This window comes from Lontra canadensis, unplaced genomic scaffold (genome assembly GCF_010015895.1).
Source record: "Lontra canadensis isolate GAN:19392208 unplaced genomic scaffold, GSC_riverotter_1.0 scaffold67, whole genome shotgun sequence".
NCBI lineage: Eukaryota > Metazoa > Chordata > Mammalia > Carnivora > Mustelidae > Lontra > Lontra canadensis.
Window position 1 is genome coordinate 1,175,034 of NW_022631061.1, and position 72,089 is coordinate 1,247,122.

Below are 72,089 nucleotides of genomic sequence, written 5' to 3' on the forward strand. Positions count from 1 at the left end.
CACAAGAATCTCTAGTTTCTGAGGAGATCAGTGAGGAATCATCCAGACCTGTAATTTTTCATATGGATGGTTATTTATTTTTACAAACTAATTTTACAGTTCATTGGGTTTTTATCCGAATAGGGGGCAGAAACAGGAAAAGGCTTTATTTGTTTTTTGGAAGCCTACTGTTGCCATTAATTTTAAAAGCTCCCTTATGTGTACTGTTCAGTTAGAATAAGACTTTGTCTGATTGCTCTCTAAAAACAAGATAGTGAAGATTTTAAAGATTTTCTTGAATTCTGATTTATGTTTGTGTATGTGTATATAATATGTAACAGAGCACAAAACAATAGAAATAAAATGTTTTTGCAAACTAGATTAAGAGACTTGCTCAATCTTTTAATTAGAGATTGTTTCCTAGAGTCATCTGGGAAGCCACTGGAAGGCTTGAATTTTGAAAAAGGAGAATTTTTTCAATTTGTTGGCTTTTTTTTTTTTTAACAACTGTATTGAGATATAATTGACATATAAGAGAATGTACTCATTTTAAGTGTACGGTTCTGTGAATATTAGCAAATGTGTACTGCTGTGTAAGTGTCCCCCCAGTAAAGATATAAAATGCTTATCACCCCAGAAAGTTTCCTTGGTCCCTTTGCAGTCACTTCCTTACCTTTGGCCCCACTAGGCAGCCACTAGTCTCTTTTCTGTCAGTTTTGCCTATTTTAGATTTTCATGTGGGTAATATCATTGAATTTATCTTTTTTTTTTTTTTTTGAGAATCTTTAACATGTTTGTTTTTGTTTGTTTTCAGACCCGTCACAAAGTGAACTAATGGGAGAACCACACTTGATGGTGGAATATAAACTCGGTTTATTGTAATCTGTTGTGCTGTTCATGAAAATAGAGGGGCTGCATGTTGTTTATAGTCATCTTTTTACTATAACTTGATGTACACAACATTAAAAATACTGACACATGAGAATTTTTGCCTAAATATTATCTGTGATCATTTGAAATTATTTGGGTCTTTGGTTTATGGCCATGGGACAATGGAAAGCACTAAAGGGAGATGATTTTAAAACTCCCAGTTATAGAAAACAACAGCCTTCTGTGTCTTTAAAAAAAATTGTTGGTAAAGAGTATTTTAAAACTGTCTACAGGTTTCAATGCAGCCTGTTTTCTGGGTGTTCCATAAATTTAATTTTGAATAACCATTATCAGCATTTGAGTCTGCAACCTTCATAGTAGCATCTTTCAGAATAAACATCTGTAATTGATTTCAGTGGCAACACTTCAAATTAAGTACGAAGTAAGATATTTATATTTCACCTTGTTTCAGTATAGCCTATTGATACTCACAAGAATAATATTGGATTTATTGTTGCTCTTTTAGAATTGTAGCTATTCTTTGGTTCTTTCAGGTTGAAAAGTATAATAAGTTCAAAGGTTTTGATTTAGGTCTTTAAAGTGAAAAATTAAAGCAACCAGTGATTAAGCTGTTGTACTGCATAGATTTATATATCACAAGATGATTAGATTGAAGAAAATTAGAATATTCATGTACACACAAATTCCATAATTATTTAAAAATAAATCTTCACTATAGTTCTCATGAGGTACTCTTTTTATGAACCTAGTATACAAAAATCATGAATTTTAGATTTAATTAGTAAGTGAGTCATCTTTCACTAATTAAAAAATATCTTTTGACTATCAGTTTTTTTGGAACATCTGAATTGGGTAGTTCACTGATTTGCAGCTGAAGGCCATATTGCCTCTCCCTTTTTGGGCGTTGGTGGGGGGCATCTAACAATATGTAGAGATGTTTTTGGTTTTCACAACTTTGAAGAAGGGCTGCTACTCACATTAGTAGAGGCCAGGGATGCTGCAAAACATCCTACAACAGAAAAGACAAAGAGTTATCGCCATGTAACAAAAGTACTAAAGGAAGATCATTTTAGAAACTCATAACTTATATTGAAACAGCCTTCTATGTCAAGAAATTTATTACTGAATATTCAGAGTTTGCTCAATGTAACCAAAAATCATTTGCTTCAAAATGTCAGTAGACATTTTCAGAGTTTGCTCCGTGCAACCAAAAATCATTTGCTTCAAAATGTCAGTAGTGTCAAGGATGACAAACCTTGAAATAAATCATATGGACACATTTTTAAAAATTGGTTTTAAGTATTGAGATTAACTTTAAAATATTTTTGCTACTACAGTATTTGCCAAACCATTTTACACTTGTTACGAGAAACTAAGTAATGAAGATTCACTAATTGCTTCTAGATCTATTCTTTCAACTAATCAATAAAGTGGGAAATTTTCTCCTGTACCATAGTTTTAAGAATACTACATATCCTTCCTGACCAGTAGAGGGTACTGTGAAATTAATGAGCATGCTATAAATGGAAAAGCTGGTCCTTTAAACAGAAGTTGGTAATTGTGATTAGTACTTTCTGAAGGTCTTTTTGCTTTTTCTTTCCTTTTCCTCTTTTATACCTTCTTTGTATTTATACCAGTGACCCTTACCACTGGATTCATAAAAAATCACCTGGGAATCTTGTGAAAAAATTTTGGTATTGGGTCTGAATCCTGGAAATTCCAACAGGAGTGGTCTGGGGTGGATCCCAGGAAGTGTACTTTTGAAAAGCTTTCCAGGCCTCAGAACCTTTGATTCTTATGCTTGCCTTCCTCTTTGCTTGCTTTTGCCTCTATATTAGCAATAGTCATTAGCATCAGTTAATTTCTGTGCTGAAAAGTTTGCTATTTCTTAATCTCGTCAGTCTTTGTGTGCTTGAACTGGGTGTTATTTGGGTTCCTTTGTAAGAGCTACAGATCTGAGTTACTTGCCTAGGTGTCAAACTCTAAGCATTTTTTTTCTTTCAGATGCTGTGGTTTTATTGAAGAATTAGTTTACTATTTTCCTTGTTTCTGTTTTGAATGCAAAACAGCTTTGGGTTCATGAGGAACTTCATAGATTGGTGGTTGGTTAAAATTCATTTTATTAAAATTAAAATGACAAAATTCACACTAAAGGATAGAAACATACCTAATGAGGGTGCAATCTAATTCTGTATTAAGCCTTCCAGTACGTATGAGAATAAAGGAATTTTGTAGATTTTATTGTCTGGAAGTGTTGGGGGGCTGGCAAAAAAGTAAGCACCGTTTGGCATACACACTGTGTGGGATAGCTTTCGCTATGAACAGAGCTTTTCAGTCCTACCATTTGTACAAAATAAAGATGAAAGGGTGATCATTTTTCATAATTTTGTCTTTTGCATTGAGTGTTAAGCCTCTTTCAGGAGTACACATAAGTATAACCCAGAGCTCCCCTGTATTTTGTCATTCCTTTGAGTGCAGACATTTCAAGAATGTTAAAGATGATCTGAACAAGTAGATTATTTTTGAAAAACAGACTATGTTGTGTATAATCTTCCACTGGAATTTATAATTGGTTAAATGTTTTTTTATCAAACACATAAAATCCAAGTATATATTAACTAAATTTTGACTTGCTATTTCAATTAAAAGAAAACAAAAAATGGTGTGACACTTCATGGAACTTAGAATTTAGCTCATGATTTCAAAACAAATTTAGATTCCTTCATGTGCAATAAATGCTTACTTAAACCTGTACTTCGTTTATTTTATTGTAGATCCTTAAAGTCATATTAAAGAATATGAACATACCATTCATTAGTTTTTGAATCAAATTTCAGCAGGGTTTGTTTTATTTCCTGATTGAAAAAGTAAAAGAAACTTTAACATGTTTTTTCTTTTAAAGATAAATCAAGTTTTGAAAATTTAGAGTTTGCTTCCAGATCTCAAATTTATTTCTGGAGCTGGTAGACGTGCTTTGTCAGTTGTACTTTGTGTTTTTGCTGCTTTTCAGTGTCTTGACCTAGCGGAGACAGGAAAAAGCTATATTGTTCATCTCTGTGACAAAATAGAGGTCACAGAGGATATGGCTCTGGGTCAGTGAAGACCAGGCAGAATTCTGGTTCAACTCTGCCTGGGCTTTTTTACTTTTGGAGAGATGGATTGATTTCAACCCAAGACTTACACCACCCTTTTTGTTTTCTGTATTTATATGGAAATGTTACAAACATAACTTATATTCTCACCAGCTTTTTATTTTGAAAACTTTCAAACTGAGAGAAAAACTCAACAATACAAAACATCCAACATAATCATGGAGAGTCACCTATTATCAGATTGCCTTATTTTCTCCTGTATAGATTCGGTCTATAATAGAAGCAGTCTACAAATGTAGTGATAGGTACTTAAAACTGCATCACATCAGGAGCCATAAAATGTTAGGTTGTCTCATTGATTGCTGTTGTTCAGTATGATCGCTTGGTTAACAGGTGGTGGCTGCCAGAACTTTCTATTGTATGAGTACAGTTTTCCTTTTTACAATTAATAAATAATCGGTGAGGGATGCCTGGGTGGCTCAGTTGGTTAAGCAGCTGCTTTCGGCTCAGGTCATGATCCCAGCATCCTGGGATCGAGTCCCACATCGGGCTCCTTGCTTGGCGGGGAGCCTGCTTCTCCCTCTGCCTCTGCCTGCCATTCTGTCTGCCTGTGTTCGCTCTCTCTCCTTCTCTCTCTCTCTGATAAATAAATAAAATCTTTTAAAAAAATAAATCGGTGAAATAGTAATTTGGGACCTTGTGTATGTCTTGTTCCCCAAGAACCTCTCATCCAGGGTTCGAGCATCTGTGAAAAATCTTTGCCTCAATTACTTAATCTGGTTTTTGGGGACAGGAGTCTTGAAAAACTGTCGTTATTTCATCTAGGTTTATGGACTGACAAATTTTTCTAAAACCAAGTTTCCCCCCATTTATCTTTCTATCTTTATGGAGGAGATTCCAAAGGTTTATAATCCCTATCTGTCCTTACTCTTTGATGCCCTAAACAGAACCATTTTTTTAAAAAGATTTTATTTATTGGGGTGCTTGGGTGGCTCAGTGGGTTAAGCCTCTGCCTTCGGCTCAGGTCATGGTCTCAGGGTCCTGGGATCAAGCCCTGCATCGGGCTCTCTGCTCAGCAGGGAGCCTGCTTCCCCCTCTCTCTGCCTGCCTCTCTGCCAACTTGTGATCTCTCTCTCTGTCAAATGAATACATAAAATCTTTAAAAAAAAAAAGATTTTATTTATTTTAGAGAGAGAGAGTGCACGAGGTGGGGAGGGGCAGAGGGAGAGGAAAGAGAAACTAGCAGACTCCGCACTCGGCACGGAGCCCTATGTGGGGCTCAGTCTCAGAACCCCAAGATCACAACCTGAGCCAAAACCAAGAGTCGGACAATTAACCAACTGCCACCCAGGTGCCCCTAAACCTAACCATTTTGATGAATACACAGACCTTTAATTTGAAAAGAAAATCACATGGGCGTTATAGTACTAGATGTAATTTTTAGCATTCCTAATTTGTTATTTCACAGGATATTGAATAGACTTAAGATACTTTAGTTATCAGAGTTACCGTAATCATAGTTACCAAAGAAGTTATGATCAAAGAAATATAAGTATATTAGTTACAAGGGGAAAGAAACACTGTTGAACTTGATACTACTGATGTTTTGCCTGATCACATGAGAAAGTCACGAGATCCGGACACGCAAGGGCAGCCATGCCCAGTGCATACATCCATTTCTTTATTAGGGATTACAAAATAGTGATTCTAAATCTGTCATTCCCTCTTCACTTTTTTAGCCAAAATATTTACTTAGAAGGAAACTTACTGCCATCTACCATTTGGTTACCTAGGAGTAGATTTATATGATATAGGAAAGACAGGAAAAATAACACTTTCTTTGTTTTTTAGCCATTTTGAAAATAAGGTGACTTTCTTGGTTTGTTTTTTAAATATTCTGTAATGGTTTAGCTTTGAGGAAAGATAGGCATTATTCCACATTCCATTACCCTTTATTTCATCTTCCATTTTGTAGAATTCATTTGTCTATTCACTCTCACTTTCTGAACACTCTTTTTTTTTGTTTTGTGTTTTTGTTTTTGTTTTTATTTTTTTAAATTATGTTCAGTTAGCCAGCATATAGTACATCATTAGCTTCTGATGTAGTGTTCAACAATTCATTAGTTCTGTATATCCCAGTTCTTGAGGTGAATCACCTTTCCTCCACTGTGCCTTGTCTTGAGGGAAGGTCCTGCATGTGCCGCCTCCTCTAGAATTCTAAGAGGGCATGCCTTTCTGCTCCTGGTGCCCTGTGGACCAGGTATGTGACCTGAATCGCCCAGTCAAACTTCTTTCTTGGACTGGGACTCCACAAGGGTATGAGGAGGAGACAGTGCGGTGAGTCATCCCTGGCAGAAGCAGTGCCCTTTTGTGCTGCTTGATTATTGCTGTGTTGTTGTTGCTTTATCTCTGTAGCTTTCTTTGGCTCCTGATTGCTTCTTACCTGTTCTTTGGCTTTTTATTGAAGCTGTGAGCCTGTGCTGGCATGCCAGTGAATCCAGTGTGCTTAAGATAAACAGCACATTTTGTTGCTTCTGGTCAGGATCTCTGAATGCTACAGTAATAGGCATCAGATAGTTGAAGTTATGGGGAACACATCCCCAGAGAATTGTGGGAAGCAGGAATTGGTTACCCAAGCTAGATTAGGCAGTGAATCTAGGTGGGAAATCTAGCTATCTTCAGCTGGCAGTTGTAAAATAGCTATCTTGTCTGGCCACATGAAATCATATGCCCAATTTACAGCAAGGTCCTAGGCAACAAGAATGTGAAAAAGTCAGGATGGTGGAGTGGCTGCTTCTGGCAGTATTGGAAAGTTTGCAGTAAGTAAGTAACAATTTCAAATCCACATAGCAAAACCTACAGAAGCCTAAAGAATGCCATTTCTTATAGGTATAGTACTTAGCCAAAACAAATCTGAGGCTCCAGAATTAGCACAGCTGTTGAAGTCTGCCTTTCAGGATCAGATGTATGAAAATTGGAGCACAGATTAGGACACTGAGAATTAAGTGGGTATATGATTGAGGAAGGAAGCAATTTCTTCACTTAGAAGGAGGGTGTTTCTTTTTTAAGAAATTTTTCACCTGAGGGTGTCCGTTTACCAGAAAAAAACAATTACTCTTGCACGGCACTCTATGGCACTCTATTCCCAAACCCATAGCTAGGGTTAAGAGTCCAGCATGGCCCCTGGAGGCCAAATCCGAACAAATCTAACATGTAGGAAGAATCCGAGACTGTTAATTGACATCTTTGGAAATTTCCAGAACAGGTGAAAGAATGGATTTTCGAATGTGTTTTTTGAATATCAGTATGATCCCCTTATACAAGGTAATTTTAGATACATTTAACTCAAGAAGATAGATGTAGTTTTAATAGTTTGCAAAATTGGATTCAACACAGGCCACGCTAAATAAAGCTGAGATGCCAGAGGTCCTTAGTATCGTGTAGAACAGTGGTTCTCAAACTTTCTGTGCATCAGGATCATGGGAGGGCTTTTAAAAACACAGATTGAGCCCCCCTCCCCCTACCAGAGCTTGTGATTCAGGAGGTTTGAGTTGAAGCCTGAGAATTTGCATCTCTAACAAATTCTTAGGTGTTGGTGATGTTGCTAATCCAGGGACCACACTCTGAGAACAGCTGGTATAGAGGGAGGAAGTCAAATACTTTGAGAGACAGAAACTTTGGATTTTTTGGTTTCCTTATGTAAATTCCCTGTTCACTGGCTACCTATCTGGCTTTCCCAAGATAAGCTAGGTAATGAATGATATCTTTACTAAGGGTGTCAAACATATATTAGTGCCGGCTTCAAGGTATCAATTTAGGCTTTTAAATTTAAGGTTATTGAGGTATAATTTACATAAAATTGATAGATATCCTTGCCTTATTCCCAATCTTATGGAAGAAGCACCAGTCTTTTTACTGTTAATGCCCTTTATCAGCTTGATCCTAGTTTCTTGAAAATTTTTTATCATGAATGGACTATGAATTTTTAAAAATTTTGCATCTATTGATATAGTTGTGGGTGTGTTTTTTTGTTTTTTTTTGTTTTTTTTTTTAATTTCCTTTAGTCTGTTAGTATGGTGCATTAAGTGATTTTCAAAGGTTGAGCCAGCCTTGTATTTTCCAAATAAATTCCACTTGGTCAGATGTATTATCTTTTTCATATATTGCTTGATCTGTTAATATTTTGTTGTGAATTTTTTGTTTATGTTCATGGGAGATATCAGTCTGTAGTATTGAAATGTATCTCTGTAAATGCCCTGCTTGACCGGAAATGCTGTATATCCAGGCAGCCAATCTCCAAGCTGACTCTGGGCTCTCTATTTATTTCCTCATTCCTTACTTTTTTTTCTGTAAAACCTTTCTGCCTTCCACACCGTTTTGTCACTCTCCAGATGGAGACCTACCTTCACGAAGTGTTAAAGTGTTGTCACTTAACCTGACTTCTTTATTCTTTTAACAATAGTTCACTTTTCATGTTCAGACAGCCCTCGGCTTAGAATGTTAGACTTAATGATTTTTTGACTTTACGCTAATGTGAAAGGGATACACATTCAGTAGAAACTGCACTTGGTTTTTGAATTTTGATCTTTTCCCAGGCTAGCGATACATGGTAGGATCCTGTCGCCATGCCGGGCAGCAGTAGCTCCCAGTCAGCCACGTGAATATGAGAGTAAACAACCAGCACACTGACAGCCATTCCGTTTTTCACTCTCAGCGCAGTATTCAATACATTACAGGAGATAGTCAACACTTTATTATAAAATAGGCTTTGTGTTAGATGATTTTGTCCAACTCTAAGTTAATATAGGAGTTCTGAGAATGGTTAAGTAGACTAGGCTAAACTATAATTTTAGGTTAGGTGTATTAAATGCATTTTTGACTTAGGGTATTTTCAACTTATGATGGCTTCCTTGGGATATAACCCCATCATAAGTCAAGGAAGTTCTGTAATTTATTTGTCTGGTTTTGCATCAGGATAATGCTGGCCTCATAAAATGAGTTGGGAAGTGTTCCTTGCGTCTGTTTTCTGGAAATGCTTGTGTAGAATTGCTTTGTTTATTCCTTAAATGTTTGGCAATGAAACCACTTGGGCTAGGTCCCATCTTGATCATATTCTAGCTACATATCATCCCCAAGAAAGCAGTCCCTAAGTAATGATTAGAGGCTATGTACGTCCACAAACTTATTTCTGTCAGCACAACCAGAATCCATCTGGATCATGGGACTGTCTTGAGCTAATCAAATGAGACTGCTTTTTCAACCCCCTGTTGAGTCAGGAACTGTACCAAAAGATAAATATTTATTTTATTCATTCTGTGATTTCAAATGCCAATATTTACAATGAAGGACATATCTGCCCAGTTTCCAGTAACCAGAATATGTGTGTTCTCCATCTAGAACAGAGATTCTGCAAACTACTGCCCAGTTCAGCAGGCTGCTTATTTTGTTTATTGGAGTACAGCTATGCACATTCATTAATGTATGGTCTGTGGTTGCTTTGAGCTACAGTAGCAGGTAGGTAATATGATGGACTGTATAACCCGTAAAACCTAAAATACTTATTCTCTGTTCTCTGGCCATTTACATGAAAAGTGTGCTGACCCTTCATCTAGAGCAATGATTCTCAACCCTGGCCGCATCTTGGAATCACATGGATAACATTTGAAAAAATACTGATGTCTTCCCTCCACTTCTAGAAATTCTAGTTTAGTTGCCCTGGACTGGGATCTGGGCACTGGCAGTATTAAAACCTCCCTAGGTGATTCTCTGTGGCAGCCAAGACTGAAAACCACTGGTCCCTGAAAAGGGTTGTTACTTGTATTTATTTTACTGCCCATTCCACATTGATTATTCTAATGTACATTTAGAATAGGGCTGAGCAGCACTCATTTAGGGCAGTAGTTTCCAGATCTGGATGTGTATCAGTCACCTGGCACAATTTTAAAAATAGATTCTAAGACCTCACTCCAGACTGACTGAATCAGAATTTCCAGGGATTTAAAAAGCAACAACAAAAAATCCTTGGGGTGATTCTGATAATGCAGGCATTTCATTAAAAGAGAATTGAACCTAGGATACCCTCTTCTCATCAGCAGGATATTTGGAAGTTGAATTACCAGAGGGTTAAATTTAAATTCAATTAGCCAACATATAGTACATCATTAGTTTCAGATGTAGAGTTCAGTAATTTATCAGTTGCATATAACACCTAGTGCTTATCACATCCCATGCCCTCCTTAATGCCCATCCCTCCACCCACCTCCTCTCTAGGAACCATCAGTTTGTTTCTTATAGTCTCTCGTGGTTTGTCTCCCTCTCTGATTTCTTCCCATTCAGTTTTCCCTCCCTTCCTCTTTGATCTCTGCACTATTTCTTATATTCCACATGTGAGTGAAACCATATGATAATTTTCTCTGATTGACTTATTTAGCTCAATATAATAGTCTCTAGTTCCATCCATGTCAATGTAAATGGCAAGATTTCATTTTTTTGATGGCTGAGTAATAGTCCTGTGTGTGTGTGTGTGTGTGTGTGTGTGTGTGTGTACATCTTCTGTATCCATTCATCTGTCGATGGATATCTGGGCTGTTTCCATAGTTTGGCTATTGGGGACATTCCTGCTATAAACACTGGGGTGCTGATGCCCCCTCAGATCACTACTTTTATATCTTTGCGGTAAATACTCAGTAGAGTAATTGCTGGGTCATAAGGTAGCTCTATTTTCAACTTCTTGAGGAGCCTCCATGTTGTTTTCCAGAGTGGCTACACCAGCTTGCCTTCCCACCAACAGTGGAAGAGGGTTCCCCTTTCTCTGGATCCTCAACAACATTTGTTGTTTTCTGACCTGTTAATTTTGGCCATTCTGATTGGTGTGAGGTGGTATTATTGTGGTTTTGATTTGTATCTCCCTGGTGCCAAGTGATGTTGAGCACTTTCTCATGTGTCTGTTGGCCACTTTGTGTCTTCTTTGGCGAAATGTCTGTTCATGTCTTCTGTCCATTTCTTGATTGGATTATTTGTCTTTTGGGTGTTGAGTTTGATAAGTTTTTTATATATCTTGGATGCCAACCTTTTATCTGATATGTCATTTGCATGTATCTTCTCCCTTTCTGTAGGTTGCCTTTTAGTTTTGTTAACTGTTTTCTTTGCTATGCAAAAGCTTTTTATCTTGATGAAGTCCCAATAGTTCCTTTTTGCTTTTGTTTCCCTTGCCTTCAGAGACATGTCTAGCAAGAATTTAATGCAGCCGAGGTCCCAGAGGTTGTTGCCTGTGTTCTCTAGGATTTTGATGGATTCCTGTTTCACATTTAGGTCTTTCATCCGCTGTGTGTTTATCTTTTTGTATGGTGTGAGAAAATTGTCCAGTTTCATTCTTCTACATGTGGTTGTCCAATTTTCTGTTGGATATTCTTTCCTGCTTTGTCGAAGATTAGTTGCTCATAGAGTTGGGGGTCCATTTCTGAGTTCTCTATTCTGTTCCATTGATCTGTGTGTCTGTTTTAGTGCCAGTACCATACTGTCTTGATTATTACAGCTTTGTAATAAAGCTTAAAGTCTGGAATTGTGATGCCACCAGTTTTGTTTTTTTGGTTTTTTTCCCCCAACATTCCTCTGGCTATTCAGGGCCTTTTCTGGTTCCATATAAATTTTAGGATTATTTGTTCCAGCTCTGTGAAAAATGTTGATGGTATTTTGATAGGGATTGCATTGACTGTGTAGAATGTTCTGGGTAGCATAGACATTTTAACAATATTTGTTCTTACAGTCCATGTGCATGGAACGTTTTTCCATTTCTTTGTGTCTTTAAGACACATCTCTTTCGTAAGTGTTTTGTAGTTTTTAGAGCACAGATCCTCTACCTTTTGGTTAGGTGTATTCCTAGGTATCTTACAATTTTTTTTTTTTTTTGGTGCAATTGTAAATGGGATTGATTCCTTAAGAGAAAAGGGATTTCTTGACGCTGTGCAATGCGGGGTATAACTGAACCTATTGAATAGTCTAACCTCATAGAAATACTCCCTCTGTAGTGATAGGAGTACTCATTTCTATTAGATATGGTATATCTAACCCCCCTTGTACAGTGCTGGATAAAAAGGAACATGACTTTCCTCTTTGTTCCCTTTATATGGACTCTACAGAGACAAATCATTTAATTAATTCTTCCTTCAGATAATCAGGTAATTAGGTCACATTATGGGAGATTCGGTGGCGGCATTTTTTTCTTTTTCATTTCTGGCTTGATTATATACCCTGATCAGCTTATGTGTTTCTCTAGTCCTCATCACATTTACTAATCCGTATCTTAGGATATGTATTTTGGAAATGACTAAACTCCTTCATGCTCTAAATTTACCCTGGGCCATCTCAGTCCAATGCCCTGATTTACCACATTTCAAATAGTTTTTGCCCAAATACAAATCCATCTCTTTATCTCTTAACTGTATGAAATAACACCATCCATACTCTCTTCAGTTTAGATGAAGAGTGTAAAATCATGGAAGGTTGAGCTGAAAGGGACTTTATAGACCATCATGTCTAACCACAAAAAAGGCAATATTGTAGGCAGTTTAGTTGGGTACAGTAGTGCTGATGTGTTGGGGGCCACTTCATACTCCGCCTTGCGTTGGATTTACAATCTGTAACATGTATACCTTAGCTATGAAGAATCTCAGCAGGGCCAAGACCATCTGTGAGTGATGCTCCTGCTTAGTAGTAGTTGAATAACTGTGGCCAGGTCTCTCAGAGACTTATCTGCCTTGTCTGTAAAATGAGGAAAATGAATATCTACTTTGCCAGAGTTATTAAAAGAGTATATAGTAAGTTGATACTTTGCAAGCCATAAAGTATTTTTTGGTGTGGAAAGAGCATTGAAAGGAAGAAAAAAATACATATATATATATAGAAAGCACTCAGTTCTTACCTGGGCTTCCAAGAGACATTAGGTAGACTTAAAAGGAATAGTCTTGGAAATAAACATTTATAATATTTTACACTGAGTGCTCTTGGTTAGTCCAGCAATCATGATTACCCTACAGGAAAAGTTGTAAGCAGTGCTGTCGAATGGAAAACTCTATCCATGTTCAAGAGAGATTAGGAAGAATGACCTAGTTGTACTTCAAGGCATTTGCATTACTACATATGGTAACTTATAACATAAAAGACATTGAAGGACTGGTAAAAATACTATAAACCAATTTAAAAAGTGTATAGGCTAGCATATTTTTCAGGCTGGCTTAATGGCTGTGGCATGATACCAGTGGGTACTCTCATGACACATTATTAAATATGTCACATGACACATTACTAAATATGGAGTTTTAAATTATTTTTACAAGTAAAAACAAAATTTTGTATTTAGTTCAACAAACATTTATTGAGGATAAAAATAAAATGAGGAATCAAAGATTGTCCCTGTCCTCAAGGTGCTCATTTCAAGTAGGGAAAACAAATATTATGAGACAATGGAAGATGCTAGGATGAAGTATACAGAAAGTGCTGTGGGCACCCTGCAGGGGTTGGGGGGACTACAGGAGTAGGGAAGAAGTGTCAAGAAGACTATGCAGAGGAAGCAGTGTTTTGGCTGAGAATCAAGTTTCATTGTCCCAAGGGAGGAAGGGCAAATGAACAGCATATAGAAAGACAGAAGGCATGAAAGAATGTGTTTTCAGGGGCTAGGGTGGGTCTCAGGATGAGTTTAAGGCAGTAAGAAATGGCTATTCTTTGATAAAAAGTAAGGAATGAATATTGGCTCTATAATATTAGTTCCTGATTGGTTATTTACTCAGCTTTTACATTTCTTTATAAACAATTTTTTATGATTTTTTTCCAGTGACCCTGTGTTACCTAATTATTATCATGCTTGTCGCTGATGAAACATATTAGGGAAAGTGAAAATATGTATCATTTAAAGTGATTCCATTTTAAGGTTTTTGAATCTATTAAGAGCTTTCACTGTCAACCTGATGGGCTCTAGAAAACAAAGCATTATCCAAGCAGAGGTACGATTGTACTAGAAATATTTGAATGTTTCATCGTTATTTTCCTGTCAGTGAATCATTCATCATAATTTTGAACAGTTAAGCCTTTGAAATCTTCAAGAGGTCACAAACCCATTTTGCAGATGAAGAAACTTAGGTATAGAGTTAGTTCTCCTTCCTTGGTCCCAGCAGGAGACTGGAGTATGTCAGGAGATTATTGCTTTTGATTGTGTCAAGTTTCTTAATCCCTCTTTATACTGTGAAGTTTGTTTCTTTCCTAAATCCAAAAGTGGGAAGTGTTTTGAGATTTGTTCTTCTATCTATAGAAATCTATCACATGATACTCATAGAGTGCTCAAAGTGCATGATACTGTAAGAAGCTAGAGTCAAGAGCTAGTTCTCTCACTGTTCAGCTTAGAAGAAAGGACATGTAACATTGATTAGTTATGAAATATTGATTATGGAACCAGTTTACATTCCTCAGAAGTCAGAGTATATGATGTGTACTTTCAGTTGTTTTTCTTTTTTTTTTTTAATCACAATTAATCATCTCTCTGAAGTGTCTTCACTGGATTCCTCTTCTGTAAGAAGTACATAGCTTCCTTCATTCCAGCTGGTGCATCTGACCACACTGCAAAAGCAAACAAGACATTTTAAAATTGTGATGAAGGCAGTACATAAATAACCTATACTCTATCTTTCCCCTGATTATATGGGTTCCAATAAATTATGCAAATTATATGTAGATGGAACGTAATGGCATTTTGAGTCCAGCTGACTTCACTATGCATAGCATTCTGAAAATAAAAAATATACAGTTTTTTTCTCTTTCAGGTACCTAAAATGTCCATCTGTCCCATTGTTTATCCTGTAGTCCACAAAAAGTAGTTATGACTATAGATATGGCTGAAATTCATATTCAGTACCTGTAACTGAGCTGGGACAAGAAGACATATAGAATGGGTGACTCAGTTAAGCTACTGACTCTTGGTTTTGGCTTAGGTTGTGATCTTGGTCATGATCGAAGGGTGGTGAGATGGAGCTCTGTGTTGGAAGGGTGGTGAGATGGAGTCCTGTGTCGGGGCTTGGTGCTCAGTGCAGAGCCTGCTTAGGATTCTCTCTCCCTGTCCCTCTGCCCTCCCTACCCTCTCAATTAAATAAGTAAAATCTTTAAAAAAAAAAAAAAAGGCATGTAATTTTATTTTAAAGATTTTATTTATTTGCGAGAGAGCGTGAGCAGGGGGCTGAAGGGGCAAAGGGACAAGGCAACTTCCTGCTGAGTGAGGAGCCTGATGCAGGGCTTGATCTCTTGAGATCATGACTAGAGCTGAAGACAGATGCCCAACTGGCTGAGCCACCCAGGCGCTCTGCATATAATTTTATTTTTAAAAATATTGAACAGTATTGGGTTAAAAAAATCTCAGAAGACCATCTACATTTACATTAGAAACAGTATTAAAAGGATAACTATCTTTTAGCTAGCTGCATATGTGTTCATAACAGATATGTATAAATATATGAAGAATAAAATTAAAATTACCCATTTTTCTACTCCCCAATTCTTACTAATGTTTTTTTCATGCTATGGATGCACCATCATTTATTTAATCATTCTCATTTTGGTTATTAAAAAAATTTTTTTGTCTTAATGAACATCTTTATACCAGTTGACCCTTGCACAATGCAGGGGTTGGGGTGACCATGCAGTTCATATCACTGTTGACTCCCTAAAAACTTAACTACTAATAGCCTTCTATTGACTGGAAGCTTTACCAGTAACATAAAGCAGTCTATTAACATGTATTTGGTATGTCTATATATATATGCATATATGGTATGTCTCTCTCTATATATATATGTAATAATATATATTATATAACATATATATATTGCTGTATTTTTATAATAAAACTAGAGAAATGTTATTAAGAAAATTGTAAGAGAAAAATCCATTACAGTACTATATATATGTTGAAAAAAATCTGCATGTTAAGTGAATCCATGCAGTTCAGACCTGCGTTGTTGTTCAGGGGTCAACTGTATATAAGTTTTTGACATTACTGACCATTCCCTTAGGATATGTTTCTAAAAGGAATCACTGTGTCAAATACTTTGAGCTTTTAAAAAAGCTTTTGATACATGTTTACAAATTGCCTTCCAAAAATGATAGTGCCAAATAATACCACTACCAGCAATGTGTAAGATTGTCTCATTGTGTACTCATTAGCACAGCAAGTATTTTTAATTTTGCCAGTTCAATAGGTGAATAGTCTTTTTTAAAAAAGATACCTAGTAAAAATAACTTTTCATCAAAATTACAGAGGAACTGTAAATACTATTATACTCTTACACAGATCTAGGGGTCAAAATTCAGTAGAGATAATACGTATTGTGGTCCTACTATGAATAAATGTAGGGCAGTCCTTTAAGGAGTTCACAGTCTTGGCAGAATGTGTAAGGCCTGGGTACACTGTCACTTTTCACCTTTATTCACTCCACCCCAGCCCACCCCAGTGCTCAGGAGAAAGCAGAGATGCCTTTTGTGCCCCACTTGCTACTGACCCCCATCACCGCACTATCCTCTTAGCCACATGGAATGGGCAAAGCCCAGCAAAGAAAAGGTAGTGTACTCTCAGCTCAATGTGCTGGCCCCACAGAATGTGCTGACTCTGATGCCTGGGCATTTTAGCAAACACTTAACCTAGTTAGATCATACTTCTCATTAACCAAAAGGCAAAGGGAGATATAAGTATTTCTCTTACGTGTATGACTTTGGTCTTCTTATTCTATGTACTATTCATAAATAAAATTTAGTATTTTGTATTTATTTGGGTATTTACCTTTAAAAAGGGAGTCATTAAATAAGCCAACTCTCTGGAAGGAAAATTCCCGATATTCAGTGTACACTACTTGCTCTTGTCATCAACCCAAGACTTCATATTAAAGTCTGTCTTATAGTAATCTTTGACCCTCAGAGGATATTATACTCTAGGAAATCATAGTTTGAATCTCTCTCTAAATATATATATACATATATGTATTCTTGGTTGCTAATTTAATCAGTTGTTCATATTTAAAGAGATGGGGTAGCTATTTATAGTTTGACCCAATCTTTCTTTCTCCTAGTTCTGGTCAGCCTTGTCATTTGTCTCTTTCTTCTCAGGTTTCCATTATCAATAGATGTCTTCATGTCTAAAAGTTATTGAGAAAAGTACATTCTGAGGCAAAACTTTGTTAAAAAGAAAACCATAGGCCCAAAATGGCATCAGGTAGGCCAAGTTATCAAACCTGGATACAGTTCCAGCCTCCCCCAGAAACAGAATCTTCACTACTCAGGCAAGAGTTTTCTGATCAGCACCAATGGCCCTGCCACATAAGCTCTCTCCATCCCCCAAAGGAAGACTGGGTCATCCACCTGATAAGACCCCCTGCTCTTCTCCTTAAGGGAAGGTGACTTTGCCTGAAACAATTGTTTCTGCTCTTTTGCTAATAACTTCTTGATCCACCCTCCATTCTGTGAAAACCTTCTGCTCAGCACAGCTCCGCAGAGCTCCCCTCTGCTTGCTAAATGGGATGCTGCCTAATTCATCAATCAATTAGTAGAGCCAATTAGATCTTTAAAAGTCACTCAGTTGAGGAGTGCCTGGCTGGCTCAGTCGGTTAAGCATCCAACCCTTGTTCTTGCTCAGGTCATGATCTCAGGGTTGTGAGAGTCAGCCCCACATCTGGCTCCACACTGAGCATGGAGCCCGCTTAAGGCTCTCTCTCCCTCTGACCCTCCCCACCCACTCACTCTCTCTCTAAAACAAGAATAAATTAAAAGAAAAAGTTACTCATTTGAATTTTGAATTTTGTTTTTTAACAACTTTAACAGTTTATGTAATTTGAGGTTAGGGAATTCACTTAATCTGCCTATCCTTTGATAAAATGATTAGAAATAATTACATACCATAGACTGATGGTTGGAATTAGTAACAGAACAGCAGACAGTAGAAAGGTGAAGCCTGGGTACCAAGCAACTGTGGCTGAATAAATTCCATTAAAAGTAGAAACTGCAGCGACTCCACCAAGTGTTTCCAAGAAAGCAATGCAAGCAAACAGGGTGCCTGTTTGGAGTTGGGGTGTGGAGGGAGAAAAGGAAAAGACTGAGTAACAAAACAATAAACAAAACGAGGGAGAAAAGTGTTACTCCTTGGGACACCTGGGTGGCTCAGTGGGTTAAAGCCTCTGTCTTCAGCTCAGGTCATGATCCCAGGGTCCTGGGATTGAGCCCCACATTGGGCTCTCTGCTCAGCAGGGGACCTGCTTCCTCCTCTCTCTCAGCCTCTCTCTCTGCCTACTTGTGATCTCTGTCTGTCAAATAAATAAAACCTTTAAAAAAATAAAAAGAAAGAAAAAAAAATTGTTCCTCCTTGAAAAAAGCAAACGTGGGGCACTGCTTGGTGAGCTAAAGCTATACTTTCTAAATCCCCGAGAAGCTGGTAACCCATTTTGCAGGTGAAGAAACTGAGGTCACCAGTACTCCCTGACCTGATATGAGGATGTGAGGATATTGAAAACACAACAGTTTGGAGTCAGTAGGGCAAAGTTAAGAGGCAACAGCAGCTGACCCATTTGAAATCCACAGTCTCCTCTCCCTACACAGCCGCACACATAGCCACAGCTACCACTGTCCTTCAAGATTATCTCCCACTCTTTCCCTAAGCTGGGGACATCTGTGACATGCTCCGTATAGGTATACTCAGGTGGCTCCCACCAGCAGAGGTCCCACCCTGGGGCCTTTCGAAAGTTAAAGCAATCCTTTTCATCTGCTTCTCAGATCGGGCAAAAGTGACAGCTGCACACAAAGACCGATGATTGCATATAGGTTTTGCAGTTTGAATTTGAGCCCTCCCCTCAAAGTGACAACAAATCCAGTCCACAAGATTCCTCTGCATGACTCTTCCAAGTAAGTTTCTGTGCTCTCATTATGCCATGGTTGGATGCTGCGTGATTCTTTTCTGCCTTCCCTGCTTGAAACCGCCTCCATTCGGAAGTGGCTGGCAAGACTGAGTAGGGAGACCGCTGCCGTCTGTCACGCTTGCTCTACCCACGTTTGGGAGAGGGCAATAGGCCCTGGAACATTATTCGAGAAGCACAATGTGGCTGCATGGCTAGTCCAGGCTCATAATCATAAAAAAGGGCTCATTCATTCTACTGATTTTTAGTTTTGTCTGGAATCCAAGACCACATTGACCAAGCAATTAAACCTCTAGACAGGATGTACCTTTCTTCCTCTTTGTGAAATTTAGCATCACCAGATACGAAGTTCTGTGACAGTTTTCCACTCTCCATGATGTCCCCAGGATACATTCTTGCGGAGCTTCTGCAGACTCTTGGATTAAGCCATTGTGCTTCTTCCTCACTTTGCCAAGTTTACCTCTCCATGGTTAAGTGGTAATGTATTTTTCTTACAAACAATGCAAATCACGTAAATACTTGTATTTGATTGGACAGAGAAGAAGGAAAAGGCAAGCTTGAGGATCACCTTTCATAACTGGATTATGGTTCATGTGTCTATGTTCTCATTTTCCCCATGGTCTTAGTCTAGTAGACTGTGCTGTGTGTTGATTTTTATCTGTTTAAGCTTTTTTTTACCCTAGTATATATTCTCATAGGTTGTTTCTCATTCTTCATTGAATGACAGGTCACATGTTCAAAAAACATAAACATAGCTCTGAAAAACACTGTATTTTCATATATGTGTCTTCTTTTAATTAAAAAGCAAGCTCTGTTCATGTCAAGTGTGCATCTGCTGTGTTTACTGTTGTACACAGCAATAAACAATCTGTCCTGGCACATGGTAGATCTGTTTAATCCGTATTTGTCAAGTGAATGAACAAAGCTTAATTCAAGAGCCCAGTTACCAATCAGCAAGTAGCATAAAGACAATACTATCTCCATGTTTTATGATAAGACATGAAGTTCAGTTTAATTGGGAGGAAATACTCCTCCCTATCTAACTGTGTTATTATTTTCTTATATTTCTGATCCCTTGCTACAGCTAGGCACAGTGCCATGGAAGACAGACTGGATTGTTCTAGTCCTATTATGCAATGGCTTAAATCCATTCTTGACAGAAGTTGGTCATACGGTATGTCTGTCTGGCATAAACAGCCACACTATTACAAAGTAGGGTTTGCTTGTTGCTTAACTTCTACAAGCAGTTCAACTTGTCTAACAGTCGCCATAGATAAACTGGATTAAATAATAAGTGCAGGTTAGTTTATTTTAAAAAATTCAACAGACTTCTAAAGTCAAGTCTATTTTTATGGTGTTCCAATTTATAATCACAAGGAGTGTGCAGGTAGTGACCAGATAAGAGGTCATCCGGGGTGGCTTTAGCTGGCAGCTTCACAACTGTACAGAGCACAGAGACTGCAAAACAATTACCCAAATCTAGTTTTCTCTCCTTTCTTATTCAAGGTAATAGGGATAGTGAGAGGCTAGTGAAACCCTATGCAGTATTTCCCCTGATTACTTTAAAGTACATAACATTTCACGAAAATATCCCATTTTGGGGAGCGCCTAGGTGGCTCAGTGGGTTAAGCCTCTGCCTTCAGTCCAGGTCATGATCTCACAGGGTCTTGGGGTTGACCAAACCCATAGAGGCAACCCCTATGGTCTAAAGGGGGAGCACAATGGGGTCACTCCACCTTTAGGCAAAAGAGTCAGGAAGAGCACCATCCAGGCCCTCGCAGACATGAACCCAGAGCTATCCGGCTGAGAATTACAGGGGTCCTGGTACCCAAAACGTAGTATAGAAGGGGTAGGTATGGTGGTCTCCCAGTCAGCATCTGCCTAGCTCTGAGCACTCCTCTTTTCTTGGGGCAGGGTCTGGCCACAGCAAGCCCTCCAAAGCAGGAGACCCGGGCCAGGGGCAGACCTTCCTGAATATAAACCTCTTCCAAACACAGAACTTACCACTTAGTTCTAAAGGAGTTCTGAGCAGGAAAAGGGCTGTAGAATATTCTGAAGAACCAAACAAAGGTCATACATAGATTTGAGTTGGTACAGATTGTAAATTCATGATTTTCCTTCGGCAAATTAAACTCACCTTGTTCAGTGGAACGAACTGCTTTCGATACCATGGAGCGTAGAACAGAGAGTGGCACGATAGTAAAAAGGAACGGCAGCCTCACTGTAAGAGAAATGGTGGGAAATCATAGGCTAAATTCGAAAACCAGTGGTCAATTTTTGATGTGAAATGTTTTCTCTCTAAGCATCCTAACTCACTGCACCTAAGGACTGAAGTAACTAATTACAGACTTCTGTTTAATGAATACACAGGTACCCTGTAGACAGGCCAGTTCAAGTTTCGTTTACCCTCTTATTTCAGTGCTCAGAACAAGAGTTCAGGGAGGTTTGAGGTCCAAATCTATATAATCTGCCAGCTGGGACTGATCTGCTATTTCCCTGATTATTGTAGCAAACTCTCATTTAGCGAGGTGTGACTTAGTTTTGCACATTTGTTTTCTGTTTCTCCTTTTTCAGACTTGGCATTCCTCCACATTCTTTTATTAGTTTGATGCACATATTGGTAAATTTGTTCTTTATCTTTCTGCTTCTTCATCTTTGTGTGGAATAATTTCATGAACACAGATTGCCTCTCCTCCTACATTATGGGCCCCAATAGTCAATAGCATCTCTAGTTATATGCTAAAATAGCAATATATTATTTTTGCTGATGACTCTATAATTTTCAATGTGCTTTCACATAGATCAACTTACTTGGTCTTGGAAACTCTAAGGGAGACAGGGAGAACTGACATTTACTGAATACAAGGCATTGTGCTAAGTGCTTTACAGTGATCTCTTCTAATATTCATTATAACCTGGTGAATTCTGTGCTACTGTGCCCATATTACAGATGAGTAAATGAGGGCCGGGAGTATTAAGTAACTTGCCCAGATCACCTGGTACTATAAATGGATATTAAGCCCAATTCTATTTGGTCACCCTGCTTCCCTGCAAGGTAGTAAGAGGTTGATAGTGCCTTTGTAGAAAAAGATGGAATTGGACCTTTCTCTACGTCCCACTTTATAGATCCCTTAGCTCTTTCAAACGCAGCATCTCACTCAAGGCCTACAGAAGCCACTTACGGAACAGTTAGTTAAGGAAGCAGCCTAATTTGGCAAAAAGGGATTTATCAAAAGCCAATTCATGAAATGACCAATTTGCAAAATCTTGTCTTTAAAGAATTTTCTTGAATATATTCAATACACATGAATTTTACAAACCTTTTGAATCTACTTTATATAATGCTTTTTCAAATTTTTATGGAAAGTAGCTTTTTTAGCAGCTTTTTTTTTTTTTTTTTTTTTTTTTTTAAGAGAGGGAGAGGGGCAGGTGTGGGGAGGGAAAGAGATAATCTCAAGCAGACTCCCTGCTTAGCGGACAGCCTGATGTGGGACTCCATCTCATGAATCTGAGATCATGACCTGGGCCAAAATCAAGAGTTGGATGCTCAACCGTCTGAGCCACCCAAGTGTCCCAACCTTCAGCATTTCAAGAAATATTCAAGTTGGCGAAAGCTCTTTTAAAGAATTGACTCACAAGAAGAATGTTCCTCAAAAACAATTTTTTGGCAAGTATGCAAATTTGGGAAATTGTGGTTATTCAGTGAATTGCTTTTTTAAAAAGCAAATTGGCTTTCACTTTCAGGCAAAGTGGCTTTTAACAAAATGCCTTACTTGAACTAGAATGTGTTAGAGAATTTTATTTTGAAAGTGTATCACCCAACAGATTAAATTCATTTGGTATAAACATAAATGCATGGTAAGTTCTAAGGCTACATTTGTGACTTACCTAAAAACATCATCAATGTTGTTTTGGCAAAAGCAGTCATAACCATTCCTCCCATGGTGGTAAAGATTCCAATGAAGGTCATGTGAATGTCTTCCATACAGTAAGAAAAAAGCCATATTCCTAGGAAACTACTAAAAAATGTGACGCTACCCAAAGCTGATCCATAACCTATAAAAACTTCATTCCAGCAGAGTGGTGAATCCAATTCATAAAGGATAAAGATGGGGGAAATGCCAATTACCACAAAAAAGTAAGTCATCATTGTAAAAAGTAACAAACAGAGAAAATACCGTCGCTTACCAGAAGCATTTTTAAAAAGCATGGAAGTTCGGTTAAATAGGTCTTTAAAGCCTTCACTACATGACATGGAAACATTCTGAGATGAAGATTCTTTCACTGAATCACCAAGAAAAAATGAAATATAAATCAAGTTAACAGTAAGAGCCATAGCAATGATTAAAAAGGACCACACGAAACCCAATTCTCTGATAAAATAGCCAGAAGACAGTCCTGTCAATCCAGTGACAAGTCCAAGTATGAAGTCGATTATAGCTATTCGAATTGTTCTTTGTTTCTGTTCTGTACATTGATCAACTATGTAGGCAAAACAGGCTCCTAAAAATGTGGTATAATTGCCACAAAGGGCACCAATGAAGGTAGATGCAATCAAAAGCTGGAATGGAAAAGCAAAATAGGAAAGCAAACAGAGCCAAATACTGGTTGCGAGAGCACCAACAGAAGACAAAATCAAAGGGAATTTTCGTCCTCGATGATCACTATGAGACAGAAGTATGAACGTAGACACCAGACCAGGAAATAATCCACTTATGTCCATCTGCAGATTGAAAAGAGACACTTTCTTCTGAACTTCCTGCAAAGAGACAAAAAAGAAGACAATGTGTTTGCAGAAATATAGACAAATTCACAGAAATATTACAGTGCATATTTTTCTTTACATTTCCAGTAGGTCACCAATAAGGAGCGTGGGTTTGATACAGCCTGAATCTTCATCCAGTTCACAAAGCAAATATCAAGAGGCAATACAGTAATCAAAGCTCAGGCGTCATATTCAAGTACCATGGTGGGGACTTGAACTCACAAACAGAAAATTGTGTACTGGTGTGTGTCTGTCTTATATAGGAGATCCACAGACCCTAATACATCCGGGACTAGTCATATAATGATTTTTCTGTCTTCTCTAAAGAGCTTAGCACTGAGATCATGCACACTGCTGAAAGCAAGAGCAATACCCTTTCCTGTGATAGATTTTTCTGTCTACTTAAAGGCGAATGAGTGTCACATATAAATATCATATTTGATAGACCTTTATTTAGGAAGCATTTGGTTGCTTTGTTCTTATGTGTCTCCACAAATAAGTTTCTTCTAATCTATTTCTTTACTTACTAAAAAATAAGATAAAACCCAAAGAGCAGCTTTGCACTGACTAAAGATGGTAGCATGCCATGAACTGAACTGAGGAGTAAGATAAACCTGACTCTGCCGAAGACCAAAGCCACCAGCTACACACACAGATTGAAAGACATTATAATCATTACACTAGTTATTTGGTGGGAAGAATTTTGGGTGGTTTAAAAGCATGTCCTATTTGCCACTTTTCTCTGTATCCTCCAAATTTTATATAAAGAGTATGTCATTTTTCTACTAGGGATTACTAAACTCATTTTTAAAAATAGATTCATGTAATATTTAGAAAGCACCCTAAAACAGCTGATGAACCACAAAAACATCAAATACTGAAATTAATGATTTTTTTTTTTTTTAAAGAGTGAGCCTGCGTTTATTTTTATATAGTCAAACAATGCAAGCAATTTCATACGGTCAGGGAATGTTCTGTCACTCAGACTCAAAACTTCAGTCATCATTGTTTCTGGCCTTTCCCTTCACCCAGGGCCACCAACACCCAGTGCTTCTCACATCCTTTACCTCTTCACAGTCTGAGAGCTGCCCCTGGAAGGGCAGGGCTCATAGTTTTCACCCCAGCATCTAGCTGGCTCTCTCCTCAGTGCAGTCTATGATGGCAGCCTCCTCACTTCGCACATCATACACGCTAATGGTGGGAGCGTCTTGCCAAAACACACCAGCAGCATGTCTCTGAGCTGCTGGAGAAAGTTCACATTCCTCGTCTGTTACATTAGACCACCGAGATGTGGTCCAACCCCACTCTTTTGCATTATCTCCACTCACTCCCCCAGTACCCTATGTTACAGGCACAGTCCATAGTCAAGTCCCACTTGGATTTCCCCGAAATGCCCAAACAGATGTAATCTCTCCTTCTGTTGAACCTTCTCAGATGGCAATTTCCCAGTTATACTCTTTGGCGTAAGGATTAAGAGCTCTGGAGTCAGATCAATCTAGATTCAGATGTCATCAGTTCTTCACATAGGTCACATTAGAGTGATCCTTAAAAACAATCAGCCCATGTCACTCCTCTGCTCAAAATCCCCCAGTGGCTTTCCTTATGCGAGAATAAATCCGAATTCCTTGCCATGGTGTGGGTGGCCAGACATCATGACTTCTCTGATTTCATCTCCACTTCCTCACTCCCCTGAGCCACATGCCATCCCTCAAACCTCCCATGCTATTTGCCTTTGTGCCTGCTGTTCCCTTTGCCTGCTGGTCACACAGCTCACTTCCTCAATTCAAATGCCACCTCCTCAGAAGCCTTCTGACTAATCACACAATTCAGAGCAACCACACTAACCCTCACCCGGCGCTCTGTGAGCTTGTCTGGCTGTATTTTCTTTAGAGACTTGCCACCCCTCAACAGGACGGGTTCCTTTAATTGAACTGCTCACTGGGTGCCCTTTCCACTACAATCTAAGCTTCAGGAGGGCTGGAACCCTGTCTTCTTCACCACAGTATCACCATTCCAACAGCAGTGCTGCACAGAGCGCGCCCTAGGTACTAGGTGCATGGATACATGAATAAGCAAGTAAAATGGGCCTTGCGATTCGCTAGCTGTGTGTGATCCTGACCAAATCATTCATCCCGATAGCTTCATCTGACAAGAGGGGTAACCAGAGTCCCTATCTTGCAGGCTCTCCTGAGAGTTACATTTGGAGTGACTATGTCAATATAAGGCACACGGCCCAGATCTGTTGCACATTCGTTAGTGCTTCATCAACTTCAGCTGTTTTCATTTTTACTAGGTCAGGCTTCCTGAGCACATCTCTGTTTCTCTACTGATATAAAAGCCATTGAGTAAATACTTACTGAATAAAGAAGTAAATGAAACGGTTATCTTTAATAAACTTGTCAATAAGATGTTCCAGTTTGGGATTCCTCCTCCCATTTCCACCCCTCCCCACATCCTGGCTTCTGTCTCCTGTCTGCAAACGATACCTCTTAAACTCTGGAGAACAATAATTATATATTAGATAAGGGTAGATGAGAGAAATCAGAGTAAGAAGTGCTATTTCCTGTCAAGATTGAATGGAATGACAAGATAGAGACAGGTATAACTTAAGGAAAGGAGTATCAGTTTTTAAAAAGTCACAATTTCATAGGTTAAAATGTGTAATTACAATTCAGTAGAAAATATTCCCTATCTGCTGGTAATAAGGGATTGTGTTAGTTATTAAAAGGTTTATAAATAGGGCACCTGGGTGGCTCAGTGGGTTAAAGCCTCTGCCTTCGGCTCAGGTCATGATCCCAGGGTCCTGGGATCGAGCCCCGCATCGGGCTCTTTGCTCAGTGGGGAGCCTGCTTCCTCCTCTCTCTCTGCCTGCTTCTCTGCCTACTTGTGATCTCTATCTGTCAAATAAATAAATAAAATCTTTAAAAAAATTCTTTAAAAAAAAAAGGTTTATAAATAAATTACTGAACAACTTCATGATCTGGTTAATGCCAACTTGTCCCCTCAAATAGCAGCGTCCCTATTTTGAGAGTACCTGAAGAGAACAGACCACAATGGTCAATTTAATACCTCAAAACCAGTCAGTTAATCTGGGAAGGGGCTTAAAAATTCCTTCCTCTGCAAAAATCAACAATCATGCCTAGAATCCCTACCTCTTCTCCCTCAGCCAAGAATTTCCTTCCCAGAGTCTTGCCATTTTGTTAAGACATCCTTTAGAGACTAATCTTATCCAAGAGAAGTATGTGGGTGTGCCTTATAGTCGCAAGACTCAGAAAACTCAAAGTTTTGAAAAATAGACTAGATCAATATTTATATGGATATGTATATGTGTGAGTGTATCTATATCTCAATCCCAATGAATTGAAAAATAAAACTTCTATTCATACAGACTTTCAAAATGTTAAGTGAAATGGCCCAGTTTATTCTTATATCTGAACCCTGAATGTATATTATTATCTTGCATTCCAATACATGTGTCCATGTGTATATTTGTTTTATAGAAGGATAAATAAATAATGGTATAACAGTAAGAAGTTCAATACATTATTGTGTTATGCACTCTTCTTATAAGTAATTGGTCTTTTGGGGGAGTGGCAAAGAAAAACCTGAACCCCCCCCCAAAAAAAATCATTTATTTATTTTATTAGGGCCTGACCCTGTATTACGAAATTTTGTTTTTAGGGTTATAAGAACAGTTCTCAAACTCCTAAACTTCTTTTAGTCAGCAATTGGTCAGCACCCACCAAGCAGAGCTGGGAATTGAGAAGGACATTCATAAAACAGGGAGCATTTGTCCTTGGATTTAAAGGTAAAAGAATAACCTTTTCTTTTTTAAGATTTTATTTATTTATTTGAGAGAGAGAGAACACAAGTGGGGGGCAGAGGGAGAGGGAGAAGCAGACTTCCCACTGAGCAAGGGCTGGATCCCAGGACCCTGAGATCATGACCTGAGTCCAAAGCAGATGCTTAACTGACTGAGCCACCCAGCCGCCTGAGGTAAGAGAATATTCTTATACTGAGCAGGAGCAGGGTCCAGAAAAGGGGCCAGAAGGAAGTGCTGAAGGTGATGGTGGTGCCTCCTGGGAAGCAGAAGTGTTCCTCCTTCCTGAGGAGCTAATGGTGAGTGGCCCACCTGACCTGTCTTGGTTATGGGTGGAGACGGTGGTGCTTTCTAGCCCCCCAGTCTAAGAAAAAGCACTTGTAGCTCTAGAGCACTGACTTTAAGGGAGGGGATCTAGAGCAGTATGTTCTCTTGAATACTAGTCTAATTAAAAAACAATTAATAAAATAACAAACATCAGCAAAAATCTTCAAGATGAGACCACTGCTCTGGGCAGTGAGTGGGGGTGCTCTCAGCAACTAGGTAAGGCCACAATAGTCATGAGACCTGCACAGTCACAGAGGCCACCAAGGTGATTGAACCACAGCCTGTCTCTGTTTACTCTAGGAGGGCAAGGATGGGAGATTTTTTCCAGACATTCATGTCCTCTTCCCCTTTGTCCCTCCCATTGCTCCTGGGTATCTGTTGAAGGAAAGCACAGAATCCAATATAGAAACTGATGAGACTTTTGAACCTTTTCACTCCCTGGGAATGATAAACATTCTTGAAGTCAGGAGACAAAACCATGAGGTAAGACCCTTGGCCCTTCTATTTCTATGACCTCACTTTAGGCCAGAACCTTGATTTCTGCATGGCTTCCCAGTAATTATCAGTTCCAAGAAAATTTCTCCCACGGAAAGGAGAAAATGAGGAACAGCAGAAGCTGTGTCACACAGCCAGGCCTCAGCCCAGTGAGGTTATACCTGACACCTTGGGGAACACCTCAGGAAATGCTAGAGCCTTCCTTCTGGGCCCTTTGCCACTTCTTCCAGGTCTCAGACTCACCTTCCAGTCACACCTGAATTCTCTTCTGCTGAGGAGAAAATCTTGGGGCCAGCTGGCAGGTGATCTGAATTCCCTTAAATTCTTCTTGTCCTTTGATTTGGGAAGGCTCTCTTTTGCCATTACTCTAGGGGAACAGTTCAACATTTTAAGTGTGGTCTGCTTTTAAGGCTTTCTGGGGGGGGGGGGGGAATTCCAAATCTGAATGCCTCGCCTTTGCATCTGAACACTGGCAGACTTTGATAAAAACTGTCTGAGGGAGCAGGAGAATGGCGATGTACCTCCTGTTTTAAATAAAAATTGGGGGGAGGAGGCTAGAGAGGCAGAAGGAAAGGCTCTGTAGTATCTGGCTAAACATTTTCAGTGCCCTCAGCACCAAAGTGAGTGCTCTCCTCCACAGATAACCTCATCCTCAATATTTGAGAGTCAGAGCTGATCTGGTAACAATAAATGAGGAATGACATATGCTGCCTCCTGACCAGCCCATGATGGACACTGGCCCCAGGGCCCACAGTGTTCAGTGATGGGCTACATTCCGGGGGTCACGTACATGCAGTAGAAGAGGAAAAGCAGAAGCACCCTGTTTGACTCCACTGAGGCCAACCAGTACTCCTTCCAGCTGGCCTTGGTCCAACCTTCAGGCTTTTGGGGGGCTGGGGTGGGGGGTGTGGAGGGAGAAAGGGGACAGCCACTGGGGAGATGAGATTAGGATGAAATATTCTCAGAAAACAGCCAATGTCACAGAAGAAGGAGATCTTAGAAGAAGCAGATTCAAGGTGTCATGAAACTTCAAACAGAACTGAATAAAGGCTCTTGACTTGGGATTTTAGAGTTTTGAGATGACTCTTGAGAGATCAACGAATGATGAGCGCAATGCCCTCTTTCACTGAAAACCCCATTACACATTCCCCTTTTATTACGCTTCAGGGATAGCTTAATTTCTTACCTCCTGGAATGCGAAAATGGGGCTGCTTTTGTTTTTTCCACACTCAGAAGTATTGCTATCAGATACAAAACTGTAGTTGCCTGTATCTTCCCATATTCTCCTATACACATACTGTGTTGTCAGTGGAGAGGTCAAAGTCATAGCAAATGCACTAAGGCAAATGGCAGGTTCTACAAAGAAAATCTTCATATTGCCTGGGTAGGTAGCTGAATTCTATGAAAAAGAACGGGGATGTTAGAGGAATTTTGTGGAGTAAACAGGCAAACTAGGGAGCAGAAAGCAGTAAGCACTTACTAAGAGATTAATTTTTACTTTGGAATAGGGTAGCAGTAAACCTCAGACTGTCGTACTTACTATTTTTAAGAGTTATGACCTTTTAGGACTCATGCCACCTTAAAATAGTTTTAATAAGTTGTCACTCATTTTCGTTTGGAATAATCTCACTACAGTCCCCACACTGTATACTGCCAGCCGGTTTTCTTAAGGGAAACAGAGAGGTTCCTCTGAGATCACGACAGTTGCGCAACTGTTATTGTTATTTTGCGGCTCGTTAACAGGACAGGAAGGGGGCCTTTAAAAAGCAGCTCTCAATCCGTAAAGGGATTTTTTTCCTCTTGTTTAAACTCACCCCACGGTTACAGTCTTCCTGCCAGGTTAGAAGCGGGTCCGGTCATTTTGGGGTCCCGGGCTCTCTGGGGGCTGTCTTCTCTTTGGGGGGGTGTTCTGTGCTTCCAGGGCACCCCCCAGCAGCAAATGCTCCCAAGGCCGAGGCAGCCCGGGACGCCCCGGGGACACTGACCGCTGTCTGGGTGGGGGGCCGGATCGGCACCGCCGCGCAGGGACGGGGAGGGGAATTTCCGTTGAATTCGACCAAATGCACCTGTCGGGGGAACTCAAGCTCCCATTCTAAAGCAAACCCCTGAAAGCGCACTCCTGCGTCCAGAGTGGCCTCGGCGACAGTTCTCTGCGCAGCCGTCGCTCGGCTCCTCGGTGGCCCTGCGGACTCGGTCCCAGGGAGCTGCGGGAGGCACCGGCGGCTGCTCTCCGCGCCGTGCTCAGTCTGTCCGGGGGCCGGCGGGTGGGTCTGTGGGTCCGCAGCCGGTCCCGTGCTCCGTAGAGACTTGCCCCCGCCCGCCGAACACCACCGCCCGCCGTCAAGGCGGGGCCGCTGGGGTGCCGGCGTTGCTGCCGGCGTTGCTGTCACTGTCCCGCCAGGCTCTCCTGCTATTGGGCCCCATAGCTGGCGCCCTCGCGGGGATTGGTCCGCTCGACGTCACTCTCGTGAGCCCGCCCCCGGAGGCCCAGGCTGATCCCGCGTCTCCCCGCTGCCAGCTCCCGGCTGCTGGCAGCTGGGCCGCTACAGCGGCTCCCTCCAGGGCTCTGCAGTGGGAAAACGCCTCTGGGCCGGGATATCATTTTTCACACAGACCAGTTGCAAAAGTAACATGTTTGGGGTGCAGTTCCCCGTAGCATCCGGGTCGCAGGGCAAGTACCCTAAGAAACGCAGAAGATGGGGAGCTTCCATGGAGGGTGGGGGAAAGAGAGTGCTCCTCGCAAAGGGTCTGAAATATGGTCTCTGGTTCTTCCAGGTGGTGTGAGCTGGTGCAAATTATTTCATGTCCTTGGACCTCCATTTCTTTATCAAGTGGGAGTCACAATCCTACACCTAATGAGGGTTTCCGATGAAACCCTCAACATGTGTGTGTACAGCCTAGCCCTGGAGCAAGGGAGGGACTGGGCATGTCTTCCAACAAGCCCACCAGAACACACTTGAAGTTCGATTAGTTCTGGTGAGGAGGAGGCAGGCATAATGGGGAACAATGGGGTATCTCAGTAACGGTGTTAGAATTGGTTACGGAATTTGGGCTTATGCGACCGTGGAAAGCGTTCAAGAAGGCGAAGCCTGGCACTGTATTGGATGGTGTCAAGACCTGGGGATGATTCTGTGATTGGGTATCTTTAATCCTTAGAAGTAGTGAACGCTAGTTGGAGGTTAAAGCCATAACTGATGGAGAAGCAGCTTGTAGTAGACAGTTTTGGTCATTTTTGTAGTTTAAGCAATGTTCCTGATCTGTGTTCAGACAAGATTGTGGAGTGGTCTTGTTTTTGTCTTGACCATGGTGATTGAATGGCTTTGATGTTATTCTGTGAAATCTTTTTTTAGTCCACAGAAGGTGGTGGTCCGAAGGAGCTCATAGCAACATCAAGGTCAGTATCTAGAGGTCAGAGCTCTTTTCCTTGGTGCTAAGTAAATGATAGTTAAGTCACTAGAATGTTGAGTAGGAAGTCTTAGATTTGAATCCTGATTGCTACTTGTAACTTTGGACCTGCCACTTCTTAGCTTCTTCAAGTGCGCATTTATGAAGCTCTTGTCATGAGTATGAAATAGGGAGGCATGGGTGTTGGTTGGAGAGAAGGTACACAAAAATGAAGAGAACACAGTTTCTTAGGAAGACATTATATTTTAAAATTGCAGTACACTGTACTAAGTGCTAAATTAGGGGCACATTAGAAGTGGGATGGGCAGGGAGAGCAGCCGATTGTCCAAGGAGTGTTGGTCCAGAAGGGAGAGGTAGAAATCTGATGACTTTCCAAGATCACAAGAGAGAAGAAATGAAATAACTTATGCAAAAATGCTTTTCAGAATTGTAAAGCGCAGCATAATCTCATTCTCCCACTAAAATATCTATTTTTCATGCTAGCCATATCCACTTCCTAATGGTTTTAGCCCACTTAGACCCTCTTGTTGAAATAGGAGGAAAATGACCACTTCAGGTGATTGGCCTATAAAATCAAGCAGGTCAAGGTCATGTCCCAAGTCTCAGTATCTTAAAACAACAAAGGCATATCTCTTGATTTTCCTGTCCATCTTCAGTCACTGGAAAACTTTACTCCTTATCACTTCTACTCATGGATGCAGATTGATGAAGCCATCATCTTAAGATCATCACTGGCATCAAGGCAGAGAAAACAGAATATGGTGAATCTGATACCAGCTTTTACAGATTTCCCCCTGGAAATGATACATACCACTTCTGCTCACATTTGATTGGCCCAAACAAGCCACAGGGCCATGTGAAAAAGTGAAATCCCATCATAGACTCAGAAAGAGGAAGTAATGTCAGCAATTAGCTCTAATGCTGTCCTTGTCCCCAAGGCCGTGATTTCTCATGAAAATCAATAGAAAGGAAAAGGCATTTAAGAGATGCTCTGTCTTATGGGCAGGAACAATTAGCAGTCAATGTACTTCCATACTTTGCTGTCCCTGCTCTTACACATGGAGAGAGCCAGGCCTTCTTAATTTACTCTCCACTGCATATCTCAATGTGATCATTTTTGTTATGCGAGCCTTTTTCCTCCTCCGCCCCAAATAATATAAAGTGCTTGAGTGTGTACCAACTCTCAGTTGGAATCTGTCACTCTACTAGGTGCTGAGGATGAAACAAAAAAAGTTAACACACCCTAGTTAATTACCAAAGAAATGGTCATTTATTTTTTAGGAAAGATGAAAATATATGAAAGGAGTAAAAATGATTCAAAACAAAGTCTATGGATATCATCACAGACCAGTAATTGTTATTCACCTACTGCTGTTGTTGCCCCTCATGGGTTCCCACTCAAGCCTTCTTCCCTTAAAGACAGAAATCAAAAATAGTCTAGGCATGAAAGGAGGAGGGTCCATTGATTGGGCATAATCTCCCTGGCCGTGTTTCTGAAACATGAGTCACCTGGTCTCCAGGAGGATTTTGAATTTTTGTGTTTTCAGTTCAGTGAACCTAGAAATTTTAATGTAAGCATATTCTGAAATTGACACTTGAAATCACGTGCATTTGTATTTCTGCTTATGATCACATTGGGTCCAACAAGAAGTACTTTAATAATGTCAGACTCAAGAGAAAAGAAGTGAACTAAATATATAAATGATATGCCCAAGCTAAGTAGAGACCAGACTATGTCCTATCATGTTGTTCAAAATGTTTTCATAGTATTCTGGGAAAAAGTGTGGGAGAATTGGGTCATTACGTGATATGTGAATAGATATACCGAATTCAGAAGAACCCATGCTGTACAGGGCAGTGCCATAGAAAAGTGGCAAAACCAAAACAGAATCTTTTAAGTGGAAAGTAGCTTTTTCACTTCTGGTAAAATCAGCAGAGTAAGATGTGATGAAATGACCTTCATTATACCCATTACTACTTAGCAGGTGATTGTCAGTACTGTGCTGATAAAAGTCTAATTATACAATTCCAAGCACAAATTGTTGAAAAGGAATGTAATCCGATCATATAACCTTGATCAATAACATGCCAAAACAGACCTGAATAAGTTTTATATATCCGAGAAATTCATAACCTGACTTCAGTCCTTGGCTTCTTGACCTCTGTTATCTTGGATGCTGTAGAACAAATTCCTTCTTGAAATCTTTTCTCCTGTTGGGGTCCATGACACATTTGTATCTTTCTACCACCCTAAGAGCTCCTTCTCAGCTTCCTTGGCGGGCTTGCTTCTCAAACTGTACTATACGTCCACTTCCTCAGATCTTCTCCGCATTCAGTCACATCCTCACTTGTGACTCAACTACCAAGACAGCCATCACCGCCAAATCTCAAGCTCATCCGCTGCTCTTGAACTTGACACCCAGAGTTTCCACCTGCTATTTTAAAGAGCCACTGCATAGATTTAAATGTCCAAAACAGATATTCTCTTCTTGTAAATCTTAACAAAGGGACTAAGGATTTCCCTAATCAGTCAGAAATCCTGGCTCTTTCCCTTTGGTGTTTCAAGTTATGGTAACCCTTTTGATGTGCTGGGATGGTTCAGAATAAGCTAAGTGTTAGAAATGGACAATAATGGCCCTCAAGAAGAAATCCACCATAATGGTGATAGTGTTGGTAGAGGTGGAGGGAAAGGGATGGGCTGGAAAGCCAGGCCAATGCCAGGGCCTGCCTGATCTTAGGGGAAGGTCAACTGAGAGCAAAGTAATGGTGTTATATCCTGTTCTCACTCACCATCTTGGACCCTGGGGTTCCTTAAGAAAAATGGTTGTTTTTCTGTACATGAAAATATTTGTCACTTGAGTTGTAATTGGGTCTGTGCAGTGGCTGGAGGTCCTTAGGTGTGACAGCTGGTTGTACTGTTTTCTGTACCAGCCTCACAAAAACAGAAGTGAGAAACTTAGGCAGTCAGATCAGACTTCTCAATTTTTTTTTTCAGCGTAACAGAAGTAAACAAGACTGACTCATTTGGACAAAGTATGCATGCAAGGGGTCTTACTTTCCAAGGAAGGGAGCGCTCAGAGAATAATGAATGGGTTTCTCGTAAATCAAATTTCCTTTATTTATGTGGTAACTTAAGCATGGCTTTATTTTCAGTCATAGCAGGTGAAATAGGGTATATGTGAAAGCTTCTAGAACACAGTCTGACAGTTGGTGGGTATTCAGTGATGTTTGGATTTGAATCTAAATCTTGTTTAATAAGACACACATCCTACCATGTTTGAGAAATTATAGGGAAGAACCTGGTGACTGCTTCCAGTTGGCATTTCCTTTTGTGACCCCACAGAGCAACTGCCATCTTCCTCTCTTAAGAGAAGTCAGTCCCATGTTTAATGAGGTTGGATATGGGAAGGATTTGGAGTCAGCAGAGTCAGTTAAATTCATGCATGTGTGACTCCATGTTTCTAGGATTATTCTTCCTCCTGTGTCCAGCTTCTTCCCCCAGGCCCCCATAGTTTCTCATCTACATTGCTGCAACAGAATCTTACTCAAGCACTCCACCTCTACTCTTTATTCTACACATAGCAACAAAGCACGATCATCTTAAGATAGATGAAGGATCACGCCATCTTCTTGCCTGAAACCCTTCATTGGCTTCCCCATTGAATTCTGAACAAAGCTCACCCTCCTTGCTGTACCCTGCAAGGCCCCAAATGATCTGGCCACTATCCATCTCTGTGCCCTTGAACTCCTTCCTACCATCAGGGTTATCACACGTCTCTTTTAGGTGTTAACTTGAATGTCATCCTAGGGAAGTCCTCTCTGAGCATCCTGCCACACTAGTAAAGTGTGTTCTCTTCTGCTATGCTCCAATTCAACAGATTCTTGTTTAAGACTTCACATTCTGTATTACTTTATTTATTTGTATGTTTCCCTTTTTTGGTCATCTATTCCTTGCACTGGAATTGTAAGCATAGAACCATGACTGACTCATGCAAGACTGTCCACATCTACAGCAGTGGTGGGAACTCAGTAAATCTTTGTCAGATGAATGAATTGAGATGATTTTGTTCAGTGCTCCCAAGTTGTGAAACTGTACACAAAATCTGCCCTTGTGAATCACAGAGAATAATTATCTGATATATTTACTTTTCTAAGGGACTGAGTTTATGACTACATGCTTTCTTCCTGAATCACTTAAAAGAAATATGTACCAGAGTACTCAGCAAACTGTGGTTACAAACAATATTCAAACATATTATGTAATAATGACAGAAATGAAAAGGTTTTATTCATAAAACCAGTCTAAAATGTGTAACTTCAAAACTAATTGTAATTCTATCTGAAATGTTATTCTTTACCAGAAAAAGAGGGGGGAAAATGTTCATTCCCACCAGTAATCAAATATACTCATCCTAGGATAAAAATTAAAATGTCATCTTCCACATTCAAAATAGGCAAAGGTTTTATTTTTAAGATAAAATTCATCTGACCAGTCTGAGGCAAAAGGAACACATTGTTGTACACTGTTGGTGAAAAGTCAATGGCTAAAGTTCTTTTTTTTTTTTTTTTTTTTTTTTTTCAGAAAAATCATTTAATAAAATGCACTAAAATTATTAATGTTTTAGATCCACATTATCTGCCCAGCAAGTTCTATTCATAAAATAATAATAAATTGATAGAGAAATTTAGCTCCTTGGATTTTTACAAGGTTGTTCATAATTTGAAAAGTCCCAAATATATAACACTATGCAACTATTACTATGTTGTTTGAATAAAATAATAGAGGAATAGTGCATATATATAATGGTGTATATAGAAAGGCTAGTACAGTGTGTATACATATGTGTGTGTATAAGTATATATATATTTAATATATATTTATTACATATATAAATTTAATTTATATATATTTATTTGCACGGAATATATATTTATATATTTAATTATATATATTTAAATACATGGAAAATTTTTTATACTATAGCATTGAGACAAAAAGGAAATTAAAAGGAGTATATTATAATTTTCTGTAAAAAAATGTAAGTATACATGTGAATGTAGAGAAAAAAGCCCATAACATAACATACCAAGGTTTATAGCAATTATCTCTGAATGATAGGATTACTAACAATTTTTATTATGTATTCAGTATCACAGATGGTGTAATTTTCTGTATTCTCCACATTTTTAACAACGAGCACGTACTCTTGTAATCAGAATTTATTTTTTAAAGAATTTATTGAAAAAGAAATGAGAGGGAAATTATTTTAAAAAAACAAAACATGCAAAAATCACCTACATTTGTTACAAAGCTTTATGAAAAAAAAAAGCCCTCAGAACTCTCAAAAGTTGATTCCTTTCCAAGAAGTACTATAGCTTCAGAGTTGAATCAGCAACCACAGGGCAAACTGACATCCTAGGCCTGTCGCAGGTGACCCAAGATAAGACAGGATGGAAGCCAACTCCTGACAGGCAATCAAGAGTTCTTTCTCCAGAAAAGTTCCTCAAGAATGAGAACTACCTATTGTCAAATGAATGGAGCAGCCAGGGTGAACTTTCAGGTTGCCCAGGTCAACCTCTTGAAAACCAGAAGCACACAACAGTGGAGACTCCAAGAATGTGAAACCCTCTAGTCCACACTTTTAAGTCTACCCGTAAGACAACTGAAGCCAAAGTGAGTGACTGTGTTATTCTTCCCACACTGTATTTGCTGTTTGGTAGTGCTGTGCTCACAGAGAGGTGGGAAGGATCCTCCTGGGAATTCCCACCCTGCTGCTGAAGGTCCTTCCTCCATTATTTTTTTAGACAGAAAATGAATGGAGTTTTTAAGGGGGAGTGTAGAAGGTAGTTAAGAAGTTTAAGAAGGAGCTGCCAGCAGGAGAGCCTCCCACCCATGCCTGTGCCCCAGGCGGTAAAGTGTACTGTCTTATCTTTCTAGTTTGAGGCTGCTCCCAGGTCCCTCAGGTCTTACCACGGTGACCTCCAGGCCGTTGCACTCCAGAGGTTACAAAAACAGGGTAGTCGCACCACCTTGGCTGACACTGATGGGGGGCCGCACCCATGGGTATCTTCAAATGAAAGGAGATATAAAAAAGTTGTCTTGCCAGCATTCACACCAATCCTGAGCTCCTGGATTATGGTTTACTTTATTTCTTCCCACCATAACTCTGATAATAGATGTGTAAAGTGCGGAAAGGTAATCAGAGCAAGTATGCAGAACTAAGCAGAACTCTTGTTGTTTTTTAAGATTGTATTTATTTATTAGAGAGAGGGAGGGAGAGAGAGAGAGCACGAGCAGGGGTGGCAGGGAGAAAGAGCAGAGGGAGAGGGAGAAGTAGATTTCCCACTGAGCAGGAAGCCCAATGTGGGCCAGGGCTCCATCCGGGGACTTTGGGATCATAACCTGAGCCCGAGTCAGATGCATAACCGACTGAGCCACCTAGGTGCTCTGCAGAAATCTCTGTTAAGGGTTTTATTTTTGTTTTTGTTTTCTCTTTTTAATTTCCCTTTTGCAAATATCTGCTGCCCCACTATATTCCCTATCTAGTGTTCCACTTCTCACACCAGCCAGACCCAGGCTTCATCCTTGACTCCTCTCTCTAATACATTCCCTCCACAAATGCTTATTCACACCTTTTACCGTGCTTTATTCATTCAACAGGAATGTACTGAGGGAGTTCTGGTTTCAGCTCCAATGTGTAAAGAGCTTGCAAGTCATCACTCCCATCCTTAGAGCAAAAACAGCTGAACAAGCTGAAAATGTCTTCTCTTGAACCCAGCGGAGATGGAGGTCAGAGGGCGGAGCTACATCCCACAGTCTGGAGAGACATGCCAATCCAGAGTTGCAACCAAGATCTTATCTGTAAGGAAGACACTAGAGCCATAAACTGGTGGGAACACTTAACTGACCGTTCGGATAAATTCCTGGAAGCCCGGTATAGTCTGGCCTGAGAGTAAGAAATTCCTGGTATCTGCCCCATTTGGGGGGGGGGTTATCTCCAAAAACCTCACCAGGTTTTCAGGATGAAGAGCCAAAAATGATCCCCATATGGCTCTGGCAGAGGAAGGGGAATATTTACCATTTAAAATTATGCCTAGGGGCATTTGGATGGCTCAGTCGGTTAAGTGTCTGATTTCAGCTCCTGGCTCCTGGGATCAGAGCCCAGCATCAGCACACTCAGCAGGGAGTCTGCTTCTCCCTCTCCTTTTCCCTCTCCCTCTGTCCCTCCCTCCACTTGTGCTCTCTTTCTCTCTCTCAAATATGTAAATTAAAAAAAATATGTCCAGAGCATTCTTTAACAAAGGCCTATTTTATAAGGGAAGGGACTGTCCTACCTGGAGAAGGGCATTTCCCTGCTTCCAGCCCCCTCTAGCCTTCCTGTCTCACCTGAGGGAAGGAAAAAAAAACTTAATACTTGCAATGGTCACAGCCTAGGAACACAGGTCCACTAAAGGACTGATGATATTTAATTGCAAGATTACATAAGAGCATTTCCCTTTGCCCACACTTGACCAGCACCAGCAGAGCTCCAGTAAAACCGAAGTGGATCGTAACTGAAAGAGCTGTAAGGCACAGACCCTATATACTTTGAGGCCTCTGGCACCTGCAGCTATAACAGAGATTAAAGACCGCCTAAAACCCTAGCTGGATTAACAGGAAAGCTCTTACCAAAGGCCTGTTGATGTCAGTTCCTATTACCTGACACATCACATATGATTTTCAGCAAAAAAATTGCAAAGCATGTTAAAAGGCAAGCAAAAACACAATCTGAAGCACATCAGAACCAGATGCAAGTATGGCAGAGATATTGGAATTATTGGGCCAGCAATTTAAAATACTTACAATAAATATTTTAAGAGCTATTTGGGGAAAAGTAGACAACTTATAAGAACAGTTGAGTCAGGAAAGCAGCAAGATGGAAACTCTAAGAAAGCACTGGAAGGAAATGCTAGAAATAAAAAACACTGTAACAGAAATGAAGAGTGCCTTTGATGGACTCCACAATAAACTGAACATGGCCAAGAAAAGAACCATTGCACTTAAAGGCAGATCCGAATGTACTGATTGCCTCTGTGTGTTAGACACTGCGTTGGGCAATGATGAACAAGACAAGTGGCCTGTGTCCTCCTAGAGGTGCCCTGCTTACTGCAAGCAGAGAGTTCAGAATACCTCCATTCATCTCGAGTCTGTCCTATCCTTCCCATCTTTGCCATCTGCTGCCCTCCCCATTCTGGCCTTTGCCTTTTTGAAATCTCCCAGATGACTTGGACTTTCACATTTGGTCTTCTTACTTTTCAATCCTGCTCCATTCCTATTAATTCTTGGCCCTATCGCCAGAAAAAAATCAATCTCAAATATAAAACTGGTTGCTTTCTCTCTAGTGTAGTGATTGTAGGTTGCTGTTGGAATAAAGTCCAAATACAGTTTCAACTTTTACCACTCTATACCTAGAGTTTCATATATATAATGTAGTGTTCTGATCTGCAAAGTTCCCTCCACTTAGTGGAATGTCCCTCCTCTTCCCTTTTTTGCTTTGCCAAGGCATCTCGTTTATCCTTCAAGATCCAGTTCAGGAATCAGTGGCTACAAGGAAACTTTCCTTCCTCTCCCCATGTATCAGTTAGGTACCTTTTCTGTTGACCATAGCACTTACCACTCTGTATCATAATCCTCTGTTTTCTTGACTGTTCTACCCTGGACTAGGCTGTAGTTCTTTAAGGATAGGGGTCATGTCTTAATAGGCCATGTTTTCCAAACACCTACTATTTGGGGCTATCAAGGCAACCAGTAAACATCTGATGGATGAATGAGTGAATGCAGAAAGTTTTACAGCAGGAAAGAAATAGGTAAATACAAGAAACCAAACTACAATAGGCATTTGGCTTAAAAACCCACTTCCAGGGTGTTTTAGTGAGGATTCCTGGTTACAAATAATACAAGTTGACTCTGGTTCACTTAAGCAGAGATGGAATTTTCTAGAGGGTTATGAGCTCACAGACTCAATAGGAAGCCTGCAGTCATGGAAAAGACCAAGCCAAGAACTTGGCACAGGCATGGTCCGCTGAGAACTGAGGCTGGCGTAACTGTCTTGGCACATTGGCTGCAGTGTTCCTCTACTGCCACAGCCACTGCCACAATCACAAATTGATGACTTAGTACCTCTTTCAAGATTCAGAGTCTCAGAGGGAGAATCTGACTTGTCACACTTGGGTGAGGTGTCCGTAATGCAGTTTTGGGGGATGGGAAAAGGGAATAGCTTCTCTTCAGTTTCATAGGAATGGTGTTCCCATGCTGAGTAGCTCAGGTGACAAAATGGCGACTGCAGATTTTTCTGGAAAGCTACATGTCATAGCAAAGCTCGGGCTGTCATAACAAAGGACTACAAACTGGATGACTTACACTAACAGAAAATTATTTAACCTCACAATTCTGGAGGCTAGAAGTCGGAAATCAAGGTGTTGGCAGGGTTGGTTTCTTTTGAAAAATGCCCTTCTCTTGGCTTCTGGTGGTCACTGGCAATTCTTGGCATCATTTGGCCTCCAGATGCATCATTGTAAGAACACCAAGGAGTGCTCCCCCTGCGTGTCTGTGTTTCTGTGTCGCCTCTTCTTGCACGGACACCAGCCATATCGGGTTAGGGGGCCATCTACTCCAACATGACCTCATCTTAACTTACTACTTCTGCAATGACCCTGTTTCCAAATGAGGTTACATTCTGAGGCACTGAGTGTTAGGATTTCAACATGCCTTTTTGGAGGAGGACACAGTTCAACCCATCTTACATCTTCTACACCCATGTTTTCCTTCTATTCCATGGTTTACCAACCGCAGTGAAGGGGGTGTCTTCTGCCTGAGTAAAGGCAAAGGGTCAATTGTGAAGGATGTGATGTGAAAACATAATAAAAATGAATAAAAGATGGTTGCCTTTTGTTACCCACTTCGGCCAGCAGTTCTAAACATCAGGGATAAAATACTTCTCTCTCCAGAATCTATGTGTTGCTTCCAAATAATTTCCATATGTGGCAAAGATATGTCCACAAATTCTTCAATATTCCTCCCTTCAATATGTGGATCCCACTTTCTCCCTCCTGAGTGTGGGCTGGACTTAATGTTTTTGTTTGGTTCCCACATGATGTATTTACAGAGTTTGAATTCTGTCTTTAAATGAAAATTTATTATTTTTTTCATTGTTAGTTGTTTTAAAACTAAAGAAGGAATCAAGCAGACAAATACAAAGTTAAGTACAAACACAGAATTAGTTTTGGTAATTACTGAAAATAATTTTGTTGTTTATAGTTAAGGGAGTATAAAAAAAACGACGTCATAGTTGTCGAATATGCTAGGGAGTATGGCACTGCTTTTATGGCATTTGACCTTGAGACTCAGAATTTTCTGAGGCAGCATAAGGTCTCCAATGTGTAAAGAAGACAACATATTCTTTTTCATGGCTTTTTCTGATGTTAAGGAGTTAGATCCTATGAAGAATGAAGTCACATCCCTGCTTAAGCTGACGAAAAATTTGTCACACAAATTCAACAAAGGTTTCTTGTGTACCCACTGTGTGCCTGGAAGACATCTGTGAACAAAACAGACTCTTGCCTTGCTAGTAGAGGGAGACAGCAAACATGAAAACTACACAGTAGATTAGAAATAATGGGGGAGGAAGGAGAGCCAGGCACATTGGGGTAAAGTGGAGTGGGGCAGGTTATAGGATTGTGCTGGTAGTTGGGGACGGTCTCACTGAGAAGAGAGATGGGAGCAGAGACTTGGAGGAAGGGAGGAAGTTTGCCATGTACATAGCTGGAGAACATTCCCACGAAGGGACCAGCTAAGACAAGGCCCTGCGTGGATGTGTCCCTAGCCTGTTGCAGCGGAAACATGGAGACTGTAGGAGGAGAAGGAGAAGGGAGCAGAGGCTGCCCTTGGCGTGGGGTATACCTTGAGTGAGGCTGCTATCTTCTGAAGGAGAAAGCCTGAACTGCCAATATGCCAGCAGCTGGGGAACGAGGGCTTCAGACCTCCAGGGGCCCTGGACAGGACTCCTGGCAGCCCCCACAGAGCGGGATTTGTGGGGCTTGAGTGATTTCATGTGGACAGGGAATTAACAGGGAATCCTAGGTTAGCATATTGGGAGTTGTCCATGTAATTCCAAGGCTCTTGGTTGACCAATAGCAACAGAACACAAAGACACAAAATTGACATATAGCAGTTTTGCAAAGATCGGTCCAAGACAGGGACTAAAGATGACATTAAAGAAGGTGAAAGTCATGCACCAAGAAAGCTACAAAAGGCCCAGAGTATTTCCTGGCTACCTTTTTTTTTTTTTTTTTCTGTGTCTGAAAACCATGAGTGGATGGTAAACAATTAGTGAGAAAGAAGTGGATCTTACACTTGTCTGCTCGGGCTGCCATAACAAAATACTACAGACTGGGAGGATTACACGGCAGACATTTATTTTCCCGCAGTTTTGAAGGCGGCAAGTCCAAGATCAAGGTGTCGGTGGGTTTAGTTTCTGCTAAGACCCTTCTCCACGGCTTGTAGATACCATCTCCTCATTGTGTCCTGATGTGGTCTTTCCTCTGAGTGGCAGCATCGTTAGTGTCTCTTCCTCTACTTACAAGGACACCAGTCATATGGATTAGGGCCCCATCCTCATGACTTTGCTTAACCTTAATTATCCCTTAAAGGCCCTATCCCCCAATAGTCACATTTGGGGTTAGGGCTTCACTGTATAAATTTGGGGGGTACACAATTCAGTCCCTGACTATCATATTTCCTTGTGTTCTTTTAGGCATTTAATGCCATAACATTTTGGAGTTAAATGGGTTATTAGAAATACTCAAATTTCATTTTCTCTCAAAGTCAACATCCCTGGCAAACAGTTATTAATTGACTGGGGAACTGAATTTTTCTGGTTGGCAAGTCTGAAACATAGGATTAATAATGTATATCAGATCAAAGTACAGGGAGAGGAGCCGGGGGGCTGTTTAGGCAAGAATATTAAAATTCCAAGACAAAATTTACCTGTAGTAATGAAAGGGTGAAGCAACAACAATAGAAGTAGAAATGACAACACGTTAAAAGCAGGGCCCAGAAAGGTAAGCATAGCCCTGAGTTCGGGGCCAGGATCTTGGGGGCTGTCTAAAGCCCATACCCTGGCTTCCTGGGGAAGATGCCCCCCACCCATAGGAAGGGTGTGGGGTAATTCAGTAGTTGAGGGGTGGGTCAGGAACTGAATGAGCAGAGTCATAGGATATGGACAATTTCATGACTCTGGGGAAGGTGACCACATATTTTCTCTTCCAGACATGGACATTTCTTAGAGTGACAAGGATGCTCATAGTAATTGCGCCAAGACAACAGGTGCGTACCAGGAAACCGGGATGTAGGGTCACTCTGATATTTATGGCGTTATTGCCAGGGACAGCTCAGTGAATAAGCCTGGGTGTGGGCCCTGGGGATGTATGATCCTCCTGACCTCTGAGAAGTAAGATTCTTCATGGAGTTCCACCATCCTTCTGGGCCAAGCTGGGGCCCAGAGGGGGAGGAAGTTAATGAGACACACCCTTGAAATGTCAGTCTCTGTATTACTCTGGCAGCCCCAGAAAGGCCACCAGTACCCATTCCCCTCCTTCAACTTCCACACACTGAGTTTTAATTCTTCCCAAGCTTTCAGGTGTATATTTGAACTGTTCAGTAGTCAAAATTCAGTCTTACTATCGATTCATGTAGAATTGAAACTTGTCAGCAAATTCTGTGCCTTGAAAGTAGATTATACAAAGTGTCATTCCTCATAGGCCATAAAATAGAACCCAGAAAACAGAACTGAAAGACGATCATATTAAATGTTTAACTTTTTTAGTTTTAATTTTTATTAAAATTTTAATTTTAATTTTTAAAAAATAATCTCTACACCCAACACGGGGCTCGAATTCATGACCCGGAGATTAAGAGTCACACACTCTGCTGACTGAGCATCCCCCCCACCAGGCACCCCTCCTGTTAACTGTTAATAATCAGCACAAGAGTAACAAAAGCCACAGGCTCATCCCACAAGTGTTGAAATAGCTTCCTTGGCAGGGGATAACAGAGGTAAAACTCAACTGGGAGCAACTGTCAGAGGAAGGGAGGCCAAAGGTCATAGTGTTAGAAAATGTTATCAGCAACTGAAAACCTGGGAAAAGGGAGGCTGCTGCAGAGGAGTTCCTTCTCCTGTCCCCATCCCTCCCCATCACATATACATTTTTTTTTTTTAACCTTGCTGTTACAGCTTGAGTTTGTTTATATATTGATCCTCTTCCACAAATGCCCTAGGGTAGGACCACCATCCCGAGTCCCAGCAGCTGAATCATTACTGATCTCATTCAAACATTTCCCTCCTCTGTAAATAACTTAGCCATGGTCATGGGATGTAATCCTGGCCCATGAAGTGTTCCCAGTCAGCTAGGATGCTTCCCTATTAAAAGAGGCTTTGTGGAAACATACCCTCTCTTTTTTGCCTCTGGAAGTTCTGTGGTTGTGAAACCTGGAGCAGCTGCATCCATCTTGTGACCATGAGGAGAGCTAGTGGAGGAAAAGCAAGTGGCTGAGGATGGCAGCCAACGTAGAAAGGTAAGAAGTATTTAGACACCTGAATGAATTATTGAGTTGCTGAACTGTGCAACAGTGGTACAACCTTTCCTGTGGACTTTATTTCTTGAAACACAGCAATATAGTTGCTTTACAATTTGTGTCTGATACACTTGTAAAAGTTTGTGTAGGTCTATTTCTGCTCGTTTTTGAAGATTTTATTTATTCATCTGATACAGAGATAGGGAGAGAGAAAGAGCACCAGCTGTGGGGGAGAGGCAGAGGGAGAAGCAGACTCCCTGCTGAGCAGGGAGCCCCATGAAGGGCTCCATCCCAGGACCAGGAGATCATGATCTTCCTAGGACCCAGAGATCATGACCTGAGCCAAAGGCAGATGCTTAACCATTTGAGCCACCCAGGCACCCCTGCTCTTTCTTGTTTTTGCTGGCTTTTTCTCATGGAGACTTGTTTCCTGGTTTGCCATTTATCTTTGTGCAGAGGCCATGGCCCTAGAAGAATATCTAGGGTTTCTGGGAGGCCAGGATAGAGGTGCTTCCTACACAAAGGATTTGCTTTTGCCTCTGCCAGATGCCCAGGGGCTCTACCGGTCAATGACTCTTTAAACCAAATACCTGGCTTGAAATTCCAGAAAGAAACTAGGCCTGCAAATCTGCTCAAGGCAATGAGGGTGGGGCTGCAGTCAGGATCCCTCTAGGCAGGACCATTCTTTTTCTCTTTCTTCTTTTTCTTCTAGTTGTAATCAGTGTTCAGCAACTTTCGCCGAGGTCCCCAAGGATCTTGGGGGAAAGGGAAGGTTTGTTTCTGGTTCACACTTACCTTGACAGGTAAGATACTTTTGGAGTATCAGCCTATAGGAGGCACTTCAATCAGACTCCTGCCTGGGCATTGATGTCTCCCTCAGAGAAGGAAGGCCTCAGAACACAAATCTGAGAAGTCCTTGTTGTGCTTAATGCAGCAAAGGTCCTCGGGCAGAGTGACTGAGGATTCCCTTCCCTGTCTGAATTCAGACTTTCTCTCCACTTTGATCTGAGCATTTGCTGCCAACTTACCAGTTCTCTCCTTTTTCAGCCAATGTCCTTCATATTACATCTAGCAAAATGCTGTTTTCACTGAGAGGTTTACTCTCACATATTTTTATGTGAGAAAATACATTCTTTACTGAATGTATTGTGTATCACTTGTGTCTGGAGTTTCTGCAACTTTCAGGCAACTGAGTCAGCTGTTGATACCCTGTCACATTCTGGAGAGAATTCTGTCAGGGTGTCTGAAAGAAGTCCGAAGGCTTTAATAGTAGGATTTGCAATGCACTGATTCAGTAAGGACTTCACAGTTATTCTGGGAAAATCTATATAAGAGGGGAAAAATGATTTATAAAGCTGATGTTGCACAAATATTACAGCAAAAAAAGAAAATTAACATTTACTGAGGGCTGGTAGCTATTCGGCTCTTTAGCTTTTTATCACCTCTGAACTGAAACTCTGTTCGCTTATATTAAACAATGGGATTCTGTTACCTAAGATGTCCGGATAATATGAGAGTAGAGAGGGAAAGCAAAGGGAAGGGGGAGGGGAGGAAGAGTAGGGGGACGGAGAAGGGAGAGGAAATAAGGCGAGAGAAGGCAGACAGAGAGAGAGAGATCTGTTCTATCTTGTTTCCACCTGGAACAAATTCACAAAAAATGGCTCGCTCCATGTTTTCTGCTGTTTTGGGTCAGTCAACGCATATTGTGAAATGAATACTGAGCTCTTGCAAATTTTCCTCACCGGGACAGAGTCATAGCTATGACTAACTCCACCAAATTTACACACGGTGCAATTTATATTTGGCTTTCTTTTTAAGCCGGAAACTTTAAATTGTATTTACAGCCAGTGTGGTGTGGTGTGGTGACTGCCAAATCAGTTTTAGCTAGACAGGGTATCTTGGAGAGAACCTTGGGAAGCCGGAATCTTGGGTCCACCTTGATTTTCACGTTCCTTCTGGGTCGTGAGAGAATCTCAACTTCTCTGAGCCTCTTTGCCCCTAGCTTTTAAATAAGGGGTTTGCTGAGATGGTCTTTAAGATTCCTCCAGATTCTGACATGCTGCTTTGTGAATGCAGATCTATTTAAGATTGTGAAGCCCGGCTTTGATGGCAAATCACTGAATTGATTCCTGTAATACTGTCCTCATCCTTGTTGTATTTTCCTTATAACCATCTCAGTCCTCCTGGCTCATCGCCCTCTTGGGGCGCTTTGCTGCAGAGGATGCCGTGGGGTACAGCCCAGACCCCGCAGGACCCAGCCTTGTTCTCTCAGCAGCTGATCCAGACCTTGCCTGGGAAATCAGTGCCTCAGATGAGGGGAACTGCCTCACCCGTCAGGATGTCCCTATCCCCGAGGACAACTCACATATCCAAAAAATGGCCTGGAGGGTGTGTATAGTTTGTCCAGTGGCTCTAACAAAATACCACAAACTGGGAGGCTTAAACAACAGGCATTTATTTTCTCACAGTTTTGAGGCTGGAAATCCAAGATCAAGGTGCCAGTGGGGTTGGTTTCTTCTGAGACCTATGTTTATGGCTTATAGATGGATGTGTGTCCTCACATGGCCTTTTCTCTAATTGCCCATCCCTGGAGTCTCTTTCTCTGCCATTTTTTAAAAAAGTATTTATTGAGCCCCTACTCTGTGCTGAGAACTGTGCCAGGCCTTAGGGATGTAGCACTGTGGAAAATGGAGAGATGGGGGCCAGGCTCTCACATAGTTTCTGTTCTAGTTGTTGTTTTATAACAGGCAAGAGCCCCTGGCTCTGGGGAGGGCTAAACAGGCCAGGTTCAGCCAGGCACTCCTGACAAAATGCAAGGGCAGAGGCTAGTGGTGGTGACACAAGGAGGGAATTTAGTTCAGTGAGGCCAACACGGGGAAAACAGTGGACTAGCATCTCAAAGACTGTCTCAAAGTGCTGAAAATGCTTCCAGGTTTCTGTAAAGAAAGGGTGGTACAAAGGTCAGTGGGTGTGTGCAGGTGGCCCGTAAAGTTGGGTCAGTCATTGTCCTGGAGTTAGTCACGCATGGTCTTGCTGGCTCAGGGCAGTCCTTACTGCTTGAGGGGGCGGTTTTAGTTCCCGTCACAAGATGCTTTACCCGTTGTGTCTTTTGCCTGAGTTGAGATAAACTGGAAGGGAGAACTTAGTTAGAAAATACAGATAGAGAGGTCAGAATGGAGAGAGTTAAAGTCCTCTTTTCAGTTTTGTAAGGAATTTCTTTTATTAATTGGAGTAAAATTTTTTATTTTAATTAAGTAGGCCCACCAACGTGATGCCTGAACTCATGACCCGGAGCCAGCCAGGCATCCTACAGAGTATAATTGACACACAATATCCTTTTAATTTCAGGTGAATATTATAGTGATTTGATATTTTTATACATTATAATATGATCCCCACAATAAGTCTAGCTACCATGTATCACCATACAAAGTTATCACAATGTTATTGTTCTCTATGCTGTACGTTATATCCCCATGACTTACTTATTTTATAACTGGAAGTTTGTACCTCTTAATCTGCTTCACCTATTTTGCCTGCCTCCAACCACTATCCCTTCTGTAGTCAATAGTCTGTTACTTGTATCTACAAATCTGCTTCTGTGTTGTTTTTTCATTTGTTTTGTTTTTTAGACTCCTTATATAAGTAAAATCATATGGTATTTGCCTTTCTCTGTCTGGCTTATTCAACTTAGCATAATACCCTCTAGGTCCATCCACGTTGTTGCAAATGGAAAGATTTCATTTATTTTAATGGGTAAGATCTATATCTATATCTATATCTATATCTATATCTGTCTATATATATCACATCTTCTTTTTCCATTTACCTGTTGATAGACACTTAGGTTGCTTCCAAATCTTGGCTACAAGTCTTGTAAATAATGCTGCAATGGGGATAGGTGTGCACGGATCTCTTCAAATTGGTGTTTTTGGCTTTTTTAGATAAATACCCAGAAGTGAAATTGCTGGCAGTTTTATTTAATTTTTTGAGGAATCTCCATACTGTTTTCCACAGCAGCTGCACCAGTTTGAATTCCCACCAACAGTACACAACAGTTTGCTTTTCTCCTCATGCTCACCAACACTTGTTATTTTTTGTCTTTTTGATATTAGCCCACCTGACAAGTATGAGGCGATACCTCATTGTGGTTTCATATATATATATATATAATTTTTTTTTTTTAAGATTTCATTTATTTATTTGAAGACAGAAATCACAAGCAGGCAGAGAGGCAGGCAGAAGCAGGCTCCCTGCTGAGCAGAGAGCCCAATGCGGAGCTCCATCCCAGGACCCTGAGATCATGACCTGAGCAGAAGGCAGAGACTCAACCCACTGGGCCACCCACGCGCCCCCTCATTGTGGTTTTGATGGGCATTTCCCTGACCATTAGTAATGTTGAGCATCTTTTCATGTGCCTGTTGGTGATCTGTATGTTTTCTTTGGAAAAAATGTCTATTCAAATTTGCTGCCCATTTTATAATCAGTTTGTTTGCTTTTTTGATATTAAGTTGTACCCATTTTTTTTTTTTGGTCAGAATTATTTAATTTTTGGCAATTTTGAAAATTCCTAAGATGTTTGCCTTAGTTTTATTTGATTTTACAAATTGATAGTATTTTTAATTGGGTGCCATAATTTAATTCTTTTTTTTTTTTTTAAGATTTTATTTATTTATTTGACGGACAGAGATCACAAGTAGGCAGAGAGGCAGGCAGAGAAAGGGGGAGGGAAGGAGGCTCCTTGCTGAGCAGACAGCCCTATGCAGGGCTTGATCCCAGGACCCTGAGATCATGACCTGAGCCGAAGGCAAAGGCTTTAACCCACTGAGCCACCCAGTTGCCCCAATAATTTAATTCTAATACGGTAGAGTGGCTTGTTAATTATTAGACATCTTTTCACCTAGGTGCTTGTTCAGTCTCTTATTAATTACTTGGTTACTTGGCTGAAGAGAAATGTCACAATAATTGGCCATTGATTTCTCAGCTTAGTGTTTTTTTTTTTTTTTATTTTAATTCCGATATGGTTAACATACAGTGTTATGTTAGTTTCAGGTGTACAATATAGTGATTCAACAACTCAACGTTACTCAGTGCTCATCATGGTAAGAATTGTATAAGTTGTTTTAATATATTTTGAACATTAACCTTTTATCAGATGTGTGCCTTTTCAAATTGTTGATGGTTTCCTTTGCTGTGCAAAACTTTTTAGTTTGATGGAATGTTATTCATTTATTTTAGCTTTTGTTGCTCTTGTCTGAGGAGACTGGAGACTGGTCCAAGAAAATATTGCTAAGACGGATGTCAAAGAACTTATTTTTCTTCTGGAGTTTTATGGTTTCAGGTCTTACATCAAGTTTTTAATCCACTTTGAATTTATTTTTGTATATCGTGCAAGATATGGTCCAGTTTCATTCTTTTGCATGTCCAGTTTTCCCCATACCATTCATTGAAAAGACTGTCTTTCTCCACTGTGTTTTTATGCCTCTTGTTATAGATTAATTGGCCATATATATATATATATATATATATGTTTATATCTGGGCACGCTATTCTATTCCACTGACCTATATGTCTGTTTTCATGCCAGTACCATGCAGTTTTGATTGTTACAGCTTTGTAGTATAGTTTGAAATCAGGGAAAATGATACCTCTAGCTTTGTTCTTTTTCAAGATTGTTTTGGCTAACTTGGGGTCTTTTGTGTTTCTGTACAAATTTTAGGATTCTTTGTTCTAGTTCTGTGAAAAATGCCATTGGAATTTTGATTGAGGATTGCATTGAATCTGTATATTTCTTTGGGTAGTATGGACATGTTAACAATACTAATTCTTTCAATCCATGAGTATGGAATATCTTTCCATTTATTTGTGTCATTCTCAATTTCTTTCATCAGTGTCTTATAGTTTTCATAGTACAGGTCTTTCATCTTGGTTAACTTTATTCCTAGGTATTTTATTCTTTTTGATGCAATTGTAAATGGGATTATTGCCTTGATTTTTCTTTCTGATAGCTCATTATAAGTATATAGAAAAATGACTATTTCTGGATGTTAATTTTGCATCTTGTGATTTTATTGAATTCATTTATTAGTTCTAACAGTTTTTTGGTGAGGTCCTTAGGGTTTTCTATGGATAATATTATGCATCTGCAAATAAAGACAGTTTTGCTACTTCTTTTCTGATTTGAATGATTTCTATTTCTTTTTCTTGCCTAGTTGGTGTGGCTAGAACTTCCGGTACTATGTTAAATAAAAGTGGTGAGAGTGGAAAACCTTGTCTGTTCCTGATTTTAGAGGAAAATATTTCAGCTTTTTACTGTTGAGTATGATGTTAGCTGTGGGCTTGTCACATATAGCCTTCATTATGTTGAGGTATGTTCCTTCTGTGTATACTTTGTTGAGAGTTTTTATCATAAATAAATGGATGTTGAATTTTGTCAAATGCTTTTTCTGCATCTATTGAGGTGATCGTATTATTTTTATCCTTCATTTTGTTAATGTGATGTATCATGTTGATTGATTTGCAGATGTTGAACCATTCTTGCTTTCCTGGAACAAATCCCATTTGATCATGGTGTATGATCCTTTTAATGTATTGTTAAATTTGGTTAATATTTTGTTGAGGATTTTTGCATCTCTGTTTATCAACAGTTTGGCCTTTAATTTTTTTTTTTTTTTTCCTGTGTGCTGTCTGTCTGCTTTTGGTATGAGGGTAATGCTGGCCTTATAACATGAATTTCAAAATGTCCCTTCCTATTCAATTTTTTTGAATAATTTGAGAAAGACAGGTGTTAACTCTTCTTTAAATGTTTGGTAGAATTAATCTGTGAAGCTGTCTGGTCCTGGACTGTTGTTTTGGGGGAATTTAAAAATTAAAATGAATTCAATTTTATTGCTTACAACCAGTCTCTTTAAATTTTCTATTTCTTCATGACTCAGTCTTGGAAGGTTGTATTTTCCAGGAATTTATCCCTTCTAGGTTTTCCAATTTTTTGGTATGCATTATTCATAATAGTCTCTTATGATCCTTTGTATTTCTGTGGTTTCAGTTATAACTTCTTCTTCTAATTTCTGGTTTTATTTGGCCTCTCTGTCTTTTTATGAGTCTGGGCAGAGGTTTATCAATTTTGTTTATCTTTTTAAGAACCAGTTTTTAGATTCATTGATCTTGTCTATTGTTGGGCTTTCTTTTTTTGTTTTTGGTTTCTATTTCATTTATTTCCGCTCTTATCTTTATTATTTCCTTCCTTCTACTAACTTTGGACTTTATTTGTTCTTCTTGTAGTTCCTTTAGGTGCAAAGTTAAATTGTTTATTTGGATTTTTCTTGTTTTTTGAGGTAGGTCTGTACCACTTTGAACTTTCCTCTTAGAACTGCTTTTGTCATGTCCCATCGATTTTGGAAAATTGTGTTTCCATTTTCATTTGTCTCAAGTTATTTTTTGATTTCCTGTTTGATTTCTTTATTTACCCATTGATTGTTTAGTAGCATGTTGTTCAGTCTCCACATATTTGTGTTTTTCCAGTTTTCTTCTTAAAATTAATTTCTGGTACCATGCCACTGTGGTCAGAAAAGATACTTGATATGATTTTAATCTTCCTGAATTTGTTGAGATTGTTTTGTGGCCCAACATGTGATCTTTAAGTAAAGCTTTCTCAAAATGCATAGAGTTCTACACTTAACAGGACTTACTGCTGGAAGGGCTTCAGTGAAGGTAAATAGTTTCACTAGGTGGTTTCTGAGGTCCCTTTTATAGGACTTGCCTGGACTAGTACATCGTTACCTGATATAGTCAAAGGGGGCAGGGGCTCAAATAAAAGTGAAAGTTACACATCATGTGCTTGATTTTACTTCTTAGGCCACAGTTAGCTCCTTGCCGCAGCTCCCAGAGATCCAATACAGTTTCACTTTCTCTCTGCCTACCCTTGTACGAATCAAGAAAGGATTTCAGGTCATCAAAATCACAGCAATGAAAAATTACAAGGGAGTGAATTTAATCGAGACTTTACTCTTTATTGAACATCTGTTCTAAGTAGAGCACTCTACCATGGGGAATAGGAAAGAAGTAAAGGGAAAAAAAATCTGGCTCTAAAGTTGCTACGAAGCAGATGGAGAAGTGATATGCAGAAGTTATATTCACATTGAAACTTATCATGGGAGATGTGTCCGGGAAGGAGGCCATTGATCACATTAGGGAGGACCTGGTGATGGAGGCCTTGCTCCCAGAAATCAGGGAAAATCTAGGTCCTGCTACCAAGGGTCACCCCAGCCATGGGAATCTATTTATCTCTGTTTATCTGGTCATTAAATGCAGCATACCTTTCAACAGGCACCAGTTAAAGATTTATGCTTAATTGTCCTTGCTCTGCAAAGTAGTGACCTTGGAGGCAGATGCAGGGGATTAAATCTTCAGTTGCCCAGGACCACGGTTTCCCAAACTGATCTTGGTACAACCAGCTGTTTGAGACCCTCTTGCAAATGATCTGAAAAGTCTTTTGAACTCTTTGGAAACAGCTATGGAGTAAACATAACGATTATGTTTGTAATAGTAATACAAAAAGAGTAACATTTCTTAGTTGTTCTGTTCATACTGGCAATTGCTATTGTTCACAGAACCTATAGCCTCAACAAGAAGTTAGTATATTTATGTCTGTCCTGTTTCCTCTCGGAGTCCTATATATGTGCCCAAGAAAAAAAATCACATTGAGCCAAATACGTAACCTACGTAATAGGCACAGGAAACTCAAAGTTTTGGAGGAAAACTTTTTCAGAATTCGGGAGAAAGCAGCAGAATTTCACTATTGGATGCATCCCCTGTCTTCTGTCGCCTCACACTGGAGCCCCAGCAGAACAGTGTGCATTTTCCTCCATTCTTGCAGGGATTATCTGCAGGAAGATGTCACGGAAGAATGAAGGAGCCTACAGACCTTGGTACTAAGTCCAGTGAAAGACTGCAGGGAGCCTTGACATGAATTCTGAGATAGCTCTGAAGCCAGTGCTCTGGAACTCTCTCAGGACCAGTCTGCCAGGACCCACTACCATATTCTCTGGTTTTGGTCAAGGTTCAAGGCTTTGGGACATGGGGAGGTTCTAGATGTCCACTGGGGGCTTCTGATGGGGACCAGGGCAGATTTGGGCAGAGTTGGGATATATGCTCAGAAATCAATATAAAAACATAAAGAGATTCCACAGAAACTGAATTGCCTTCTCTCAAGGATTTTCTAAAGCAACTCCAATCCTGATTTGGGATTCAAAGTCTGAGCTAGATTTGTCCGGAAACCCCAAGACTGGATGGTGGATCGGGTATTACTGGGTTCAGAGCCCTCCTTGGGCATGCGGGACTTATCTAGAGCCTTTTAATCCATGTGCACTACTAGAGCACTCCCTAGGGGTAGTATTTGGATCTTTGCTTAACTGTACTTACCTCAGACCCTTGACAGTTTAATACTCAGTTGAAGATAATTTCATACAGTTCTTTTTCATGATTTACATTTGTCTGTAAGTCTTCTTTTATTAGGAATTATTTTCTTTTAATTTTTAGGGAGGAGAAGTAAACCTTTTTTTTTTTTTTTAACTTCTAGGGGAAACTGAACCCTTTTCTGCATTTTGCAGTAAGTTCTGTGAGGAAGAATGCGTACAATCTATTCATCTAATGATGTGTCTTGAAAATACATTGCATTCCTATGTCAGATTTTCTTCTGAAGATTACTCCTAACCAGCATCTGCTTGATTTTTGTAGACATAAATAGACACGTATATAGATACACATGAGACCAGACTAATATGCACATAGAAAGATATAGTTATTGAGGTGCCTGGGTGGCTCAGTCGGTTAAGCATCTGCCTTGGTTCAGGTCATGATCCCAGGGTCTTGGGCTCGAGTACCATTTCAGGCTCTCTGCCCGGCAAGAGGCTGGTTCTCCCTCTCCTCCCTGCTTGTGCTCTATCTCACTATCTCTGTTTGTCTCTCTCTTTCAAATAAAATCTTTAAAAAAAAAGAAAAAAGAAAGATATAGTTATTAAATACATGTTTATATATGTGAATGAAGTAGTATTAATTTTGTTTATGTGGATGTATATATGTACATGAGTGAGGATACATAAGTGTTTGTGAGCTATACGTAATCATAAAACTTTAGTATGGGAACATACATGTCAATTTTGTCCAAGACCAAAAAATATGTGTTTGTGACAGAATATGGAAACCTTTTAATGATGGATTTAAAATGCTTAGCTTGCTCAATTTCTATTTTAAGCTACATTTGAGGAAATGGACTGCTATTTGTGTGGGCTCCCTGGGACAAATGCTTTTCTGGGATCCACTTCTTCCCCTAGACCTTGAGATTATTTTTAACCATTCTAGAATATGGAGCTCTAGACTGTTTGAGAGAAGCTGTTTTGCACTTCCCAAAGCCTTCTGCACTCTATTCTCCAGGTAAAGGGGGAGAGGTGACAGAGAAAATCCTGACATGCCATGGCAGAAGCCTGGGAGTTCTGGCAGCTGGAGGCTCTCCTTGCTGGGGGGGGCAGGTCTTTGCAGGCCAAATAGAGGAGCAGAGGGAAAAGGGGCGGAGCCTGGTGGTGGCCCCCACCTCTCTGTGCAGCCAGGCATCCCCCTGACCCTTCTCAAGGTGTGGTGGATACAGGTCCTGGGCAGCAGGAGGCTGGGGAGGGTGGGAAGGTGATCCAAATTTAGTAAGCTAGTTTAGATATGAACTAAAATCTGCATGTATCAGACAAAAATATTGCACTTTGCCGCACTGTATCACTCTTACGTTTCAAACACACAAAAGAATTCTGCTTGGTTATGTAAAATAATATCTTAGTAAGCAAGTTGTTTTTTCATTTGTATCATCGCAATTCTGTCATTGTTTATTTTGAATCTGCAGTTGGAACACAGTAGTATGCTGTATTACAGGGTTGGAGACCAAAAATGGGTCCAAAGTGAACTTGAGTGAGGTCATACTGTTTTCAAGGTATCGTCCAAATGGCTGCTTGTAGATGAATCCATGTAAGTCAGAATAATTAGGGATTCTCCACATTAATTTCCTTTTAGAATACAGTGTTATGGAAGGACTAGTAATTGAGGTGTGCTTGTGGGAAGCTTCCTTATATTAGTAAAATTCACCAATAACCACAGCAGTTGTTTGTGCCATCCCATGGAAAGATTTTTTACAGAGGTGAATCGTGTGTAGAAATGTCAGTGCGTGTTGATGTAAAAAGCAGACTGATCTCTAGTTTGTTTTATTGATTAACATTTTTGTCTCTTCCAGTGATGCATCCCCTTATTACCAGCAGCTGGCTGTTGCTTCTCTGCCTCCTTGGTAATGGAAAGGAAAGGGCATCTGAACTTGGAAGATTTGGACTTGAGTGTTGGTGCATGACCTTGAGAAACTGGCCAATACTGTTGTGGTTCACTTTGCTTGTCTGTAAAATGAACAAAATGGCATCCTCTACTTGACCTCACAGAGCTCTCATGAAGATTTCATATGTGCGGAGCCTGGGGTATATGTACAAATATTAATTTGCACGACTAAACCTTGAGTTGTGGTTTGCCATGGAAGAGCCTGGCTGTGAAGCTCCCCCTACCTTTTTTCTCTCCCCATCACTGGATCCTGCTTCCTAGTCTGCTCCCTAAACACAGAATGGGCATTTCCACAGGTTCTAGTTCTGATTCTTGGCTTCTCTCACTCTCCCCATTTCTGCCTTTTTTTTTTTTTTTTAAAGATTTCATTTATTTATTTGACAGAGAGAGATCACAAGTAGGTAGAGAGGCAGGCGAGGGAGCGGGGTGGGAAGCAAGGCTCTCTGCTGAGCAGAGAACCCAATGTGGGGCTTGATCCCAGGACCCTGAGACCATGACCTGAGCTGAAGGCAGAGGCTTAACCCACTGAGCCACCCAGGTGCCTCCTGCCTTTTTCCTTCTTCTCTCTCTCTTATCTACTTTCTGTTTTGCACTTTTACTAATTAACCCAACAACAGTTTCCAAATCCACCCTCTCCAATGCCATGCCAACATTTCCAACATTTCCAACAACCCTCTTCCCCATAACATCCTCCTCCCCGTTTCCACTTTTGCAGCTAATGCCTTGTCTTCCAGTAGCCCCAACACAGGCCTCAGACATAGGCCCCAAAGATGACTCTTATCTTATTCTCCTTGATACCAAAACAGAAATGAGCCAGAATGAGCAGAGGGCATGGGCGTGGAGATTTCAGGATGGGCATGGAGGATTCAGATCCTGGCTCTGCCACGTACTAGCTGTCTGACCTGGAACAAGTTTCTTCATGCTCTGTGGATCCTGGATTCCTTAAGGGCACTTTGCCCTTCCTGAAATGCAAATGCACAGAGCCCATCATTTGTTATTTGCATAATGTTCTTTCCCTTTCAGGGGCTTGGAATATTTTTAATTACAGTATTTAATTGTGGTAAAACACATACCCCATTAAGTTTATCATCTTAACCACGACAGGTATACAGTTGAGTGGTAATAAGTCCATCCACATTGTTGTCCAAGCATTACCACCACCCATTTGGCAAAACTGAAACTCTGTACCCAGTTAAATAATAATTCCTGATTTCCCCCGTCCTCCCCCAGTCCCTGGAAACCCCCATTCTACTTTCTGTCTCTGAATTTGACTACTCCAGGGACCTATATGAGCAGAATCCTATAGTATTTGTGCTCTTGTGTCTGGCTTATTTCATTGAGCAGAATACCCTTAAGGTTCATCTGTGGTGCCACACGGATCAGAATTGCCTAACTCTTACAAGCTGAATAAAAATTCCAGTCTGCCTGTGTGTATGTGATATTTTGTTTATTCATTCGTCTGCCCATGGGTACTTGGGTAGCTTCCTCCTCTTGGCTGTTGCAAATACTGCTATGAACATGGGTGTACAGATATCTCTTAAGAGACCCTGCTTTCAGTTCCTCAGGTCTGTACCCAGAAGTGGGATTGCTGGATCATATGGTGATTTTATGTTCCACTTTTTGAGGAACCGTCGTACGGTTTACCGTAGCACTTGCGCTATTTGACGTGTTCCAATTTCTCTGCATTCTCATCAACACTTTCTCAGTTTGGTGTAAAATTTTTTAAAAGATGAGGAATTAACTAGGTAGTAGCCTGTGTTTCTCTAAACTTATAGGAGGATCACCTCCTCAGAACCATCTGGAATGTCTGTAAAAATGGAGACTCCTCACCCCACTCAGACAGAATGGGCCCTCTGAATGCGACCTTTTTAAGAGAGCTGCTGTGTAAGCTGCCACCTTCACTCATAGGAATGCTTCCTGCAGGCTAGGTGGTGGGCTTGCTGACAAGACTTTGAGGAGATCTGAGAGGGAGAGCACCATCCAGACCCCTGAAAAACCCCAGCATGTGGGACAACTCAAGCTAGACCCGGCAGGATCATCTCCTCACAAGGATTCAAATGACCTCCCAAGTTAAAGAATTACAGACATTCATACTGGGTTTCCCCCCCTACCCCAAGGTTTTGCTCTGCTCAGTCATGATCCACTAAAAAAATCAAATTAAGGTCTGGAAACGGGACATTTTTAGCTAAGGAAGTGCTCTTGATCAAAAACCAGATTTCAACTGGGGATCCTCGATGAAGTACCTATTATCAGCTTCCTACAGATCTCCTCAGAGCCATTCTCAGGCGTTAGGGAAGCAATCTTCACGAGGGCCACTTCCCTGGCTGTAATGCCTACTGTGATATGAGTCATGCCTTTTGTCTTGTGCCTGGAATTTGGGGATGTTTACGAAAAGTTGTTGTAAATACGAGTCATAATTCCTCTTTTCACAAGATTCTTTATTTCAGAAAAATGAGTAGCTCATCACGTACAAACGTCATATCGCTTCCAGTCCTATTGTCACCTGGAAGTAGTCTCTCAGTTTTACTAGGGATTATTTAAAGGCTTTTGAGAACAGTATGTCATGGAAATCTTCCAGAGAACACAGTTTCTGGGTTGCCACCTACTGAAACACACGTGCACCGACGGTACCAACTTCAGCTTCTGAAGGCAGAAAATGGAGTCTTGCATTTAGAAGCAAATGGCAGTGAAACAAAAATATCTTTTTAAACTGAGGCTCCTTGAGTTTGAGTATAACATCTACTTCTCTTGCATCATTTAAATTCCCAAAGCAGGTGGAGATGTAATGGACACGGACATTATGATTGCATTTTCCTTAGCACAATAAAACCTTATTTTCAAACGAAACTGCTCTGACACCAAGCATTAATATTTTAAAGTAAAATGTGACAGCTTTCACTTGAGCTTTCTTCCCCAGCGGCGTCTCTTGGCATTCAGACATGGACACAAGACCAGACCAGATGGGTACAGTGAAGCAGGACACAGTCCAGACTGCCCAGCTAGTCGCAAGCAAAACAAACAAAGCAATAAAAAAAAAGGACAACATTCCATTGAATCCCTGTAAATAGAAATACATGTTATGTATGTACACTGTCACTGATCCTTGTTTGTACTTGGCAAACGGTGGGGAGGGAAGAATAAAGTTAGAAATAAGATGGTCAGATGTGTGTGCCAAATGAATCGTCTGGGAGAGGTAATTATATGTGTATGGAGCCAAGTGTTGGGAAAAAAGTTATACTTTTAGTTTCTACAGGACACACTGAAATTGAACTGTCTGTGGTAGGTATAGTTCCATTCATGCAAGTAGAGGCTTTTTTTTTTTTTTTAATTTGATTACAGTTCGCATGTAACGTTACATTGGTTTCAGGCATACAACATAGAGAGTCAGCAACTGTATACATTATACTATGCTCGAAAGTATATCCCCCCCCCCCCCCGGCTCCCGTCTCCATATAATGCTGTTACAATATCGTTAACTAGATTCCTTGTGCTGTACCTTTTATCCTGGTGACTTATTCCTTCCATACTGGAAGCCTTTATCTCCCACTCTCCCCATCACCCATTTTGCCCCTCCCCCTCTCCCTCCGGCAACTGTTTGTTTTCTATATTTATAAGTCTGATTCTGCTTTCCATTTGTTTATTTATTTATGTTTGTTTGTTTTTAGATTCCACATATAAGTGAAATCATATGGCATTTGTCTTTCACTGTTTTTTAAAAGGCTCTGAGGCAGGAGAATTATTAACTGGGTGTTTGGTGTTAATTTGACTGTTTGACAACAAGATGGGAAGGGAGGCAGGGCCGGAAAAAGTTGGCCCCTCTTCTTTCTTCTGTTATTTCTTCTGTTCGATAGAGAACCGTAGCAGAGGCTTCTTTCAGGAGTGGCTTAAAACTCTGGAGAACAAAGCTTCGCAAACCTCAGAGTGCTTACATATCACCTGGGGAGTTGTTGAACTGCAGGTTGCCGGTTAGCATGTCTGGGACGGAGCCTGGGACTCTATTTGGAAGAAATTCAGAGGTGAGGCTGATTCCGCAAGGGGCGGGGGTGGGGGTGCGTGGAGTAGTCAGAGTTAGAGCAGGAGAGGCAAACTGGTGCTTTGCGTTCCCTCCTAGCCTGAGAGCAGAGAGCCCTACGCTGGGGTAGGAAGACGGCCCAAGCTAATAAACTCACCCTCTCAGCCGTCCACCTGTTTGCTCTGTTATCAATGAAACTGAATCCTTGTTTTGAGATTTTAAAATGTGCATTATGCTTTCTAGTGGGATTATAGAAAGCAGTGGGACGGGCATAGATGGTGGGTAACTCAACAGCTTCATCTAAGACAACAGTGTTCCCAATTTACAGAGAAATCCACGCCTTACAGATAACAACCTCCTCTGGGGGGGGGGGGGGATTGGCGGCACCATGAATACATCCCTCTCATGATGAGCTCTCATTTTTCTTCCCATATTCGTGGTCCTGCCAGGAATTTTGTATTTCACAAAAGGTGTTAGTTACCTTTTATCAGGAATTAAAGTTCATTTTGCCCCAGTATTCTGGCATTGAGATCACCAGGGATTTTGGAAATTCAGTGAGTCAAAGATCAAGGCCAAAGTCATAAAGTCCTGGGTGGAGAGGTTGCGGCCACATGCCAAATTCTGCCAGAGTAGAGTTTTTGCCCTTTACCTGATTGCTTTCATTAAGACTCCTGTTTTTGCTTTTGTTTTTGTTTTTTAATTTTTAATTTTTTAAAGAATCATATTTTATTCAGTGTCAGAGGATTGTTTGCAAAATAGATTCAGATGTCTCCTCTACCTAACATCCGTATATGCCACTCCCTCTGAGACCGACAGCCCACGGGCATCTGGCAACTTCAGGATTCAGTTGCAAGTTCTTCAGCAGTGGGTTTCTGTCGTTCTTGTCTCTATTCACTGACAACTACCAGCTCCACTGGGTTTATTCCCTGTATAGGCACCACCCTACGGAAACATTACCCATTCACAGGCCTTTAGTTTGAGATCCACAAAGGGGGCCGGGCCTTTCTGGTAATCAAAAGGTCCTGATTCTGACATCAAATTGCCTTTACTCAACCTCGTAGTCATTTGGGCTGTGCCTAATTAGACAGTCCAGTTCTCTCCCTTTCTGGGCACCCGCTAACTTTGTAATTTGTCATCTCTTTTAAAGTTGGGCATCTCATGTGACTTCTGTTGGCCACTCACGTGGGAGGGACTTGTATGCCATTCCAGGAGGCAACCTTAAGAGCTTGTCCACAGTTCTCTTCCCGTCCCTTTAGTATCATGGAAGCGTTTCCCTGGGGTGGGGTGGGGGGTCTTCAGCAGCCAGCAGCCGAGGACCCTAGATGGTGCCAATAAGAAGAGCGCCCTCATCACCACATCTTGGAATCCACACTGCATATGTAGTATGAACTACAATAAACCTTTGTTGTGTTAAGCCATTGAGAGGGGTGTGTGTGTGTGTGTGTGTGTGTGTGTGTGTGTGTTGTGGGGGGCAGGGATTGCTCCCACAGCCTAACCTATTCTCTGCTGACTGATCCACTGGCATTCAGCTGATGGTGTAATCCATCATCCACAAGCCCAAAACTGCTAGGAAAACAACTTTTTGGTCTGTTTGGTATGGTCTTTATTTTCTGTTGTGAGGTAGGGGGTGGGAAGGAGGGGCAAGTTCTTTCAAGTAGAAGGAAGCTGTTGTTATAACCACCCCTAGGAATCACTTCCTCATCTCAAACGGCTGGCTCCTAGTTCAGTTAAGAGCTGAAATTAGTTCTTGTACATTGTAAGGACTTCATAAATATTTATTAACAAAATTAACTTTAAATGTCTATAATGCATTCCTGTTCATGCTTCTGTCACCTCTCTCAAGGTCACACCTATACTGGGTGCAGCTGTTAAACAGATGTGGTAAACCATAGGGTCACGTACACTCTTCTTTAGAAGGAGGATTAACTCAAGTGCACTGAAGAAAGCATTTTTTTTTTTTTTTTTTGGTGGGGGAGGAATTAAGTAGTACAACAACTTGGTTATTTTATTGTTTCTGTGCCATTTAGTAATTAATTTTGGATCCCTGTGGTCGGCACAGAATCTCAGGTCCTGCTTTGCTGTCTCCTTGTCATGGCCTGCCACGTCTTCGACTCCATGACCAACCAAACCTGCTCCAAAATCTTCCACTCACCATGTCCCATCTGCTGACATCACCAGTAGCTGATAATGTAAAATCTAGGCATCTTGTGGCCCTTCCCTGCCACATTTTTCTCCAGTCCTTCCTGGGTTTGAAATGAATGTGCATAAAGAAAACTTTCTTCCTGTTGCTTTCAATTGTTGACTTACTTCTGTAGGGTGCCGTTCAGAAACCAAATCGCGAGCACTGAAACCAATTTCTTGTTCTACATGAGCGGCAGTGTTGGGAAATGACTGAGATTTTGGCTTTTGAGCTCAGATCTCCTGGGTCTGAATTCCAATGCAGCACTTAACTCGCTGGGAGGTCCTGGGTCTCTCTGGGCCCCCATGTCCCATCTGTAATACGGGTTTACAACAGTGTATCTTTCCTTGGCTACTGTGAGCATTCAGTGAGTTAATACCTGGAAAATACTTGGAAGAGTGCTTCTTACTTAGCAAATGCTTAGAAGTGTCAGTATCCTCAGCAGCCCGAAAAGGAGGCAACATAGCCCAGCCGAGTGTCAGACCGAGGAGCAGACTGCCTCTGTGGCCTTCGGCAAGTGGGTGACCTTTCTGTGTGTCAGCTTCCTCAGCTATCAAGTGCAGCTAATGTTAGTACCTGCCTTATAGGGGGACTTTTGTGAGGCAAAAATGAAATAGTATGTGTGAAGGTCGTAGCTGCTAGTGCTGGGACCTCCAAAATGCTCAATAAAGACTAGTTTACTACTATTATTGTGATTATTTAAAAAATTTCTTTTTAAGGGGTGGCTGGGTGGCTCAGTTGTTAAGCATCTGCCTTTAGCTCAGATCATAATCCCAGGGTCCTGGGGTTGACCCCTGCATTGGGCTCCCTGCTCCGCGGGAAGCCTGCTTCTTCCTCTCCCACACCCTCTGCCTGTGTTCCCTCTCTTGATGTCTCTCCCTCTCTCAAAAACAAAATGAAACAAGCAAACAAAAAACTTAAAAAATGTCTTTTTAATTCTCAGCTTTAGAAACAAATTTACCACCTCCTTCCCAGAATCCTATGCTTGCCTCTCCTTTCGGTGGCATTTATCTAATCACTTGAAAGATTGAATTCCTGGTGTTGCCCAATTTTTCTTTGATGGGGTCGTTGCTTTGATCCAGGGGGATGCAGTGTTTATGCTGGCTGTCAACAAGGCAACGCCCAGGGATTATTTTTTAGAATGATCTAATGTCATTTCCGATAAATTCTCCAAGAAACAAACATTTTCTCTGGGGGCCAAATAAATTTGAGGCTTGCATTAGTTCTTTAATACACGTTATAACCCATCTTTCAGACGCCCACATTTTCTTGCATGCCCTGACCCTCTGCCAGAAGGGGCATGCCTCTGATATCTAAGATGAGAATTTTTTGGGTTAAATTCAGTACCTTTTTTTTGGTCTGAGATATATTTTACAGTGGAAGTTTAAAAGAATTACCTTGTTTCTTATATTTACAGTGACTAGTTTTTCTATCTTATATATATTTATTCAGGTCTGTTTCCTACTTGCTTTTCTAATTATCAAAAGAATAGTACAAGTCTTGGGGTGCTGGGTGGCTCAGTGAGTTAAGCCTCTGCCTTCAGCTCAGGTCATGATCTCAGGGTCCTGGGATCAAGCCCCATATCTGGCTCTCTGCTCAGCAGGGAGCCTGCTTCCCCGTCTCTGCCTGCTGCTCTGCCTACTTGTGATCTCTCTCTCTATTCAATAAATAAATAAAGTCCGCCTCTTAAAAAAAAAAAAGAATAGTACAAGGCTTCTTTTGTGAGATCTCCAAATGTTTCAGGATTCAGCAGACATTATTAACTGTTCTTCACACTTCTGAGAAACTCCACATTTATCTCAGTTCCTCTATGGAAAAGGTCCCTAAAAATAACTATAGGTATGGAAATAGACTTACTACGAGGAAAATAGCATCTCTTTTTATTTCTTAACTATTACAAACGTGAAATCAGATTTCTTGGTTTAAGGCAAGTACTAATATTGCTTCTCTAAAAATACTGTTTATTCAGTTTATTCAGAAATAATGCTGAATCTCATATATTTATTGATTTGTGAATCTCATATATTCAGAAACAAACACCCTGCATGGAAACGTGTTTGCTCCCTTGTTCTCATTGGCTTTTCCACTTTTTGGGACGTCTGAGCCATTGCCTGCCTGTCCTCATATGCCCTGAGTTTATAAGAGAGTCATATCAGTTTGTAAGTTTATAAGCCATGTAGACGGACCCTCTGAGCATTCACAGCCTCACCTTTGACTAAAGAGGGCCCTTTGGCCATACCAGCGATGTATCTGAAGCTTTGGGCAAATATAAACAACACTAAGAAATCTTGATGGGTTCCCTGCATGACATTGCCTCTGTCCCAGGCCTGGCAGGATTGACCAGAAGGGGCCTGGGAAGAGTAGGTATCAGCCAAGCTGGGTTTATACCCGATCAGAATAGGAGAAGCATGCTGGGGCTTCAGGGGACAGATGAAGCTGGAGAAGCTGGAGAAGGGGTATCTAAGGAGCATGAAGGGTAAAATATGGAGAAAGACCTCCGAGTGATCTACATCCAGGGGAAGGGTGGAACTGGTTAAATGCCATGGGAAGTCCGCTTTAGCGGAACGCAAGTGGGGGAAGTAATCTTAAAAGGGAAGCAGAGTGTGTGGTGTGTGTGTGTGTGTATAGATAGATAGATAGATAGATAGATAGATAGATAGATAGATAGATAGTAGCAGCTAGCATATTTTAACTAAGTAAGCTGATATTTGGGAAGATGGACTAAGGCTACGTGTAAACCAAGTCGTATCTTCGCACCTGTCTTGGAGGTATACTCCCCCTCGCCCAGCCCACCGCCCAAAGGCTTGCTGTTCAAGCACGCCTCCACCAGGGGACACTGTGGTCCACGCAAAATCGCAGCCCTCTGGCCGGGGTGCTTCTGGTGCGGCTAGGAGCCAGTTGGAGTCCTATGAGAATGGCTTAATTTCCAGGGCCCAGGCCCTCAGTGCTCCGTGTCTTAACCGGATGTCCCGTCCCAGGCCCCGAGGGAAGCATCTCCTGCAGAGTGCGTAGGGCCCAGTTCGGCTCTCCTCGGGAGAGTGGAGCCCGGCCCTGAGGAGCGCACGTGCTGCAATGAGTACCTTCAGCTACCGGCCCCCTTTCGGCCATCTGTGGCCGGCTCTCCCACCTTCTTCAGGCCGCCCTTCTCTCCCCTTGCCCTTCCTTCTAAGTTGCCCCTCCCCTTCCTTTGTGCTGATAACATCTAGAAGGGGACAAGCTCTACTTCAGCTTTTCACTGACTAGCAGATCCTCCACACGGTGGCAAGGAGAGGTTATTTACTTTTTCTCAGGAAATCTCAGCATCTAGGTGGGAAAGGACTGGTTTCCTGGAAGAGCGCTTCCAGAAAGATCACCCCCCCCCCCCACTAGGAAATGTCACAAACTTTTTAATCTAGGTACTTCCTGTTTCCTCAGTTTAAAGGACTCCTTCCCCTGGCCACAGCCTTGTAAAAGAACTTCAAAGGCTCGGCCTTCCAGGTTTAGGCTCCTCGGCTTTTTTCTTTGAACTCTTCTTGGTTTAGTTTGGGCATTTAGTTATCCTACAGAATGTTCTGTGGCGATTAAAGGAACGTGATTGTTAAATTCTATTCAACCAGTTTCTGTCAACGCTCTCGCAGGTATCCGACCAAACTTACATACTATTATTCTTGGGGGTTGGAGACTCTGAGGAGGACACACGCCTCGTTCAGATGTCATCATGAGGCAGAAGGTAGGCAGTGGATGATATTGTCACTTTTAAGTGTAAATATTTAGATTTTTTTATTTAAATTTGCAAAAATGTATAGCCATGAAACCTTTACTTGCAAATTTATGATCATTTGTATTTCTCCATTGTCAGCCTCAGTTGTCCGTGTAGTTATTCTCCTGGAGAAGCATAAATGATAAGGTTAGGCAAGAGTCTTAAGACTGGAAAGTTATTTCATAGACACAAATTTTTGTTTGTTTGTTTGTTTGTTTAAACCTCTCTTTTGTAGAGCTAATACACGTTCTTGGAAGGAACACGTAAAGGAGTTATCCATCCTTGAAACCTCCTTATAAATTAGTCTGTTAGAGATTGGAATGATCTTAAGGAACCCTTTCCTTAGAGCCTAGAAAGATGAGCTATACGAACTTGGGCAAATGACCCCCTCAGAGATTCTTTTTCCTTGTGGGAAGTTGGAATGGGAAACTGTTTCACAAGTAGTTTGAAGATCAAAGTCCAGAGGAGATAAAAAAAAAAAAAGTTAACGCCCCTGGAATTCAAATAAAAACCTTAATACCATTTTAAAAAAAATCAAAGAAGATGATAAATGAGGACATGCTTTATCAAACTCACATGCATGGAACAAATGTCACTATTGAGGGAGGCGGAGGAAAGAAGGCTTCAGGAGAGGAGAATGAAGACGGGCAGAGGGATGGGGCAAATGTCTGGAAGCAGGAGCACATCCCATCTCAAGAAAGTGGAAAGAGAACTGAAGAGGCCCTGAGACAGATGACCTTCCTTCACAACATTGCACCGTGTGTGGCTCTGAGGGGCTAAGTCATGGGATAAGAGGTGATGTTCCCTAGTGAAAACATGGTGGGATTTTATGTCAGAAGAGCTGGCTCTGCCAGTTGATAGCCTTGAAGACTTGGGGGAAAATTTCTCAAGCTCTGTATCCCTGATCTGTTAATGATGAATGATGATAAGTGTTATGGTCAGTATTAAATGGGAGTCATAGAAAAATTGACTTTGTAAATTCTAAAGGGCTATGGTGATGCTGTTGTGGAACAGTGATGATTACCTCTAAAATGAGGCAGTGGCCCCAAGCCATACCAGTAGCCACTGTATTCTTCAGTACCATGGACTCCTGGTTCAAAAAAATGCATTTCACTTAAGAACATCCTCGATGAAGCAGTAAAAATTGAGTTTATTAAACATCAACCCTTGACTACATGTCTTTTTAATATTTTCTGTGCTGAAATGGAAATGGACTGAAAGCACTTCTGCTGTACACTGACACATAATGGATGAGGGCTTCAGTTGTTTACAATGTGAGCTCCACTAGCTGCTTTGTTTTTCCTGTGGGGTACCAGTTTTATTTAAAGAATGCTTATCAGTCAAATTGAATACCTGAGTATTTCGTATTCTTGAGAAGGAATGACATGACCCTGTCATTTCAAAGCAAACAACTGACAGGACTTGCAGTGTGAATGGTGTTGCGATGAACACCTATCTTTCAAAAATCTTGTTTTCAATTCTTTTGGATATATACCTAGAAATGAAGTGCTGGATCCCATGGTAATTCTATTTTTAATTTCTTGAGGAGCCACAGAACAGTGGCACCATTTTACATTCCTGCCAGAGTACATGAGTGTTCTAGTGTCTTCACATTCTTGCCAACACTTGTCTTCCATTTATTCTTTTGATAGTAGCCATCCTAATGGGTATGAGATAATATCTCATTGTGGTTTTGATTTGCGTTTCCCTGATGATTAGTGATGTTGAATATTTTTTCATATACTTGTTGGGCATTTGTATATCATCTTTGGAGAAATGTCTACTCAAGTCCTTTGCACATTTTAAAATTTTGATTTTTTGTTTTTCTTTGTTGAGTTGTAGGAGTTCTTTATGTATTCTGGTTGTTAACGCCTTATCAGGCATATGGTTTGCAAATATTTTCTCCCACTCCACAGGTTGTCTTTTCACTCTATTGATTATTGATTGTTACCTTGGACACACAGAAGTTTTAAAGTTTGATGTGGTCCTATTTACCTATTTTTTGCTTTTATTGCCTATACTTTTGGTTTCATATCCAAGTCCAATGTCATGAGGTTTTCCTCCTATGTTTTCTTCTAGGTGTTTTATAGTTTCAGGGCTTACATTTAGCGCTTTAATCAATCTTGAGTTAATTTTTGCAGATGGTATAAGATAAGGATTCAACAACTTCTTCTTCTTTTCTTTTTTTTTTTTTTTTTTTTTTGCCTGAGAGTGTCCAGTTTTCTCAATACATTTAGCTGAAGATACTATCTTTTCCCCATCATTGAAGATCAGATATGTGAGGGTTTGTTTCTGGGCTCTCTCTCTTCTATTCCATTGGTCTATAGGTCTGTCTTTATGTCAATACCATACTCTCTTGATTACCATATCTTTGTAATGTTTTGAAATCAGGAAGTGTGAGGCCTCCTGCTCTTTTTCTCCCTCAAGATTGTTTTTGCTATTTGAGGTCCTTTGAGATTCCATATGAATTTTAGGAATTTTTTTTCTGCTTCTGCAAAAAATACCATTTAGATTTTGATGAGGATTGCAGTGAGCTATATAATGTTTTGGGTAGCACAGACATTTTAACAATATTAAGATGTCCAATCCATGAACATGGACTGTCCTTCCATTTATTTGTGTCTTTTAAATTTTCTTTTTAAATTGAAATTTTCATTATTTTGTTTTTAGTTTTTAGTGTACAAGTCATTTACCTCCTTGGTTAAATCACTCCTAAAAAATGAATGGATAAGGAAGATGTGGTCCATATATACTATGGAGTATTATGTCTCCATCAGAAAGGATGAATACCCAACTTTTGTGTCAACATGGACGGGACTGGAAGAGATTATGCTGAGTGAAATAAGTCAAGCAGAGAGACTAAAGTATCATATGGTTTCGCTTATTTGTGGAGCATAAGAAATAACACGGAGGACATGGGGAGATAGAGAGGAGAAGGCAGTTGGGGGAAATTGGAGGGGAAGATAAACCATGAGAGACTGTGGACTCTGAAAAACAATCTGAGGGTTTTGGAGAGGTAGGGGGTGGGAGGTTGGGTGAGCCTGATGGTTGGTATTATGGAGGGCAGGTATTACATGGAGCACCGGGTATGGGGCATAAACAATGAATTCTGGAACACTGAAAAGAAATTTAAAAAATAAATAAAAATTTTTAAAAAAGAAAAAAAAATAAAATCCTAAAAAAATTACTCCTAAATATTTAATTTTTGATGCTATTGTAAATGGGATGTTTTCTTAATTTCCTTTTCACTTGTTCATTAGTGTATACAAATTAATAGAAATGCAACTGATTTTTGCATGTTGATGTGGTATCCTACAACTTTGCTGAATCTGTTTATTAGTTTTACAGGTGTGTGTGTGTGTGTGTGTGTGTGTGTGTGTGCGTGCGCACGCATGTGTGTAATCTTTAGGGTTTCCTAAGGTCATATTATCTGCAAACACAGATGATTTACTTCTTCCTTTCTAATTTAGGTGATTTTTCTTCTTTTTCTTGTCTAATTGCTCTGGCAAGGACATCTAGTATTGTGTTGTATAGAAGTGGCAAGAATGCACATCCTTGCTTTGTTCCTTATCTTAGAGAGAAAGCTTTCAGTTTTTCACCATTGAGTATGACATTACCTATGGGATTTTTATAGAGTGGCCTTTACTATGTTGGGGTAATTTCCTCTTTTCCTAGTTTATTGAGTGTTTTATGATGAAAGGCTATTGAATTTTGCCATATGATTTTTCTGCACTGATTAAGATGATTGTGTGGTTTTGTCCTTCATTTTGTTAATGTGTATTACAGTGATTGATTTTACTATCCTTGATTCCAGGAATAAATACCATTTGTTCGTGGTATATGATCTTTTGAATGTGTGTTGAATATGCTTTTTTAGTATTTTGTTGAGGATTTTTGCATCAATATTCATCATAGATATTGATCTGTAGTTTACTTTTATAGTAATATCTTTGTCAGATCGTGTTATGATGGTAATGCTGGCCTCATAAAATTAGTTTTGAAAGTGTCCTCTCCTTTTCCATTTTTTTGGAAGAGTTTGAAAAGGATTGGTGTTAACTTTTCTTTAAATGTTTGATAGAATTCTCCTGTGAAGCCATCTGGTCCTGGGCCAATGTGATTTTTTAATTATAGAAAAAATATATCTATATTTGAAGGATCTCTTATTACTAGTGAACCACAATTTTCCAATTGACCTATTTATCATGTTTCAAAATCAACTAAAAGTAAAAGTGTCATTCAAAGTGCAAGACAGATCAATTAATTTTAACACAACAGAGAATGAAAATTTCACTGATATAGATTCAAACTCTACACTGCAACTAATCATTTGTCATAATTTCTTGTAGTATCACCAAAAGTTATATGAAAAGATGACTAAAATACTTATATTTTTATAATTATATATTTGTGTGTTTAGATTTTCTTCATATACTTCAACCTAAACTACATATCACAACAGATTGTGACAACAAAAAATTGTGATGAAGAAGGCATCTTTTTGAATCCTTGGGGGAGCTGGTATAAATGACCTCTTAAAAGTCTTCTATTTCAATCCTTAAATTCTAATATCTCAATTTTTAAAAAATAATCTCCATGTCCAGCATAGAGCTCAGTGCAGGGCTTGAACCCACAACCTTGAGATCAAGACCTCAACTGAGATTAAGAGTTGGATGCTCAACCAACTGAGCCAACCAGGCACCCTAAAGACCTGAACTTTTTAATTATTAAATTAAAAAAATTTATTTAAATTCAATTTAGTTAACATACAGTATATTATTAGTTTCAGGGATAGAATTTAGTTATTCATCAATTGCACATAACACCCAGTGCTCATTACATCAAGTGCCCTCCTTAATGCCCATCACCCAGTAACCCTATCTCCTACCCACCTCCCTTCTAGTAACTCTCAATTTGTTTCCTATAGTTAAGAGTATCTTGTGGTGTTTGCCTCTCTGTTTTTATATTTTTCCTTACCTCCCCCATGTTCACCTGTTTTGTTTCTTAAATTCTACATATGAGTGAAATCATATGGTATTTGTCTTTCTCTGACTGACTTATTTCGCTTAGCATCATACCCTCTAGTTCCATTCACCTCATTGCAAATAGCAAGATTTTATTCTTTTTGATGGCAGAGTAATATTCCACTGTGTGTGTGTGTGTGTGTGTGTGTGTGTGTGTGTGCGCGCGCGCGCGCATGCGCCCCACATCCTCTTTATCCATTCATCTGTTGATGGACATCTGGGCTCTTTCCATAGTTTGGCTATTGTGGACATTGCTGCTATAGACATTGGGGTGCATGTGCCTCTTTGAATCACTATTTTTGTATCCTTTGGATAAATACATAGTAGTACAATTGCCGTGTCATAGGGTAGCTCTATTTTTAACTTTTTGAGGAATCTCCCATGACCTCAACTTTTTTAAAGTAAGATTTTTAAAAGTCTTGCCTTGGGGCACCTGGGTGGCTCAGTGGGTTAAG

At 40.4% G+C, this 72,089-nt stretch overlaps 2 protein-coding genes and 1 long non-coding RNA gene across 4 annotated transcripts in view; 2 read left to right on the plus strand and 1 right to left on the minus strand.

Moving 5' to 3' along the window:
• Nucleotides 1-964, plus strand: part of POMP (proteasome maturation protein) — a 15,645-nt gene extending 14,681 nt beyond the window's left edge. The window contains exon 6 of the mRNA XM_032879974.1: nt 794-964. Coding sequence (XP_032735865.1) covers nt 794-861 — 68 coding nt within the window. The 3' untranslated portion in view covers nt 862-964. The remainder of the gene's footprint in view (nt 1-793) is intronic.
• A 13,415-nt stretch (nt 965-14,379) lies between these two features.
• SLC46A3 (solute carrier family 46 member 3) lies at nt 14,380-30,597 on the minus strand. 2 transcript variants are annotated; one of them, XM_032879975.1, is made up of 6 exons: nt 30,120-30,597; nt 29,492-29,704; nt 22,787-23,657; nt 21,036-21,119; nt 17,889-18,045; nt 14,380-14,570 (listed from the first exon to the last, which is right to left on the minus strand). In XM_032879975.1, exons 2-6 carry the CDS (start codon nt 29,678-29,680, stop codon nt 14,486-14,488), a joined length of 1,386 nt encoding a protein of 461 aa, XP_032735866.1. In that variant the 5' UTR covers nt 29,681-29,704; nt 30,120-30,597; the 3' UTR covers nt 14,380-14,485. The 2 variants fall into 2 exon arrangements, with proteins under 2 accessions (XP_032735866.1, XP_032735867.1); XM_032879976.1 differs by lacking the exons at nt 29,492-29,704; nt 30,120-30,597 and adding an exon at nt 23,743-24,109.
• LOC116880695 lies at nt 28,035-45,307 on the plus strand. The gene is made up of 5 exons (XR_004385251.1): nt 28,035-28,293; nt 31,663-31,699; nt 37,520-37,621; nt 44,018-44,074; nt 45,220-45,307. It is a non-coding gene; the product is annotated as an uncharacterized LOC116880695 (long non-coding RNA).
• The last annotated feature ends 26,782 nt before the right edge of the window (nt 45,308-72,089 follow it).

Excerpts from the sequence above, each read along its gene's own strand:
- SLC46A3 (XM_032879975.1), bottom strand. The coding sequence starts at position 29,680 with ATGAAGATTTTCTTTGTAGAACCTGCCATTTGCCTTAGTGCATTTGCT. Across the intron at positions 21,120-22,786 it reads AACATTGATGATGTTTTTAG|TGAGGCTGCCGTTCCTTTTT; the intron begins GTAAGTCACAAA and ends TTTCTCTTACAG. Across the intron at positions 14,571-17,888 it reads ATTCCAACCATCAGTCTATG|TGTGGTCAGATGCACCAGCT; the intron begins GTATGTAATTAT and ends TTGCTTTTGCAG.